Genomic DNA, 71,509 nt, shown 5'->3' with positions numbered 1-71,509 from the left:
AAATGCTAGAACGGAGTTGTTGGAAAACCAACAACGAAAACAATAAGATTGATATGGTCTTATGGGATACCTCTCAAATTATGAGGTGACAACCTGGCACTCACGGAAAAAAAATTGGATTGATAAGAACAAGGGGACGAGAAACTTATTTCACCGGGAGGATAAATGAAGAACTTGGATCATTTGTAAGCACCATACGTAGCAACAAACCTTAGGGAAGGCTTTAGGTGAAATATAACCCAAGATAAATCCAATGAAGAGATTGATGGATTTAAAATATCTCATTCTTGACAAGATGTGAATCATGAAACACGAACTCAAATTATCAAGAAAGACATAATACCACCTCTATTGATACGGAAGAAAGAATTGCACTCCGGATTGCAAGATGAAGAAAGCTTGAGCTCCTTTGAAAAAAATCTCAATGAACACTTGGAGAAGGAATTATTTCTTTGATGAACCATCATGTAGCACCTTGATGAAGAACTCCGGTAAACAAAATGATGACGAAAAGAAAGGGAAGTTGAAAACACAAGGTGAAACCTTGTAATGATTGGATGAAGCTTTGTGACGAGATAAAGTGGAACTTGGGGCTCCGGAAGGAAAGATAACACATCTCTAATCAAGAATGTGATATGATGAACCACTCCAGAAGGCAGAAATTGATTTTACTTGATGAAACAAGAATAAGAATTACATTATGCTTATCCTTCACCAATTTAAATTGATGACAAGCAACGGATTTGGCATATTACTTATTCTTGTAGAGAGGATTAAGATAGATATTGCATAAATTTGAGAAGGTCTTCGACGAACCACCGTAAGAATTGAAACAACGAATGAATTGATAAGGAAGAGAAATCTTGAGCAAACCACCGTAAGAATTAAGCATGGACGAAGAGAAGATAAAGAACACACCGGGAAGAATTAACAAATGAACGAAGATGCTTGAGAGAATTTAGATACATGAGAACGAAGGGATCATGAACTGATTAGAGATCACTTGATGCACTGGTAAGATTGCAGAATGACAACTGAAAGCTGAGAATGAATACACCTGAATTGATGGACTCCGGATAACAAATTGAGAAGACTCTTGAATTTGCTCCGGATAGTTGAAAAGAATTCTCACAATCCAAAAACAACTATGAGAGGATGGAAACAAGCTAGAATCACGAATCTTGAAGAGAATGGAGCAAGATATGGAGGAAAAAATTCTTCTTCGGTCTTCAAGTGTTATGAAAGACGATGAGAGACACCACCATGAATTATTGAGGCACTCCAGAAGAAACAAAAGCGAAGAGGTTGAGCCAACTATGAAAAGAATTTGAAAGATCTTGGAGAAATACATATGACTGATGATGAATCATTCTTACGTCAAACTTGGAAAAGAATTACAGAATAACTCCGGAAAGATAAGAAGAGTTAGGTAAGATCCTGGGAAAAGACCTGTGGGTTAGGGCCCACTCAAAAGAAACACCGTAGAACAATTTAAAAGAGAGGTAGCACCGGTTGAATTAAAAGGCTTGAATGAGATAAACATCCTCAAAATAGGATTAACGGATCTTGAATGACAAGACGATCCTTCTGAGATATCTTCAGCACTCCGGAACAATTGAATAGCGAGAGGTGAATGATTAAGAAATGCACCGGCATGAGAAAACATTGAAACGAGGGAAGGATATGATCAACAAACCTTGACTTGAAACCACCATAGATGAAAATAATGAAGAATGACGAACTTGAAGCTCCATTAGAATCTTCCTGAGAATCATCGGATAAGAACATTGACGGAAAAGGAATGGAGAGACTTCACGAGAATATAAAGGATACTTGATTAAAACATCGGATTCCTTGAAGAAAAAGGGTGGGTGGGCAGGAAAAACAAAGGCAACTTGGAGACGGATGAAACAAACACCGTTGAGAAGAACTGATACTTGATCTAGCGGATGTTGAAATGATCGGATCCACTTGAAGAGAAAACACGCCGGTTGAAAATGATTGACATGACAATCTCGATTATCGTGAAGGATTTGTATTCACATCGGAGTATGAGAATACCGCTTAGGAAAAGGTATGGAATCAACATTTGGCATTGAAGCAACTCGAATACCACAACTCAAAAACAAAAAAAAACAAAGGATTGGCTTGCAGAATAAGCCAGAACAAACATATGATAGAGATTTCGTCCGAAGTTTTCGTGGTGGGGCCTACACGGGCTCGATGGTACAGCACCATCATGTACAAGGTAGTGCACATGACATACGAAGCGTCCCCGAGTCGGCATAGCCAAGGACTCTTTAAGACACAATGAGACCACTGTAAAACCAACCGTGAATAGGCGGACCACTAGACGTCGAACCCCAATTTCATATCATACATCTGTCGGAAAGATATCCTAGGAGCTACTTGAATTCCCACTTATAAACTCCCAAAATTTTCCGGTTATGCAATCAGGTGTTGGGGATACAGGGGAAGCATAATGTCTCACCCAAAACTAGCAAATCCTACATCCAGCTGTATCCATCCTTCAACACATAACCAAGAAACCTTCGGAAATCATCTACCTCAACCTTCGAAAAGCATCCGTTATACAAGTTATGGCAATATTCCCGAACTCCCGCCCCAGTACTGGGTGGCGTCGAGGTTATCTCACCAACAACTGCATAAAAGAGATTTTCGATGTCGGCGAAACTAGACTCAGGTATTCCAGAACTCCAACGATAAAATTGTGACGACAACACCTCAGAGCTCAACTCCCCGGGACACTGCCACAACCCCTAAATGTCAGGAGGCACCAAGAAAAATGTTCTCATCACAAAACCATCGGAACGATTCCAAGATACCCGCGTGATCCTAAAAAAAATTAGTGAAATTTGAGAAGAGAAGAGACAAAACTCTACATCAGGATGCCTTACCAGAGCGATGGAGGGACTGGGGAGTAAAAAGAATTCCTAAACTCTCCGATATATAATTCCTAATGACTCAAAACATTTTTCTAGACTCAACTCGTCCGCTAATTTGATCAAGCAGGGGGGCTCCTAAGGTCGGGGAAAGCTCTGATTACCAACTTGTAACGCCCTCGATGCGGCTATATCTCCTACGTGTCGAAGCACGACTTAGAGGCATAACCACATTGAAAGCAATGTCACATGTGAGGTAATCTTCACACAACCCATGTAATACATAAGGGAAAGAGATACATAGTTGGCTTACAATCGCCACTTCACACAATTACATGAATAAAGCATTACATCATCCAGATACAATCAAGGCCCGACTACGGAGCCAAAATAAAAGAAGACTACCCCAAATGCGACAATGGTCCCCGATCGACCCCAACTGGGCTCCACTACTGATCAACTAGAACGAAACAACACAAAGGACAAGATCTTCATCGAGCTCCTCCTTGAGCTTGGTTGCGTCATATGCACGGTTCAACGGCACCTGCAAGCTGGTTTTGGAAGTATCTGTCAGCGACGGGGACTCAGCAATATCGCACCCTCGCGATCAAGACTATTTAAGCTTATGGGTAAGGTAAAGGTATGAGATGGAGCTGCAGCAAGCGACTAGCATATATGGTGGCTAACATACGTAAAAGAGAGCGAGAAGAGAAGGCAAAGAACGGTCGAGAAACTATGATCAAGAAGTGATCCTAGAACAACCTACGTCAAGCATAACTCCAACACCGTGTTCACTTCCCGGACTCCGCCGGAAAGAGACCATCACGGTTACACACGCGGTTGATGTATTTTAATTAAGGTCAACTTCAGGTTTTCTACAACCGGACATTAACAAATTCCCATCTGCCCATAACCGCGGGCATGGCTTTCGAAAGTTCAAATCCCTGCAGGGGTGTCCCAACTTAGCCCATCACAAGCTCTCACGGTCAATGAAGGATATTCCTTCTAGCGAGAAGACCCGATCAGACTCGGAATCCCGGTTACAAGACATTTCGACAATGGTAAAACAAGACCAGCAAAGCCACCCAGATGTGCCGACAAATCCCGATAGGAGCTGCACATATCTCGTTTTCAGGGCACACCGGATGAGCCAGACGTCGGGTAAGCCAGCCCAGAGTTGCCCCTGGTAGCCTCGGACATCTCTCAGTTGGACCAACACTTAGAGAAGCACTGGCCCGGGGGGGTTAAAATAAAGATGACCCTTGAGCCGGCCGACTCAAGGGAAAGAAAAAGGCTAGGTGGCAAATGGTAAAACCAATGTTGGGCCTTGCTGGAGGAGTTTTATTCAAGGCGAACTGTCAAGGGGTTCCCATTATAACCCAACCGCGTAAGGAACGCAAAATCCGGGAACATAACACCGATATGACGGAAACTAGGGCGGCAAGAGTGGAACAAAACACCAGGCATAAGGCCGAGCCTTCCACCCTTTACCAAGTATATAGATGCATTAATTAAATAAGAGATATTGTGATATCCCAACAAAATATCCATGTTCCAACATGGAACAAGCTTCAATTGTCACCTGCAACTAACAACGCTATAAGAGGGGCTGAGCAAAGCGGTAACATAGCCAAACAACGGTTTGCTAGGACAAGGTGGGTTAGAGGCTTGGCTCAATAATATGGGAGGCATGATAAGCAAGTGGTAGGTATCTCAGCAAGGGCATAGCAAAAGAGCGAGCAACTAGCAAGCAAAGATAGAAGTGATTTCGAGGGTATGGTCATCTTGCCTGAAATCCCGCAAGGAAGAAGAACGAGTCCATGAAGAAGACAAATGGACGTAGTCGAACGGGTCCTCACAACTGCGACGTTATCGGAAACAACCCGAAGAAGCAACGCCGGAAAGAAACAAACAATCATGGTAAACAACCATCACATAATCATGGCATGATGCACAATCAAGTACGATGCATGTCCGGTTTAAGTATGCATGGCATGGCAAAGTGCACAAGCAATCCTACAAATTAAGTGGAGCTCAATATGCATCGGGATGCATATTGACAAAACACCACATCAATTATTTAGTTCTCTCCCGTTTAAGTACACAACAATATTAAATGTTGGTTAACATGGCAAGAGGTGAAGCATAACAAAACTATACCCATTAAACAGTTTAAATGGGGCCGGATATAACAAACAACAAATCCGGTAAATCCCCATATGCATTAGTAATTTATTGCAACAACAATTTAGACATTTTAATTGTCGTTATCATAATGCGGATGACATGAACAAGTTTATGCAATTTTTTATTAAAAGTTGACAAGAGCATTATAAGGCATTTGTCACCGTGGTGGAAGGAAAAAGGGTGCCACGGCAACGATAACGAAAACGGTGCCACGGCAGCGTTCCAGTTCCGGTAACTCGATTGAGATACCGATGCAAAGGAGAAGTGTGCGGATGCGTGCAAAAAATGGTGGGGCGCTCCCGGATTCCGGGTGTCCCACGGGTTAGTGGCATGGAAACGAGTGACAATACGGACACAGTGCAGACAAAGGGTGCATCTCATCCAACATGCATTCATGCGTTCACGGGCGTCGTCTCGGTGGTTATACCTTCCAAGGAAGCATTCTCGAGCGGTTCGAGTTCGTAGAGGAAGTAGTTGTTCTCGTGACGGTAGTGGAAGTAGGGGTACATGCCGACGGTAGAGGTACTCGCGACGGTAGTGGTACACGTTTCTCGTCAAAATTACAGCGGCGGTAGTTGTACACGGTTCATAGATGTTCGAGTCGCCGGTAGAGGTACTTGGCATAGCGTTACAAGGTCGGTTTCGCCGGTCTCGATCTCGGCAGCGTAGTTGTACAAGTGCGACATCAGACTTGTCGAACCCGAACTCTTCGGGGGGGCGTCGTGGTACTTGGTGAATCCGCGTAGTCGTGCATGTTCCAACATCAAACTTGGAGGGGCACCGACGGCATTGTACTTGGCGAATCCTGGACGGTCTTGGTGGCCTTCGGTGGAGGTGTGTTCGTTTGAACTAGGAAAACAGCGGCAGCAGCAAGCATCGCAGGAGCCAACGGGCTCGGTCATTTGTGAACGACGGGGACGGCCGGAGATGCAGCAACAGAAGCAAAACAGCAGCAGCAGCGAGGAATCCGACAGCGGCTGGAGCAGATCAGACGCCGTGGTGCTATGCTCCAAGGAGAGCACAGACAAGACAGAGGGAAACCAGGGGACATCGGCATCGACCGGTGCTCCGGGAAGGTCGAGGATGCAGGGCGCATAGACGGGGCTTGCTGGAGGACGACCGGCAACGAAGGTTCGCCGGGATGGTCGCCGGCGGCGTCGGCGCAGCGGCGAACTGGCGCAGCGGCGGAGGAGAAGGCAGCGAGGCACGCAGGAGAGGGAGGAGCAGGGCGCGTAGCTCGTCATGGTAGGTGGGTCGCGCGGCCGGCTGTTGCACGAGGCACCAAGGGGATCGAGCGCGAGGAGCTCTCGCTCCTCTCTGTGTGTGTGCGTGGCGGCGGAAGGAGGATGGAGGGGAGAGAGCAATCGCAAGGGGAGGCAAGCATGGCGCGAGGGAGAGAAATGGCATCGAGCAGAGGGGCCTGCGAGCGTTGGGGATGGGGATCGGGCTCCTCCCTGTCGCTATCGATCTCTCTCTCTCTGACGACGCTGGAAGGAGGGACCGAACGAGAGGGAGAGGCCAGGGTATCGAGCAGAGGAGGAAAGGGATCGGGCACGCTCTCCCTGTGGCGGCGCGAGGGGAGAAGCTCCCTGGCGCTAGGGTTAGCTGTAGGTGGGGGCTGGGCCTTAGAGGCCAGCGCTGGGTGGGCCTAGGGAGGCCCAAGTGGGCTGCGGCTGGCCTGAGGTGCAGCTGGGCCTAAATGGCCTGTTGGGCACCCTCTCTCCCACTCAAAAGAGAAAAAAACAGAGATAAGGAAGAAAAGAAAGAGAGGATAGGGGACGAAGTTGGACGCGCGGATAGTTTTCCCGGACTCACAAAAATATGTTAGGACCGAGAAAATTAGGAAAGACCAAGATTGAAAGAATAAATTCAAATGTATTTGAATTTAATTCAACTCGTTTGAAAGGAGTAGGGATCCGAAGTTTCCAAAAATGTTGAATATCTAGGAAGAGCCTCGATAAAACGATAAAAGAAAATGAGGACAAGTCGGAGACCAAGAATTGAGATAACCAAGGCATTGGGATTTATTTGCAAGTGTGTCAACGGTTAATTCCAAAAGAATGGAATATTTAATAATAGCTCCATAATTATTAGGAGGATATGTTATATAGAGAAATCACCAGGTGAACTCCCTCGGTTTAAATGGACTAAAAATCCATACGATTTATTTATTTGAATTGAGATGCAAAGATTAAAGACATGATGACATGATGCAAATGCACATGATGCAAAGATGAAAACGATGAACCAAACAAATCACACGACGAAACCCGGAAACATGGAAGGCATCTGAAGCTCCGGTCTTGGGGCGTTACAAACAACATGTTAGACATGAAGTTTGGGCTTAGGTCGGCCTGAGGTCAGAGTTCACGCGGTGACCACGCATGTGCACGATGCCAACCTACATGTCGTCGTGCTTTGTGTGTCGCTGAGCGCTCTATTTCGCGCGTGCTCACTGCCCCGACTGCCTAAGCTTGCCAAACTTCGCCACAATCTTTGTCCAAACCCTCTTAACTCCCTCCTGCCGCTCGCCGACGCCGGAGCTCGCCGCAGCGAGCACGGGCGCGGTCCGGCCAACGTAACAGAGCGTTGCACACTGTTCTCGTCGTCCCCCCCATGCCCCTGTGCTCGTCCCCGCTCGCCCATAGTTCCCGCGTGAGCTGCGTCGCCTTCTCCCCCTCTCACTGACGCCGTTCATCGCCGGGCGCCGTGTCCAGGTGTCCACCGGCGGAGCCCGATCCTCCCTCGACGCTCGGCTATATATAGATCCCTCCCCAGCCTCCTCCGGCACCATCCACTCCACCCACGCACTCCACGATCTTGTAGAAAGCCGTAGCCCGGCCGGGCAGGCCGTGGGCCGCCGTCCCCGAGATCGACCTCGTCGGCGATCCCCTCGAGTCGTCTCCGTAGCTCCAGCCCCTCCCAGGCTCGGGCCTCCCTTCCAGGGCCTCCGCCGTGCCTCGGTGGTGCTGTTCCGCCCGGTTGGAGCCCCCGAAGTCGCCTCTGGTCGTCGTCGTCTTCATCTCCGGCGACCTCTGCTCTCTGCCTCCGCTAGAGAGGTTGTTTCCGACGCCGTTCGACCACCCCTAGCTACTCTACGGGTATGGGCAGGTGCGCCTCCGTCTCCTCTTTCAATCCCTCCCTCTTGTTCTGGCCAAGAAGCTCTCCTCGCCGGTGTGTGCTCCGGCGGAGCCGCGCCGTCCTCTATTTCTCTCTCCCCTCCCTCTCACCTGACTAGCGGGGCCCGCTAGTCAGCCACTCAGTACGCGCGCGAAGCGGTACGAGTGGTGGCGCCCGCGAGGCTTTACGCCTTCGACGTCACCCCCCTAGTCTGTTTTTATTTAAATTCAAATTTCCTTTTTTTCCAGAGAGCTTCAAACAGCCAAAACTCTTTAACCATAAGTCCAAATAAATTGATTCTTTTTTGCATTGTGTTCTTTATGAAGAAATCTAGCAGCTCACCAAAAATGAGATTTTTCTCTGCTGTCTAGATTTTCTGGTGAATTTCAGAAGGGTTATTGATGTTTTCTTTTGGTGTTTGTAAATATTTTCAGAGAGTATAGCTTGTCTTGAGGGTCACCAGGAGGCTTGTGAACCTCATCTGCACCAAGGCAAGCCACAGCAATATTTTCATGGTGCCATTACAATATTTGTGATTTTACAACTTGAATGAATGATTTAATCCATGCATTTAAATCACTATTATATTATTTATATTCTGTTGGTTGTTTGTTTAGGTTGTCATGCTTAGTTTACAGAAAGGTTGAAGCTAACTAAGTTGGTAAATTAATGAGAAGTAAATTTTGTTATGAAGAAGTAATATAGTTATGAATATAAGTAATTATTTGGAGTTATTCTTCTTGCATGAGAAAAATCATAAAATTTGCTAGAAAAGATTCTGTTTAACGTGAGGTTTAATTCTAACCAGAGAAATGTCATGAGTTGTTGATGTTTATGCTTAGTGTGGATATAGTTGACCCAGTTATTTCCGATGATATATGATGCATATGTTTGTGTTGCACTTGCATGGCATGTTATGACACCGGTTACTTTCACGTTAAGTTGAACCTGTTAATAACCCAACTTGAATATATCATTGACCGGGTCATGGTGCCACTGAATTGAGTTTTTCCTAGTGCAACCACATTTGCCTTTATGGGAAGGCCTTTATTCGGTCCGTTGTCATGCCTCTGGTCAGTGCCTCCAACGAGGGAAGGTTATAGGCATGCAGTACCCTGGCTCGGTAAGCAGACATAACCTTGTGTGCCCGTTGTTGAGATTATGGTACCGTGTTCCCGTGTGGGACGTTTATGTTTTGGCCACGACGGTGGTCGTTGGTGTCTTTCGTAGACACGGGGCCACCCAGGAGTAGCCCAGTGGGGAGTGAGTCGGAGTGGCCGGGAGAGTGTCATGGCAATGGAGGGGTTTCGTCTGAATGCCGTTGGTCCACCCAAATGGGAGTGCGAGGCCATGGGTTCCGTGGTGTGGGTACAGTGTGCTACCTCTGCAGAGTGTATTAATCTATCGATAGCCGAGTCCACTATTACGAACATGCTCGAAAGTAGGTCACATCACGGGTCAACGTTTAATAAATTTTGCACACTAAGTCATGAACTTTGCACTATGTATGATGGCGGGAAGGCCATCTTGATGTTTGAGACCAAGTGTTGTCGTGGCTGTGATCACCGGTAAGATCACGAGGTAACCTGAGTTAAGACCACAAAGCTGGTATGTTCGTGATCCAAGAGATCACCGTTGGTAAGACAGTACGAGGGATTTTTCTCACAAGAGCTTAATCACATCATGTTGGATATATTGTTGCATGATTAATAATTGGTTAATTATCATGATATTGTTTGTCATTATGTTTATGCTTGTTGTGAGCTTGCAAGTACATTCAATGTACTGACCTAGCGTGTCATGCCAGATTTCAGGAAAGTCTCGTTGGAAAGGAGTGATGTTCGCGTCTAGATCGTGTCCACATCGGTGTCCATGTGCTATGGAGTTCTGCTACGACGTTTTCCCGCTGCTGCGTAGTTGTTATGATCGAGGCCCCTTTATGTTCACTAAATAATGTACATATTGTTCAGCCGCACTGTGTGTGCCGCTTGGCCTCGCCACCTGTTGTAATATAAACTTTGGTCCGCTAGCATCAATAAAGCAATTGTTTTCTGTACCAATATGTTGTGTGTTGCCAGAAGACATGATCTCTGGGTTGGCAATGCATGGTAAACCGGTCGCTCTGAGCCGTGGTGCCATAGTGCATATTCCCATTTTTCACGTCATTGTTTGGATAGTACTCGTCGTCATCTATCCAACAAGCTTGAGTTTGCTCAATTCGAAGCTCATATGCAGAAGTTATGGCAATTCTCGTTTTCTTGCTGCATTTGTTTTGCTGGGGCTTGCTTGATGCACCCCTGCAGTAGTACCGCTCTGGGCAGCTGTACTACCGTTTGCATGCGGCAGTACCGTCCCAGTCGGGCGGTAGTACCGCTTTTAAGTCGTACTTCTACTATTCCAGTACCGCTGCACTTCGACTTATTTGGGGGGTTCTGTTTTTGTGTCAGGTTCAGCTATAGTAGGGCGGCAATGAGGTGTGGTAATACCGCCTATAAGCGGTAGTACCATCCCGGTCGGGCGGTAGTACCGCTGCTAGGGTACTGCCTTCGTTCTCTGCTCTGCGCTACCTCCTCTACTCCTGTGTTCTGCATCTCTCACCATAGTACCACTAGGATAAGCGGTAGTACCGCTGCGAGGCTCTACCTCCCCTATGTTCCTCGCCTTTGCTCTATTTTCTTGAATCTGCCGCCCGAGCGGTAGTACCTCTCCATGGAGCGCTAGTACCGCTTGTTAGACTTCGTCATTACATGATATATGTTACTTTGTGTTCACTACTAAATCACAAATCATTGTTAATTAAAATTGGCTTTGATATACCTTGCGATCCGGGTGGATCCATTACTTGAGCACTATATGCCTAGCTTAATGGCTTTAAAGAAAGCGCTGCCAGGGAGGCAACCCGAAAGTTTTAGAGAGTCATTTATTTCTGTTGTGTGCTTTTATAAAGTTTAAAAACAATAATAATGTGCCAAGATTTGCCTTCAGGATGTTTACATTGCTTGTTGGTTTGTGTGGTGTAAGACAGAAACTTTGGCTGTAGTGCGCGATTTTACATTTTTTTTACTGGAACATCAAACGGTTCTGAAACTTTTTGCACTGTCTTTCTATAGAATTTTTTTATTTTTCCTAATTTTTTCAGAATTTTTGGAGTACCAGAAGTATGGTGAATGTTCAGATTACTGCGGACTGTCCTGTTTAAGACAGATTCTGTTTTTGATGCATAGTTTGCTTGTTTTGATGAAACTATCGATTTCTATCAGTGGATTAAGCCATGGAAAAGTTGTATTACAGTAGATACAATGCAAAAACAAAATATGAATTGGTTTGCAACAGTACTTAGAGTAGTGATTTGCTTTATTGTACTAACGGATCTTACCGAGCTTTCTGTTGAGTTTTGTGTGGATGAAGTGTTCGAAGATCGAGGAAGTCTCGATGTGAGGAGAAGGAGGAGAGGAAATAGCTCAAGCTTGGGGATGCCCAAGGCACCCCAAGTAAATATTTAAGGAGACTCAAGCGTCTAAGCTTGGGGATTCCCCGGAAGGCATCCCATCTTTCTTCAACAAGTATCGGTATGTTTTCGGATTCGTTTCGCTCATGTGATATGTGCAAATCTTGGAGCGTCTTTTGCATTTAGTTTTCACTTTTCTTTTATGAACCATGCAGGTATGAGATAGTCCATAGTTTATTTAGAGAATTCTCTTTGCACTTCACTTATATCTATTGAGTATGGCTTTATAGAATGCTTCATGTGCTTCACTTATATCATTTGAAGTTTAGATTGCCTGTTTCTCTTCACATAGAAAACCGCCATTTGTAGAATGCTCTTTTGCTTCACTTATATTTGTTAGAGCGTGGGCATATCTTTTGTAGAAAGAATTAAACTCTCTCTTGCTTCACTTATATCTATTTAGAGAGATGACAGGAATTGGTCATTCACATGGTTAGTCATAAAATCCTACATAAAACTTGTAGATCACTGAATATGATATGTTTGATTCCTTGCAATAGTTTTGCGATATAAAGATGGTGATATTAGAGTCATGCTAGTGGGTAGTTGTGGATTGTAGAAATACTTGTGTTGAAGTTTGTAATTCCCGTAGCATGCATGTATGGTGAACCGTTATGTGATGAAGTCGGAGCATGATTTATTTATTGATTGTCTTCCTTATGAGTGGCGGTCGGGGACGAGAAATGGTCTTTTCCGACCAATCTATCCCCCTAGGAGCATGCGTGTAGTGCTTGGTTTTGATGACTTGTAGATTTTTGCAATAAGTATGTGAGTTCTTTATGACTAATGTTGAGTCCATGGATTATACGCACTCTCACCCTTCCATCATTGCTAGCCTCTTCGGTACCGTGCATTGCCCTTTCTCACCTCGAGAGTTGGTGCAAACTTCGCCGGTGCATCCAAACCCCGTGATATGATACGCACTATCACACATAAGCCTCCTTATATCTTCCTCAAAACAACCACCATACCTACCTATTATGGCATTTCCATAGCCATTCTGAGATATACTGCCATGCAACTTCCATCATCATCATATACATGACTTGACCATTCATTGTCATATTGCTTTGCATGATCGTAAGATAGCTAGCATGATGTTTTCATGGCTTGTCCGTTTTTTGATGCCATTGCTACGCTAGATCATTGCACATCCCGGTACACCGCCGAGGGCATTCATATAGAGTCATACTTTTTTCTAGACATCGAGTTGTAATATTGAGTTGTAAGTAAATAAAAGTGTGATGATCATTATTATTATAGCATTGCCCCACTGAGGAAAGGATGATGGAGACTATGATTCTCCCACAAGTCGGGATGAGACTCCGGACTTTAAAAAAAGAGGCCAAAGAAGCTCAAATAAAAAAAGGCCAAAGAAGCCCACCAAAACAAAAAAACAAAAAATGAGAGAAAAAGAGAGAAGGGGCAATGTTACTATCCTTTCACCACACTTGTGCTTCAAAGTAGCACCATGTTCTTCATATAGAGAGTCTCTTGAGTTATCACTTTCATATAGTAGTGGGAATTTTCATTATAGAATTTGGCTTGTATATTTCGATGGTGGGCTTCCTCAAATGCCCGAGGTCTTCATGAGCAAGCAAGTTGGATGCACACCCACTTAGTTTCCAGTTTGAGCTTTCATACACTTATAGCTCTTAGTGCATCCGTTGCATGGCAATCCCTACTCCTCACATTGACATCAATTGATGGGCATCTCCATAGCCCGTCGATTAGCCGCGTCGATGTGAGACTTTCTCCTTTTTGTCTTCTCTACACAACCTCCACCATCATATTCTATTCCACCCATAGTGCTATGTCCATGGCTCACGCTCATGTATTGTGTGAAAGTTGAAAAGGTTTAAGAACGTCAAAAGTATGAAACAATTGCTTAGCTTGTCATCAGGGTTGTGCATGATTTGAATATTTTGTGTGGTGAAGATGGAGCATAGCCAGACTATATGATTTTGTAGGGATAACTTTTTTCGGCCATGTTATTTCGAAAAGACATGATTGCTTTATTAGTATGCTTGAAGTATTATTGTCTTAATGTCAAATGATAGACTATTGCTTTGAATCACTCGTGTCTTAATATTCATGCCATGATTAGATTACATGATCAAGATTATGCTAGGTAGCATTCCACATCAAAAATTATCTTTTTTATCATTTACCTACTCGAGGACGAGCAGGAATTAAGCTTGGGGATGCTGATATGTCTCCGTCGTATCTATAATTTTTGATTGTTCCATGCCAATATTATACAACTTTCATATACTTTTGGCAACTTTTTATACTATTTTTGGGGACTAACATATTGATCCAGTGCCCAGTGCCAGTTCCTGTTTGTTGCATTTTTTTGTTTCGCAGAAAATCCATATCAAACGAAGTCCAAATGAGATAAAAATTGATGAGATTTTTTTTGGAATATATGTGAATTGTAGGAAGTGGAACCAACGCGAGACGATGCTCGAGGGGCCCACGAGGCAGGAGGCGCGCCCCTGACCCTCGTGGCCACCCCGTAAGGCGATTGGTGCCCTTCTTTCGCCGCAAGAAAGCCAATATCCGGATAGAAATCGTGTTCAAATTTCATCCCAATCGGAGTTACGTATCTCCGGAAATATAAGAAACGGTGAAAGGGCAGAATTTGGGAACGCAGAAACAGAGAGAGACAGAGAGACAGATCCAATCTCGGAGGGGCTCTCGCCCCTCCACCACCATGGAGTCCATGGACCATAGGGGAAACCCTTCTCCCATCTAGGGAGAAGGTCAAGGAAGAAGAAGAAGAAGAAGGGTGGCTCTCTCCCCCTCTCTCCCGGTGGCGCCGGAACACCGCCGGGGCCATCATCATGTGAAGGCGATCTACACCAACACCTCCGTCATCTTTACCAACATCTTCATCACCTTCCCCCATCTATCTACAGTGGTCCACTCTCCCGCAACTCGGTGTATCCTCTACTTGAACATGGTGCTTTATGCTTTATATTATTATCCAATGATGTGTTGCCATCCTATGATGTCTGAGTAGATTTTCGTTGTCCTGTCGGTAATTGGTGAATTGCTATGATTGGTTTAATTTGCTTGTGGTTATGTTGCTGTCCTTTGGTGCCCATCATATGAGCGCGCGTGTGGATCACACCATATGGTTAGTTGTATGTTGATAGGACTATGTATTGGAGGGCAAGAGTGACAGAAGTTTCAACCTAGCATAGAAATTGATGCGTCCGGGATTGAAGGGGGACAAATATATTTTAATGCTATGGTTGGGTTTTACCTTAATGAACGTTAGTAGTTGCGGATGCTTGCTAATAGTTCCAATCATAAGTGCATAGAATTCCAAGTCAGGGATGACATGCTAGCAGTGGCCTCTCCCACATAAAACTTGCTATCGGTCTAGTAAAGTAGTGAATTGCTTAGGGACAATTCCGCAACTCCTACCACCACTTTTCCACACTCGCTATACTAACTTTATTGCTTCTTTACCTAAAACACCCCCTAGTTTTTATTTACGTGCTCTTTATATTCTTGCAAACCTATCCCGTTACACCTACAAGGTACTTCTAGTTTCATACTTGTTCTAGGTAAAGCGAACGTTAAGCGTGCGTAGAGTTGTATCGGTGATCGATAAAACTTGAGGGAATATTTGTTCTACCTTTAGCTCCTCGTTGGGTTCGACACTCTTACTTATCGAAAGAGGTTACAATTGATCCCCTATACTTGTGGGTTATCAGGGCCCACAAGCCCTGGGGGCGCCCCCCTGGGACGCACCCCTATGGCTTGTGGCCGCCTTGTAGGTCTTCTAGCCACCTCTCCAAGTCTCGTGGGTTTCTTCTGGTCTAAGAAAAACCACCGTAAAGTTTTGTTCCGTTTGGACTCCATTTGATATTCCTTTTCTGTAAAAGTCAAAAACAAGGAAAAACAGAAAGTGGCACTGGGCACTAGGTTAATAGGTTAGTCCCAAAAATAATATAAAGTAGCACATTAATGCATATAAAATATCCAAAGCAGATAATATAATAGCATGGAACAATCAAAAATTATAGATACATTGGAGACGTATCACCACTCAGCTATATTCCTCCCATTATGTCTAACATCTTGCTATTTCTCCCTGGTCGTTTCTATCTCCTGAACTCCTCATGTTGCATCTTGTGCCTCACGACGTGATGTTGCTACTCTCTCGCAAATACAACAATGTCACAAAACATCATACATCTGACTATTTGTGTTCCATTTTTTGTTCTGAGCAACCACGCTAGCTATGGGATTGTGTGTTGCCATTTTGATGGAATTCATGTCCCATTACTACATGTGAGCGATTCTTCTTGTTTTGGTGCCAAGAACCACTCTTGTCCCCATTGTTGCCAATACCCATTCTTTGTTGTTTTGGTGTCGAGAACAATTACTGTCTTTGCCAAGTTTAGGTTGTTATCATCCATGTTGCAACAATATCCCGTCTGTTATGATGTCCGATGCTGGCAAGGGCGAAATAGACAAGAATTAGAATAGGGTCGTGGACTCATTCTTGGCTTCGTCTGGCGATAGATCAAGTTCCAAGGGTTAAGATAAGACAGGATGATTATCCTCTGAAGGTGATACAGGAGCTATGACTAGCTGTTTTATATGCACTGCAGGAATTAGGCGATAACATAACCTTGAAATGTGCTTCAGAACCCCTTGATGTATGGTGGATCCGATAAACCATCAATTTTTGGAAGCTGTTTGTAAAATGGGAAATTCCATGTATTAGTAGCTTTTTGGTGATATACCAAGTTGTTCCTTTCTGCAGGGATACTTGAGGGGGCAAAGTTATCGATGAGGTATTTGCAGCCTTGCAAAGGTCTAGCTTTACCCCAAATGTTGTGCAACATCGTACCTGGGGAAATCCCAAAATCTTGTACAATGATTCAGGGGAAAACACCACGGTGACTTTGATCCGAGGAAAAATAGTTGTTCATAAATATACCACGGTAATTTGTATGTAAATATCATGATAATATATGCATTATAACCTTGATAATTCAGGTACTAACACCCGATAACATTGACACAGTGGAAAAAGGTTAATGAAAAATATACCCCTGGTAATTCTGTGTAAATAATATGATGATATATGCATCGCAGACCTGATAACATACATACAAACACAATGGTAACTTTGACAATGGGGAAAAGGTTAATGGAAAATATACTCTGATAAATTTTATGTAAATAACATGGTAATATATGCACCGCGGACTTGCTAACTTACATACAAACACAACAGTAACTTTGACGCTGGGAATTTTTTAATGAAAAATATACCCCTGATAAATTTTGTGTGAATAACATGGTAATACATGCAGTGCAGACCTAACTACTTACATATAAACACAAGGTAACTTTGACCCGTATAAAAACATAATGAAACAATACATCCGATAATTTATATGTAAATAGTGTGGTAATATATGCATCATAGACCTGATAAATTACACGCAAGTACGACGGTAACTTTCACCGAGAAAAATGTTGCTGAAAACTTCCTTTGATAAATTATGTGTAATAGCATGATAAATTATGCACCATAGAGCTGATAACACATGTGCAAACACCATGGTAATGTTTGATCCGGGGAAAAAGTTGTTTTTGAAAACATACCTGTTAAGTCATGTGTAATAACATGGTAATATATACACCGCAGACATGATAACTTACTCACAAACACCATGATTACTTTTTAACCGAGGAAAAATAGTTGTTAATAAACGGTAACTTCTGAGTAAATAAGTTGACAATATATGCATCGTAGAGTTCATAACTTACGCTCAAACACATTGGTAAATTTGCCCCGGGTGAAAAAATTGTTGAAAACATATCCCGATAACATTTGTAAAAATAACATTGTAATTTGCAGAAGTGGTAACTTACTTAACGCAGGAGTGGTAACTTTTAACACTAAAAAAAGTCGTTGGAACATACCAACATGGGATCTACTTTCGAAGGTCTTGTCGCGACGATTTTTTTTTGTAAAAACATATTTTACATCAGACCCGCGTTTTACGTACCAACGCATTTGAATTTTTGAAATGTGGAGAATCTAGGATGTCATGATATCCTGCGTACAAACATCAAACATATTCCAGTAATTTCTGTGTAAATAACATGGTATAGGCACCACACGCGTGATAATTAGGTACAAAACACCGCGATAACTTTTAACGAGGAAAAAATTGTTGAAAAACATACCTCCAATAACTTATGTGAAAATAGCACAGTTATTTATAAATCGCATACTCGATAACTTACATACAACATCACGATAACGTTTGGGAAAAGAGTTGTTGAAAAATATCTTCCCGTAACTTTATGTGAAAATAGCACGATAATATATGAACCACATACAAAATAACTTATGTAGAAACAGCGCGATAACTTTTTTGACCGGGAGAAAAAATTGCTGAAAACATACCCTAAGTAACTTATGTGAAATAACACATTAATATACAAATTGCAACCCAATAACTTACGTAAACACTATGGTAATTTTGATCAAGGGGGAAAAGTTGTTAAAATCATACTCCCACGACAACTTATGTAAAAATAGGACGGTAATATACGAACTGCATACCCGATAACTTACGTACAAACACCACAGTGACTTTTGACTAAGGGGAGAAAAAGTTGTTAAAAAACATAACCACAATAACTCATATGAAAATACTAGATAACTTGCATACCACTGGCGTGGTAACTTTTGACCTAAAAGGAAAATCATCGGAACATAACAATATGAGATCTAGTTTCGAAGAATTCATCAACACAGATTTTTTATGTGAAAACGGTTTTCGCATCAGGCCGATGGTTTGAGCTACAAAACATTTTAAATTTTTAGAATAGGGAGAACCTAGCATGACATTAACTTTTCTGTCATCTAGTGCATGCATGTAATTAAAGAAAAAAATGCACATGTTACTTATATGGCACATGTGTGCCAAATATCAGTCCTAAACTTTTAAAATTTGGCTAAAAAGAAAACTATGTAGCCAGCAACGAGACATGCACTGACCTTGATTTATTTTACTCTTGGTTTCAAACGGAGGGAGCTTATCTCTCAAGATGTCTGCATTTCTTTTCTGCTCAAGTCGTCGGTTGCTTGTGTAACCGATCACAATTGACTCGTGCGACGAGATGGGCAAAAATCTTTTCTATACTTCAACGACCATAACCGTTGGCAACGGTGCGTGCACGCCCTTCTAGGACATCGCACCACTTATCTACTACGCTTCCTCTTGGAATACTTAGAAACTTCGGGAAGCCCTCGAGATGATGCTTGGGTTCGCAAGATCAAGGTCACTCCCAAGTTCACCCTCGAACATATTCGACAATTTATTGAGTTTTGGTCCACCATCCGCGACTTTTCTCTTGAGGTGCACGCCGAAGACGACATTGTGTGAAAACACACAAAGCGAGATATACACTGCCAAGTTCACCCACTTGGCCCAATTCTTTGACATCGTCCACTCCCCCATGGAGCTTGCGGTGTGGAAAGCCTGAGCCCGCCCAAGGTCAAATTTTTCACGTGGTTGGCCATGCAAAATAGGGTATGTACTGTTGGCTATTTGGCCAACCGGGGGTGGCCCAATTGTGGGCTTTGTCCTCTTTGCAAGCGCGTGCAAGAATCCATCAACCACCTCTTCAGATGCCGGTACACTACTAGACTTTGAGAAATGATAAAAAATTAGCTCCAGCTCGAAAGCATCAACACTTCCACTTGACACGGCCAACCGAAGAGTGGTGGATCAGGCTCTCCGACTCTACCATACCGAATAGGAAGGCCATGGCTATCCTCTCCTGCTCACCTCTTGAACAATCTGGAATGGAAGGATCTTCCAACTCAAAAGTGTCCCGCCAACGGTTCGACTAGTTAACCTCAAGATTGAGGCTCAAACTTGGGTCACCGCGGGTACAATGAAATTGGGATCCATCCTGCCGGGAGAGTAGGCCTTTTGTAGCGGTGTAGTAACACAAGCATTAAACTCGTTTTCCCTCTTAATTAATGAATGAGGCAGGTCTTTTGCCTCATCTCAAAAAAAAAATCACACACAGCCAGTCAGCCACACATAAAAAAAATGTGAGCTGATGTATACATGCTTTGGCTTTCACGCTAAGCAGGCTTGTGAATTGGAATTGATATCACATCCCTTAGTAGGTGAGCGCCCTTATGAAAAAAGGCCAACAATATCTTAGCAACAACTGAAAGAAAGCACACGCTCATGTTATTCCGGAAGGAGTGATCCTTTGGTCAGGTCTGAAAACATCAAGAAGGCGTACAACTCCAGAGGAACTGGCAAATTATCTAATGGGGAAGTAAAGTGGGGCAAAGATCTAATTTTCCCGATTATCATAGTTTACCCCATTTTGTCACCCAGGCTCTCTAAAACTCCAGAGGAACTGGTTAATCTCCATTTACGGAAGATAAACACCAAGATTAATTATTGCAACTTGCTCAAATTACATTTGTGTATAAACTATTAGGATATCAAAATCGCTCTTATTCACTGAAGAAGGCCACAGCAACCCTACAATGTGAAGAAACAATGGCGGCCTCCTTGTGCAAAATCAAATCTTAGCACCATGTCAGGATAAATCAAGTCTCAACCGTCCACGAGGTCAAAATGGCTTTTTTTCTCTCTCATTAAGCTCCTATGTGCCGCATGGTTTACCTGCGCTTCCGAGATTTGCCTCTAGATTTCCCCTTCTTTTCAAGATTTTTTACCCGATACCCAAGAGCGGCAGCATCAGGTTTCTCCAAAGAAGACTGCTGGGCTGCCGTGAGTGCTAAAGGTGACTTTTCTGAAGGTACTGCCTTGGATCCACCAAACATATTCAAGGCTGAATTCAGCGCAGGTGCAGACGGAGCTTCCCAAGCAGGAAGATTAAACAACTTCCTCACAGCGGGTCGACGAATAACTGATAAAAGAAAAAATCAAAGTATCACATGTTATGAGCTATTAGACCATCAAACAGAACCTAATGCCTTGCAGCAATCATCGTTGTCTCAGTTTTTAAAGACTCGAAACATACTCACCAATACCATATACGAGGGAGAACAAGTTCGACGTGACCCAGTAACAGAAAATTCCCTGGAGAAGGAGAAACCATTAGGAGATTAGGACGAAATTGTTGAATACTGTGAAAATGGATATATTTAGCACACTTGACTAGCTCCTCTAGAAAATACCCATAGGTGAAAGATCTCAATATTATTATACCTTGGCAAAATTCATTGTGAACGGGACTGTCATGAGTGCCATTCCTCTAGAAAATGTCTTCATTTTATCAGCCATAGAATTGCCCTCCATTCCTTCCTGCAGGTTAAGCTGACATAACACAATATATTCACTATATTAGAGTGCAGTACTGGAAAATAAAGTAGCCAGCACAGCAAAATTTTCAAATTCACAATCAGCGGTAAGAAATTCTGGATGTTCAGTAAATAAAGGGTGCCATTAAAGCAGAGTTGCCAACTGGATGCAGACATGAAGAGTTTGTTTACCTTTGTAAGTGTTACAAACAAATGCACCATTTGACAGGGATACATGCTTATGCACTTATGCAAGCAAGATGGTATAGAACAGAAACGGAAGGAAATTCAGGTCTGGATCGTATGTAAAAAATGATCACCCCTAAATCCTGCAACACTAAGCATGCAAGCAAGAAGCAGCAGCACACCAAGTTTGAATGCACAATTATGGACAGATACACAGACATCACAATCACACCAGACAAACTGCATACCTCCACTGTGACCAAGAAGGTCAGTGCTGCTAACACAGGACAGATGTAAAGAGGATCCGGGGTTGTCAGATCAGTAAACCAAAATACTCCTCCTGCTTTCATTGAAGGGACTTTCTCAACCATGTTATTTATCTACAATCAGAAAAACAGCAAGGTAAATAGTACATTTATTTTCTTCAACAGATAGTATAACATGGAACAATCAGATGGGCAGAAAGAAGCAGGACTCACAGCAAAGAAAAAGCTCATGAACATTGGCCCTTGGATTAGCATTCCTTTTAGTGGACTAAATGGACTAACACCATGCCTAAAGGAAAAATACCAAAAGTTAGAGTAACTGCACCAAAGAGCAGTATTTCTAATACATCATGCACCACATAAAAAAAAAGCTATCTTCACGATGTGTTCAATAGTGAGTAAGGTGCTCCCAAAATTTTGAACATGATCATTTAACACAAAAATAGACATCTGTTGTCATTTTTATTGAAATAAAGACAAGAATAATCTAATGAAGGTTACATACTTTTGAAAGAGTGCGGTCATTTTATACTTCCCCTCTAACGCTGCTTTTGGATCCAGACTCTGTATGAAATAAACTTGAAAGGTTAAAGCATGAGCTGCATGAAGTATCTAACTAGCAGAAGTTAAATAACTGTTCTCCATGACCCACTCTCTCATGAGTTGGCAGTACATAGTATATTCTATACAACAAAAGCACAATATCTCACATCCATTGCATCCTTAATGGCTTCCATCTCTGGTTTTATTGCCTGAAAATTGGACAGGTTTGAAAGAAAAAAAATAATCAGCTGAGAATTTACATGAAGGAAAATTATTCCTTACCTACTAAAGTACTACCGACAAAATAAATTCTCGGAAGACTGAAAGAGTAAAAAACTAAACTAAATACAGTGATAGCATAGCATGTGACTTGCTAAAGATATCTTATGAATATAAGACATGTTAAAACCATGGGCCAAGCTTGAAACAGCCTACCAAAAAAGCCAATCCCAACCATGGAGCAGCCCAGCCCACCGGTAGACATATATTTTTTTCAATTAAAAATATCAAATTGATTACTTTAAAGTAAAAAAAATGGTGTCTTGTAATCACTTCCCTATGAAGCGTTTCAAAATTAGTTCAAGCTTCCGGGCTGAAAAGAAAGCATGGGGCAGGGCCAAGCCGCTGATGAACAGGTATAAGAAATAGCATCTCCATGATTCATAGAAGAGTTTGCTGATTGGAATGCAGTATTTTAAAGGTAAATGTTTAGAATCGGCCAGTCGCCTCGCACGCACACCTTTGATTGGTCGAGCCCAGGCGCGAGAGCCATGCCTCCTATATTGGCCCCGCCCACCGACAGTGACCTTATCCTATCCCCTCGCGTGCGTCCTCTTCTTCCCCCAATTCCCCTCCTCTCGCACCATCTCTCTCTCTCTCTCTCTCTCAGGCAGAATAGCACCCACCTGCTCCCTGCTACCGAGGGCATGGCCACCCTCCTCCTCCTTTTGCGACCGGCGCCTGGGCCACCATGACCGGAGACCCTGGAAGCTGTGACCAGCCTAGCCAGAAGCTGCGACCAGCGCCCCGGAAGCCGCAACCGGCACGCTGGGCCGCCGTGACCGTCACCCCCCTAGAAACTGCAACCAGCTGAGCCAGAAGCTGCAACCGTTGCTGGGGAAGCTGCAACCGGCGAGTGGGGAGATGTGACCGGCGTCCGGTGTAGATGTGAATGGGGCGGTAGTGGAGGATGTTGCGACCGGCGACGTCCGGTGCTGGGACCGACGACCGCCCGTGGCGAGAAGCTGCATCCGTGGTGCCTGCAAGCTATGACGGCGACGACCATGCACCACGACATTTGCTGCAACCGGCATCTCTGGTTGCTGGAACCGGCGATTCAGGATGTTGGAACTGGCGATTTGGGGTGCTGGGACGGTTCTGAGTGCTCGAATGGCAGTGTAGTTTTTGCTGGAACCAGCGACTAGCGGTGCTACAACCGCTCACAGTGGGAGCTGTGACGGTGATGGCAGCCGACGGTGACAGGAGCTGCGACCGCTGAACGGTGGTGGTACAACCGCCTACGGTGGAGCTGCAACCGTAGCGACGGCGGAGCAAGGTGTTGTGCCCGTCGACAGCAGAGCTGCAAGCAGGGGGGGGGGGGGGGGGGGGGGGGGGCACAAGAGGGCATGTCGACGGCATCGATACAGGGACATGCTACTACAAGCTGCCGGCGGTGCTGCAAGGAGTGTCTGGCGTCTACAGCAAGCATGGAGGTGGATGGCAGAATCGGACAGCGCACGCGTTTCCATCTAGCGGCCACGGGCAACCGGCCCAAATTTCATCCGGCCTACCGGTGCCTAGCATGCCCTATTTTAAATACTACAAAGAGTCAAAATTACAAACAAACAAAAAAAGTAAAAGACATATTAGCGCAGTGCAAGGGGCATGTGTTTTGGACAGGAGGGACCAGCATTGCATCACTACATGATTTCATGTGGTAAAGATAAGGTTTCAAGACTGAGTGCCATGATTATGTAGTTGGTAACACCCAAAAATCACATAGTAAAGCAGGATTCGGAACTGAACAGGGGAACTATATGTACATGAATAAGAAGTAATTCACACAATAGGAGAAACACAAATATTTACATAAGAGGTAGTTAACCACCTCACCACTCTGCCACAACAACTCGACTGCTCATGTGTCTATCTGGCAGTCTGGTCATGTAGGGAAGACAGTGATTACATGTTCCCCCAATGACACTAGTTAGGGCATCGCAGTGGATTATGGTATAATTCAGCTTATCCAACCAGCTTTTGTCCATTTTGGTGTTTGTTTAACCAACTTATCTCTAGTTCGCTATTTTCCCGCAGCAGATTACAAAATAAGCACAGTGCAGCAACTATAAGCAACCTTACACTTAGATCTGCATAGGTTTTGACCCACACGTACACTAGCACATGAAGCAAACAAACGGGCTAGAAAATGCACGCTGAATCAGACCGAGGGCACTTTACATTTAGCTTCTGGGAGGACTTCAGCTGGCTAACCAGCACTGGTATCGTAGCGGTCCGGATCAGCACCGTCGTTAACACGATACAAGCCCACCTGAGCACCAGACCAAATCCCACATGAGAGGCGTATATGAGCAAACCGAGCACACGGCCCAAAGAAACAGATCGCGAAGCTTACCAGTTGAGACCGGTGAAGGTATGTACGTAGTCAATGAGGTACTGCAGCGCGGCGACGGGGAAGAAGGAGTCGGCGGCGGCGGCTGCCACCTCCCCCGGGAACGGCGCCGGCACCGACGAAGCCACCGCCTCCGCGGCGTCGACAAGGACGCTCGCGGCAGCATCAACCTCTCCGGGTGGGTCCGGGGCGGGGGCGGAGGAGGAGAAGCCGCGGCGAGGTAGCCCCGAGTGGTGGAGAGAGAAGGGGAGGAGGTGGTGTAGGGTTTGGGCTGCTCTGGAAGCGGGCGGGAGCGGGGAGCGGAATGACGGGAGTGGCTGTGGCTGAGATGAGGGGCTCGGGGGGTCGTCGTCGTTGGAGCGGGTGAGCAGATGCGGGACGGATGGGTGGAAGCGGCGGGTGAGGTGGTGGGAGAAGCGGGAGGCGAGGCTCCTCCGCGCGGCGAACGCCATGGCCCTCGGCTTGGTGGGGTGGGGTGGAAGGCGACGCTCGGAGAGGAGGGCGGCGGAGCCGAGACGGCGGCGGGAGGAATGGGGTGTCTGAGCCACCGAGGACTCTAGAGTGGGCTTCCCGCCTCCAGGTGTTCGTTGTGGGCTTTTCTTGTTGAGGGTTTTTCAGTACAACGTCGTGGGTCAGATGTGCGGGCCTGGCCCATCAACAGTTATAAGATTGATCTAAAAAACCTAAAAGGGAGATTACACATAATTCGTCACTGTTTCCCTCCACACACAAAAAACATAATTCATCACTCTTCAAAATTCAAGTCATGACACGAGTCATCAGTGTTTTCTTCGTAAAAATGACAGATCTAGGCTTGATATCCAGTTATTTTCTTCGCAAAAACAGTCAAGTCATCATTGTTCTGAAAAATCTATTGTTGTCCCTCCCAATTCCTTCACAATGAAACTGAGAAGGCGTACAATGTCATCAGTGTCGATGAAATCTTTCTTACAAAACATGGTGTCAATGAAGGCCAGGAGATCTCACCATACCTAAGCTAGCACATGATGAACACGTCAGTATGCTACCTATTCGTCTCCAGTAGTAGCCAGCTACTCTACTCCTGGAACCAGATAAAGCATAAGACTAGGAGATTGCTACCCGGTAAGTGGTGTAGTTCATCTCGAAAAAAAAGTGGCGAGTATTAGTGTCTACATTTAACCGTCTTTGGTCGATTTCATATCGGACTCTTCTCTGTGAGTGCTACCATCAGAAGATTTCTTTGTCTCTGGGGAAACGGGCTCTTCCTGCTCTTTGACAGAAGGGGCATCATCTTCAGCAGTTGGGCCCTTCTGTCCATCACAAGAACATTTTCTTTGTTTCAAGGGGGTGCCATATAGTACTTTCTGCACAGCTGGCTGTTCGAGAGCTGCAAGCAATCAAAGCGTGTTTCTATATGTCAAGTATAATGGAGAAAGGACCAAACAAATTTATTTATTTATTTTGTAAAGAAAAAGGACCAATCAAAATACAAGGCTCACCTATCCTTTCTGCAAGACTTAGAGAACTCCAGGTGACCAAGGAACAAGAAATCGCCTGGACAGGGCATAGATTTGGAGATGCTTTAACATAAGAAAGAAGGGGAACCCCAGAATGTTTACGTGCTTTACTTCAGAATGTCTGGAATATCAATTAATAGTATAGTAGTAGATGCTCTGTAATGCACTATTTATTGGAGAAAGAGCTCACCGGCTAGCTGCTGACATGGTAATAAACCTAGAAGCTACATGGAATTGGAGATTTTACTGCAGAGCTAATGAATTCCATCATACATGTACCAGCCAATTCATCCGAGAGCTTGAAAAATTGAATGTTTTTTTATAAGCTACCGCCCCCATAAAATAGTTGTATGGTCACAGAAACAGTAAATCATAGTGATCCCCCCTTACGCTAATATGCTCAATGATGCATACTGTATTTATATTATTAACATGTCAATCGTTTATGAACATATATCCAATACAAAAGTACAATCAGAAGAACAAGTATACGTTCATTCTGTTTTCTGTTACTGAAGTCAAGGTATTAAGAAAAAAAATACTACATGGGGAAGCATTTTTTAACTCTTTACTTTTTAATTGGTTAAAACATAAAACCCAGATATATGATCCTATTACATCACAGAATGAGAAGCACGGGCCAACCAAAACATATGGGAAAAAGAGATATAAATCTTAGGATCAAACGCACCTATTATCAACACAGTGCACATGTGCACTTCAAAAAATTCCCAAACATATTACTCCCTCCGTTCCGAATTACTTGTCGCAGGTATGGATGTATCTAGATGTATTTTAGTTCTAGATACATCCATTTCTGCGACGAGTAATTTGGAACGGAGGGAGTACATTACTAGAACATGCTATCATACGTGCAAGCCCAAACACGGTGGAAAAAATAATATCATGAGTGCATTTTACATAAAGACATGTTCTCTTTTTGTAATGTGCACATATAGCAATATTTTTCCATGCATATATATTCTAACATGCTCAGGCACTATGGTTTCTTTATGGATTTTACCTTGCATATGATCCTAAGAGCACAGAACCCGTATCCAAGCTCAGCATAGAGGGTTCAGCTTACAGAATCATATATTCAATGTTTTGATAACAAAAGATTCAAAGGATGAGCAAATACTCCACAATACCTGAGGAAGGGTTGCTGTCAACAACATAGATAGAAGAGATATTACTCTCAGAGCTTCCCTTGCTTCTTTGTGCATCGTGCGAGAGCATTTTTTGCATTTCGTTGAAGCACCGTACTTGAGCTACAAGCCAAAAACTCTTATTAGCTATCCCTCTGTTTGGAATTGTAAGGCATCCACCGTTTCAATACTTATCTTTGACCAACAATTAGTTAAACAATATGTATGTTATGTGATACAAAATTGATTTCGTTGGGTAGTTATTTTATATATGAATCCAACAGTGTCGATCTGTATCATGTAATTTTATACATTGTTTAACTAAATGTTGGCCTAAGATAAATCCTAAAAAGCTGGAGGCCTTACATTTCCAAATGGAGGGAGTAACAGTTAACACTGAATCTGACAAAGTAATTTTATCAAACACGGATGCCTTAGGAGGCTTCCGTACAACAACCCAAAATTATGAATCAACTATTATAAGAAAAGGGCCTTAAAGAAGTAAAAGGAACAAGATGAAGAGACAGCTATAAACAAAAAAAAGAGTCAAATTAGCAGCGTTCGGCAGTGCAAACTGACATCTGAGTGTTATTGACACATCGTAAATTACACAGAGAAATTAAACAATACAGCATACACAAACTTAAAAGTAAGAGAAGTAATGGATGGATTGATGGCACAGTAGATGAGGACTATAGGTAAAAACCTTCAAGGTTCACGTCAAACAAGTTTTAAAGAAAAAGAGATTTCAGCCCAAACAATTAGATACATGCATTAAATCGCCAAAATATCTCTAGATTGTAGATTAAATCAATTGCACATACCAAAATGCAGGAGTTGTGCATAAAACATAAAACTTTGTAAAGGTTTCAAGGATTCTTAAGAACTAGACTGTTCACTGCTAATTGGTCATAATCATGTGCCCATGACAAACAATCATGTGTCTTGATTCAATTACAGTCGCTCCAAATGATCAACAACCAATGCACAGACAACTAAAGACAACAGATTACTAACTAATATGAATTGAGTGCTATTTGTAAGAAACACCACGTTCCACTAGTGGATCTTCACTCATAAATGTGCCCCTGGGGAGCTTTCAATTCTTGAAATGGTAAAGAAAGATCGCCAGTGTGCATTAAAATAAAATTATCTCCAAGATCTAATGTTAATACATGCAGAAACAGCATAGTATTGCCAAAAAAACTAAAGTAAAAAACTAGTAACTCCATTCCATAATTCTTGTCATGGTTTTAGTTCGAATTTGAACTAAAACCATGACAAGAATTATGGAACAGAGGGTGTACATTTATTCATAAACAGAACTTAAGTAAGCAGACACACAGAACTTAAGTAAGCAGACACACAGAACAAAGAGGAAGAAACTATTAATGATGTTCTCCATCTACACTTCAGCTTTGTTCACTCAGCAAACACCACTAGCATTACTCATAAGTACTACTTCCGTTCCAAAATAATTGAAATTCTACATTTTCCATAAGTCAAACTTGCTTAAGTTTGACCAATTCTACAGAAAAGGGCAGCCCGGTGCATGTAGCTCCCACTTGTGCAGGGTCCGGGGAAGGGTCCGACCACTTTGGGTCTATAGTACGCAGCCTTTCCCAAGGCAACAGTTTTACCGCTGCGCCAAGGCTCCCCTTCACCAACTCTATAGAAAAAAGTGCTAAAATCTACATCACCAAATACACATAGAACAATATTTCATAAAGAATATAATGAGACTAATTTGGTGTTCAAAAAATGTTAATATATTTTTCTATAGCCTTGGTCAAACTTCAACAAAATATCTTATGCGAACAGTTTTCTATAGCCTTGGACAAACCCAGACCTTCAATTATTTTGAAACGGAGGTAGTACATTTTTTATGGTTTAAACTTAAAACAACAAAATATCTTATGCGAACAGTTTACTGTGGAAGCATTGACAACCTAAATAAAATCAAATGAGCAAATATTCAAAGCAAGTAATCAATGGGATCTCAAAATTTATAGCACAAGAACAAAAATATATTTAGATCTGAAGAAACTGTGAGCATACCTCTGAGGTAAGCATGATGAACAGTGATGTTATCATGGGAAAGATGCAAAGAGCATCAGGGGTTGTCAGATCAGTAAACCACAATGCTCCACCCCCTTTTAAAGATGGGACATTGTCAACCATGTTTGATATCTAGAAGCATGATAGAAGAATGAAATAGTCTGTGAAAATGGAAACGGTGAAGATGGTTGTAGTGGTAACGGGAGGTACCAAAAGTTAGCCAAACAGAAGGAAGCACGTGGTGTCAACTTACAGCAATGTGAAGAGTTATCAAGGTATACGGTGTCACAATTACTGGAAGATATAATGCAAGACCTAGCCTGTGTGAACAAAGGCAAGCATTTAGATCTTGGAGAAATCCATGCAAAGCTTCCTATGACAATAAGTAGGAGCAAAAGAAATTTTGTTTTTTATAGCATATAAGGTTAAATTTGTTAGCCAAAGGGAATTTAGCTCAATACAATAAGAAAGCAAAGAGATCGGCAATAATTTGGAAAGGGAAATGCCAGAAAAGCTACACAACAGCATAAATTATAATTATTTTAGTTATGGCTAGGGAACACACCACAGCACCATAGGATTATTAATGCAAAGTTAGAAGTGAGGAGTTGGCATTATAGTTTGCACTTCAGAATTCAGATATGCATGTACATGCCTATATTTTCATAGCAAATAGGAGATATAATCAACTATATTTACTAAACTGTCCAGCAAAAGTGACCCAACTGGCTGAAGGTAGTATGGAGTATGGACACTATAGAACTACAAAAGAAAGAAAGAAACAATAGTTTAATATGACATAAAAGGTATGTAAGTACATCATATATATGCATTCGTTTCCATAAAAAAAGTATGTGCCTCCATGCAAATGATGCAATAATTTGATTGAAGTTGTACATGTGTAATTTTATTCTCAACTTTTTCTTAACAAGAATCCTTGTCTTCTATAAATACAAGATAAAAAGTACAGGATAAAAGGTCGGTCTGTATAAGCCAGCATGTCTGGAAACAAAAATACAAAAGGATGTGCCAAATCGGTATCAAACTGAGTGTATGGACCGATATTTAGAAACTCGTATTATTAAAACCAAAGCTTATAGTGGTAGCCTCAAACGCTAGCTCCAACGTGAAGAATAATAACATGGAGATATAAACCTTCAGCTGAGCTACTGCGATAGGGAAGGGAGAGAAGGTCATGCATGCTGTGTTAGCTCCACTGGCGACACACACTGAAAATGAGCAGTTTTCACTACACTATTCCTGCATTTTGTATGCCTATGCATATTGTAACCGCCCTCCGTTGGATGCTGTTTCCTGAACGGTGGTAGCAGTGTGCAGTCAAAACAATGTGCAAACAATGTTTAAACAAAACCTGTGCTAATGTAGTATCAACTATCTTATCTCGATTGAGTGGCTCACCTCTCGAGGATCCATCGGATGGTAGGGAACCTCGTTGATAATGCTCACAGCATGGTGGATTTGGAAGCAGTGAAACGCTGCCGTCTTAAACATCAATAGACTTATAGACCTGATATCGCTACGCTGCTCGTCAGTATACGTGCAGAGTCAGGATTCTGGGCTAAGGCAGGGGCAACTGGCCTACAGGCGTTACTACCAGCAGAGCTTAGTTTTCTTAGGGGTGCGCATACGATGTTGCCGTGTTGGCCTATTTGTAGGCCTGGTGTACATAGGTTGTTTCTATATATCATAAAATCAAGACGCAAAATTTTTCTAGTTTATCCGAAAAATATATATGCAAGTGTGTGGACTGTCCCTGCCCATGACTGAAACATGCACTCATGGTATAATGTGTATTAACTTGGACAAGATTAGCTCCATTATCGCTGCTTCTTGCACATGATGTGCAGAAAGTTAGCTGGTTAGAGTAGCAAGCCCTGTGATCGGCCACCGTTTGCTATGGTGATGACTGATAACCACCTACATAACTACATTAAGTGCCAATTTAAGAATCTGGTGCACAACATATGCCACAGAATGTACATGCATGTTTTTCCTTTGTGTCATGCATAAATGCTTAGTGCAAAAATAACAAGTTCATAAGATCGTGCTTTTGACATGGATCATTCATTCCTGATTAAAAAAAGGCTATTAAAACCGCATAAAGAACTTAAACTATCTACCCTGGAAACAAGTTGTCGGAGTAAATAACCATGGGTAGCCTAGCCGGCTCCCCCTGGCCCTTCTGAAAAAATTACGAGCCGATTCGGCCCTCAAGAATCCAAGACACAGGGCCGCCTCCCCCTTGCCGGCTGTCTCCAGGCCGGCTATCGGAAGGCGGCCCGACTTCAGCCCTTATGAAGAGAAGCCGCGGGAGGGCCGGCTCCGAGAAGGCCGACTCCAAGAAGCCAGCTCCCATAAAACGGTCAAGATCGTACCCTCGAAGTCTGCATCCACATAACGGCGATGTGACGGGGCGTGGCTACAGTGAAGCCTGCCACCCCCGAATCCCGAAGCACGCCTGGCACAGTGCGCCGTACGGGTGGCCATGACCCGTCCGGCGCAGCACTGTTGCCACGTTGACCCTGATGTCATCCACGACGGGCTACCAGTACGGCCTACGGGCGGTGGGCCCCTTCGGGCAGAGAGACACCCGAAGGCGGCCAGACCTCCTCCAGTCGGCTCAAAATAGAGCCGGCTCCTCACAGCCGGCTTGCCACCTCCCTCGAAGAAGACGCCCCATTAAGGAGACAAGACGCGGTGGGGCTACCGTGATTGCCCACTGGGCGGCGGCACTGTAGCCACGCCTACTTCGGCGAAGCCCTCGCCACCAAGATTGAGCAACAGTAACCAGCCGCCGACAAGGCCCTGACAGTGGGGCCTGCCTGTCGACCAAGGAGCCGGCAGCCGGCGGGACCCACTAGCCGGCGGGCCCTAGCAGCCGGCGCAGAAGCCGGAGAGCGTAGACACAGACGGCTGGGCCCCGCGCCCAGCCGGATTACCATTGTACCCACGGGGGGCAGGCCTATGTAAACCCCCCGGAGCATCCATGCAAAGGGAGATCAATCCTTGCTAGTCTCAAACACCACATAGGGAGGAGAAGAGAGCAAGCCGTGCCTTTCTTCCTCCTCTCGCCAAACAGCTCAAGGAGCACCGTGTAGCTACTTGTTTATCTAGTGACCATGCGGAGACCCCGCAGAGCAGCAGTAGGGGTGTTATCTCCACGGAGAGCCCCGAAGCTGGGTAAGATTCGCCGGCGTGCATGTCTTCGCCTCATCCCGTTTTCAGGCACCGGCGACGTCTTACTGGCTCCCACAATGATAAGCCACCCGTTGGCATATGTCGCACCTACCACCCGACATTTGACGCCCACCGTGGAGCCAGGTGCACCGCCGTCCGGAGACCTGTTCTGGACGGGAACCCTCTTCCTCACCCGCGAGCGTAGCCAGCCCGGCACGCCCGATGGCGCTTGCCACGACGTGCTACAAGGCGTCACCAACATCTGTGCGGCGAGCAGCCTCGCTGATCTCCTTAACAAGACTCTCATCTCTGACGAGCTCGCCTCCGACGCAGGCACCGACCACCTCGTCAACCTCCTCGGCCAGCTCCACGTCTCCGGCGAGCCTGCCGTGGACTTGGAGTCGATTGGCTCCACCGATCCGATGCCTGTCGACTCCGACACGGCCTCACTCGACACGTTCCCCACCAACGTCGCGATCTACAACGACCCGCCTCCCCGGGCCGAAGGCTGCGGCGCTGTCACCACCGAGGTGATGGTCATCGGCCACGGCGGCGCTTCTGACGAGAGCGCCCACGACGTCCCGCACGCGGCGGTCCACGACTTGTCCATCCCCCTCCCGGCCGATGCCGACGCTGAAGCACTGGAAGCTCGCCGCCTTGCCCTCCTCGCGGAGGGCCGGAAGTTGGTTTCCATGAGACGCCTCGCTGAGGCCCACCGACGCGAGGCCGACCGCGCCGCCTTTGGCACGCCGCCCCCAGGCGGGCCTAACCGGGCCGGCGTTGTCAGACAGCGCTGCGTTGTCGTCGCCGATACGCTAGGAGTCGACCGTCCAGTCTACGCTACTCCACTCGAGAACCTGCGCGCCGCCCAGGCGGCCGTAGACGAGCTAGATGGACTGGGGGCCTGATGCCGCCCTCCACGAGTCGGCAGGTGGCCACGGTCGAAGACGAGCAGCCCGAAGCGCGGCCCGCACCCAAGAAGCAGAGGGGCGGCAAGCCGGCTTGGCAGCCGGCCTTCTCCTACGAGCAGACTCTCGACGCCCCGTGCAAGTTCCACAGCGGCGCGAAGCCGTCCAACCACACGACCCGGAAGTGCCACTGGCTCACCCGAATCTCTAAAGGCGAAGGGCTCGCACCGCCTCCGCCTGCCGGTCCGCCGCCTCCGGCTCCGCAGCCGCCGGCCGCTCGGCCCGTAGTCGGAGCCGTGCACGATGAGTTCCCCGACGAGCATGCCGCCTATATCATCTTTACAAGTCAGCCCGAAGACCGGCGCAGCAAACGCCGAGAGCACCAAGAAGTCAGCATGGTTGCTGCCAACCCCGCCGAGCACATGCACTGGTCAGAAAAACCTATCAGCTGGAGCCGGACAGACCACCCAGAGGTGATGCCGTCTCCCGGCTCTTATGCGTTGGTTTTGGATGCCACCCTTGCAACGGATAGACGCGCTGCCCGATTCTCCCGCGTGCTGATAGACGGCGGGAGCAGCATCAACATTCTGTACCGTGACACCATGGAGAAGCTGAATGTCAAGACGAAGCAACTCATGCCTACTCGGACTGTGTTCCATGGCATCGTACCCGGCCTGTCCTGCGCCCCCATTGGCAAGATCAAGATTGATGTACTTTTTGGGATAAGGAGCATTTCCGCCGGGAAGCGATCTGGTTTGAAGTGGTGGACCTGGAGAGCCCTTACCATGTATTGCTTGGCCAACCTGCCTTGGCCAAGTTCATGGCAATTCCTCACTATACATACCTCAAGATGAAGATACCGAGCACCAAAGGCGTCATCACCATAGCCGGCGATTACAAGAAGTCCTCTGAGTGCGCAGCAGCCAGCAGTCGACTGGCCGAGTCCCTTGTGATTGCCGAAGAAAAGAAGATGTTGGACCGAGTCGTGGCCATGGCCGGCAAGCAGTCGGCCTTGTCCCCCGATCCCAAGGAGCATGATGCTCAAGGATCTTTCCAGACGGCCAAGGAGACGAAGAAGATACCTCTTGACCCCGAGCACCCAGAGAGGTTTGCCGTCATCGGGGCAAACCTAAACAGCAAATAGGAAGGCGAGCTCGCCGATTTCCTCCGTGAGAATCGGGACATCTTTGCATGGTCCCCCAAGGACATGCCGGGCGTTCCGAAGGAATTCGCCGAGCACAAACTACACGTCTGAGAAGACGCAAAGCCAGTCAAACAACCCCTCCGCCGACTGTCAGAGGAGAAACGCAGGATTGTGGGAGAGGAGATAGCCCGGCTTCTGGCAGCCGGCTTCATTATGGAAGTTTTCTTTCCAGAGTGGCTCGCCAACCCGGTCCTCGTGCTAAAGAAGAACGACAAGTGGCGCATGTGTATAGACTACACGAGCCTCAACAAGGCCTGCCTCAAAGATTCCTTTGCCCTGCCAAGGATTGACCAAGTGATAGACTCCACGGCCGGATGCGAGCTGTTGAGTTTCTTGGATGCTTACTCGGGGTATCACCAGATAAAATTAGATCCGGCAGACCGCCTGAAGACCGCCTTCATCACGCCATTCGGAGCCTTCTGCTACCTGACTATGACATTCGGCTTGAGAAATGCCGATGCCACTTTTCAGCGTTGCATGCAGAAGTGTCTCCTCAAGCAACTCGGCAGAAATGCCCATGTCTACGTAGACGACATTGTGGTGAAGACGGAGAAGCGCGGCACCTTGTTGGAAGACCTCAAGGAAACATTTGAGAACCTACGCCGGTTCCAAATCAAGCTTAACCCCAAGAAATGCGTGTTCGGAGTACCAGCCGGCCAGCTCCTAGGCTTCCTGGTCTCCGAACGCGGCATCGAATGCAACCCAGTAAAGATCAAGGCCATTGAGAGAATGGCGATTCCCACCAAACTTCGAGACGTCCAGAAGTTTACCGGATGCTTGGCCTCCCTGAACCGCTTCATCAGCCGGCTCGGAGAGAAAGCTCTTCCCCTCTACCGCCTCATGAAGAAGACCAACCACTTCGAGTGGAATGACCAAGCCGATCAAGCTTTTCACGAGCTGAAGAAGATGCTGGCCACGCCGCCTGTCCTGACGGCGCCGACTGAGAAAGAGCCCATGCTCCTCTACATTGCCGCAACCAGCCGGGTGGTCAGCACCGTCATCGTAGTCCAACGCCCAGAAGAAGGCCGAACCCAGCCGGTCCAGAGGCCGGTGTACTATTTGAGCGAGGTGCTGTCTACCTCGAAGCAGAACTACCCGCACTACCAGAAGATGTGCTACGGCGTGTACTTCGTCGCCAAGAAGCTGAAGCCCTACTTCCAAGAGTATCCCATCACGGTTGTATGCACCGCCCCGCTGGCCGAGATCATAGGCAGCCGGGATGCATCCGGCCGGGTGGCGAAATGGGCCATCGAGCTGGCCCCCTATACGATCTTCTACCAGCCTCGCACCGCCATCAAGTCCCAAGCATTGGCCGACTTCCTCGTCGACTAGGCCGAGACCCAGTACCTACCGCCGGCTCCCGACTCCACTCATTGGCGCATGCACTTCGATGGGTCCAAGATGCGCACCGGCTTGGGAGTCGGCGTCATCCTCACCTCTCCCAAAGGCGACAAGCTCAGATACACGCTGCAAATTCACTTTGCCGCCTCCAACAACGTGGCCGAGTACGAGGCGCTCATACACGGGCTCCGGCTTGCCAAAGAACTCGGCATTCGCCGGATCCTATGTTATGGCGACTCGGACTTGGTGGTCCAGCAATCATCCGACGACTGGGATGCCAAGGACGCAAATATGGCAAGCTACCGCTTCCTCGTTCAGCAGATCAATGGGTATTTTGAAGGATGCGAGTTCCTCCACGTACCACGAGCCGACAACGAGCCAGCTGATGCCCTGGCTCAAATAGGCTCCACTCGGCAAGCAATACCAGCCGGTGTCTCTCTACAACGCCTCCTCAAGCCGTCTATCAAGCCGTCTCCAGAGTCCGATTCCATCTTCGTGCCGCCTGACCCCGACGCAGCCGGCTCGAAGAACCAAGCAGGTGACCTGGGGACTTCGATAGTCGGCCAGGGGGTATCAGCAGGCGGCTCGGGGACTTTCGTAGTTACGCCCGACCCGGGGACTGCCTCACCTGGCTCGGGGACTACGGTAGTCGGCCCGGAGACTACACCAACACAACAGGCGGCGAGCCGACTCCAGCATTTCACCGCCCAGCCCGCCCGCCCTGGTCGCAGCGGCCGTTTTGGCAATAGAAGAAGTCGCAGCTCCGTCATGGGCTCAATCCATCCTCAACTTCCTAATAAACCAAGATCTGCCGGCTGACGAAGTAGAGGCAAGACAAGTCCAACGCCGAGCTGGAGCATACACAATCGTCAACAGAGAACTCGTCAAGCGCAGTGTCACTGGAGTCCTCCAGCGATGCGTTGAGCAAGAGAAGGGCATTGCAATCCTCAGAGACATCCACCAAGGAGAATGCGGCCACCATGCGGCCTCAAGATCACTCGTCGCCAAAGCCTTCCGCCATGGTTTCTTTTGGCCGACTGCTTTGGATGACGCCAAGGAGTTAGTTAAACATTGCAAAGGGTGCCAACTCTTCAGCTCCAAGCAACACATGCCGGCTTCAGCACTCAAGACCATTCCCCTCACTTGGCCCTTCGCCGTTTGGGGACTGGACATGGTGGGCCCATTCAAGACGGCGCGAGGCGGCATGACACATCTGCTTGTCGCCGTGGACAAATTCACCAAATGAATTGAGGCAAAGCCGATCAAGAAGCTGAATGGGCCGACTGTCTTGACATTTATCGCAGATATAACAACTCGGTACGGCGTGCCACACAGCATTATCACCGACAATGGCACGAATTTCGCCAAGGGAGCCTTGGCACGTTTCTGCGCGACGCAAGGCATCCGGTTAGACCTAGCGTCCGTCGCCCACCCGCAGTCAAACGGCCAGGTCGAGCGAGCCAACGGCCTCATCCTTTCCGGCATCAAGCCCCGACTGATCGTACCACTGGAGCGTTCAGCCGGCTGTTGGCTCGATGAGCTGCCGGCTGTCCTCTGGAGTCTGCGCACTACACCAAACAAGTCAACCGGCTTCACTCCTTTCTTCCTCGTATATGATGCCGAGGCGGTCATCCTAACTGACATCGAGTTCGACTCGCCTCGGGTAACCATGTACACGGAAGCCGAGGCCAAGGAAGCACGAGAAGACGGCATCGACCTGCTGGAGGAAGGCCGGCTGTTAGCCCTCAGCCGGTCCGCCATCTATCAGCAGGGCCTGCGCCACTACCACAGCCGGAAGGTCAAGCTAAGATCCTTCCAAGAGGGCGATCTTGTGCTCCGGCTGATCCAGCGAACAGCCAGCCAGCACAAGCTCTCGGCCCTTTGGGAGGGCCCTTCGTCATCAGCAGAGCCTTAGGCAACGACTCCTACTACCTGATCGACGCGCAGAAGCCGAAGGCACGAAAGAGAGACGACTCCGGCAAGGAGTCGGAACAACCATGGAACGCCAACCTCCTCCGAAGGTTTTACAGTTGAAATGCAGTATGTATCACGCTAACTTTTGTACTAAGTACGAGACAATAGGCCCCCGAGGAGAGCTCGGAGACTGCCATCTTTTGTCTATAAATGAAAAGTATCATGCTTATGGCCTTGTCATTGCATTCACTTTTTTCCGTCCGGCACCGGGTTCGACTAGTCGGCCCAGGGACTGGCCGCCTGGAGTTATATTAGAAGTCCTACCCGCAGTCAGACAAGCAGTGTGCCGGCCCCCAAGCCTCCTCTTGCCAAAAGTCGCAGTTCGAAGAACCGGCTGTCCGGCTAGCAAGAGTTAAGGGCAGGAACGGGTGCCCACACGAAAAACGGCTAGGGACTAACGGACTAATATAACAAAAGCCGATTTTTCTCCCACCGCCGACCGGCTACCAGAGTAGCCGGCCGGCCGGCTTCCATTCACCTCGCTCCAATCTAAGAAAGCTCGAGTACTTGCCTTCCCAGAAGGGGAAGGCAGTAAAGGAAACAGCCTAAGGATAAAAAGCATACGTAAATGAAAGCCAAACATGCACACAATCATATTTACATAAAAGACCTTCAAAAGGCCAGCATTCGACATAGTTTGAATACACCCCCAGTGGGTGGAACTGCGCAAGTTTGATAAAGTTGTTCAAAAGGCAACAAGCAGAAAAAAACAAGGACGGCAAACTAAGCCAAGGGAGCGATTGGCGAGTCGGGCAGGTCGGTGGAGACGGCAGTGCCGGCTGGAGGAGTGGCCGGCTGGCGAACCTCGGCATGATCACCGCCTCCCGCAGAGGGCGCGCTAGCACGCGCCTCGTTGCTGGAGGCACGATCAGGCTGAGGCTGGCTGGCCGCTTCGCCGGCCGGCTCAACGTCTTCGCCCTCCTCTCCTTCGTCGTCTTCGCCTTCATCGCTGGAGGCAATCTCCTCTGCCGAGTCTTCACCCGCTGCCGGGTCCAGCCCGAACCACTCCTCCGGCTGGGCAACGCCGTCGTCATTGATCTCAGGAGCGAAGACGCTGATGTCAGTACACTCGGCAATCGTCGAAGCGCGCTGAGCGATAGCCGGCCGCACCTCCTCCAACTCTTCGTCGGCCTCCAGCCGCCAGGTGCGCAGCTGGTCCAGGTTCAGCCCCGGATACCAGGCTCGGACGAACTCCAGCGCCCGCCCAGCTCCAAGCCGGGCTGCCGACGCCTTCCAGGCCTCGAAGCGGCCAACCGCCACCTCCAGCCAGTCGGCAGCCGACTCGGGGTGCGGGAAATCGTCTCGCTTGGCCAGAGGGCGGCCAACACCTGCGCCCGGCGCGCTGGAGGCGGCGGAGCATACGGTGAGCCGGCTGCAGCCGCGCTTGGACCGCCAAGAGTTGCTCCTCAAGCGTCCGACTCGCGTCCAGCGCGATGTCAACCCCCGCCTGACGGCGCGCTTCGCGATGGGCCTCGATGGTTTGGGTAGCGAAGACGGAGTAGCCGGGAAAGTAGTCTGCACAGAGGATAAAAAGTAGCACAGGTCAGAACACGAATCAGGCGGCAAGGGGCATGCAAGGAGCGAGGAAGGCGGCTTACCGTCGATCAAATCCTCAATACGGCCGAAGCCTTCATTCAGCGCTTGCCTGGTCTCAGCCCAGCCCGCCGCTTCGGTCTCGAACTCAGCCTTCAGGGCGGCTTCATTATCCTGCGCCTTCTTCAGGGCCGCCTTGTGGCTCTCCTCCTGGTCAGACAGCTTCTTGGCCAGGCGGTCACGCTCCAGGACCAAGGCGTCGTACTCAGTTTCCTTGGCGCGAAGGGCGGCCTGCACCTCGCTGAGCTGCCCCCTCAAGTCGGCATTGGCTCTTGCAAGCATGAAGACAAAGGAAATTAATAAGGTGAAGTCGTCAAGGAAGATCCGACCCGGCTGCTCAGCAGTCGGCCCGAATTTCGGAGACTACACCCAGTGGGTGTGCTGACGCGCCCCCACAGGAGATGAACGAAACAAATACGCACTCCGGCTGCTGGTCAGGTCCTCGGTTCTCCTGCCCAGCTCCTGAGCCTGGGAGTTGAAGGCGGCTGCACGGAGGTTGTGATATTCCTAAAAGATTATACAGAAAGGATAAGTTTAGTTGTCAGAACCTAGTAAGTTCCAAGCCGCCTGCGCAGCAGCCGGCTCAGAACTCGGGGACTACACCCAATGGGTGCGCTGACGCGCTCCCACGGAAGAAATCGAAAGAGCAAAATAACCAAGGATAGAAGACTCACCCGGATGACGGCCCGCGTCAAGAGAAACTCTTGAGTGTATCGCTGCAACGAGGCGGCCTGAGCTTGAAGCCGGTTCCGGACCTCCTGGGCCGCCGCGTTCAGCTCGCCCGTCCCCCCGCTGGGAGTCCACTCGGACGTGCTGACGCTCGCCGTCTCCAGGGCCTCCGCCGTCTGGCTGGCGCCCGCTGCTCGGTGCGGTTCCGGCGCGGAGGCGCCACCCCCTGCGCGCCGGCGCAATGCCGGCTGCACCTCGAGGCCGGCCCCTGCCGCCGGCTCGCCCCTGGACGGCTGCTCTGGCGCCGCAGCTGATTGGCCGCGTTGGCCCGCTTTAGTCGGCGCCGTCTGCGACGCCCCCTCCACGAAGATCACGGGGTCCTTCCGCCTCTCCATCACCGGCGGGCCTTGGTCGACCTCCTCTGACGGGGGCACGAAAACGTCGGGGGCCACGGCACGGAGGGGAACAACGAGCAGCGGAGGCCGGTTGTGCGAGGCCTCCGCCTCCGTCTCCGCGGCTGCCGCCTTCGCCCGGGCCTTGGCCGCCGCGTCGGCCTGCTCCTTCGTCGCCTGGGCGGTCCTTCGCTCCGCCGTCTCCTGCGCGTTCCGCTCCGTGGCCTCCTTAAGGTCGGCGCGGGGATCCACGCAGCGGGAGCTTGAAGACCCTCCAGTCGGCCCGACTACGGAGCCGCCAGGACCTCGCTCGAGGGAAAGCGGCGCCCTGTCCGGCAAGAAAAGAAAGGTTTAGAAGAGTTTCGGACGAAGAGACAAAAATATATACGCAAGACATTCGACGACTTACGCAGAGATCGCCTGCGGCTGCTTCACCACCTTGCGGAAGCGGGCCCGCCTTCGCGGCCGCCTCATCCCGCTTGGTCGCCGCCATGGAGGCCTTGGATTTTTTCAGCCGACTGCCGAAGAAGGTCGACGCGGCCCGGCGCTTCTGCGCGCCGCCACGGGCAGCCGGCACGGCAGAAGAGCCCGTGCCCTGATGATCGGGCGCCGGCTGGCGGTGCGGGGCGACTTCGACCTCGTCGTCATCCGGCCAGTCCTCGAAGCTGGCCCCGAGTCCCGCGCCTCCGGCCTCATCACTTTCCCCCACGATGGCGTCTTCCATGGCGGCCGCTCCCAGGTCCGGATCGTCGGCGTCGTCCACCGTGCGGTCGGGGAGGAGCTGGCGCTCTACCCCAGCGGCCCCGGCTGTCGGCGGGAGAAGAGGGTTCTGCAAAAGGCAAACCAATTGATTAAAGAGTCGGCTATCATGAGGCCGGCTACAAAAAAGAAAGAAAAGAAGAAAGAACTTACGGCAGGCGGAGGGTTGGCGCGGGAATACGGCTCCTTGCCGTATCGCCAATCCTCGGCGAGCTTGCAGTTGGAGATATAATTCACCATGTAAGACACCTCTACGTGAGGCATCTCCCTGATGCTCAGCCGGCACGGGTCGAAGCGGCCGCCCATTTGGCAGATCATGTGAGGCCGGCCTTGGAGCGGAAGAACCCGGCGCTCCACGAAGGCGGCCACCAAGTCGGCTCCGGTCAGGCCCTCCGACTGGATCATCACCCGAAGCTGGGAGACGGCTGCATTCCCGGCCTGAGATAGCGACCTGGCCCGGTAGCTCCACGAAGGCTGCCTCCCAGCCGGCGGGCCGGCTACGTAAGCCGGCAGGTTGACGTAGTCGCCTTGCTGGGCGACGTTCTTCATGTAGAAATAAGACTTCTGCCAAAGCTTCACCGACTGGATCAGCGGAATGGACGGGAACGGATTGTTCTCGCTCGCCTGCCTCATGGCAATGAAGGCTCCGCAGGGGGCGGGCACGCCCGCGACGACGGTGCCGAGCTTGCTTTGGAAAAACTCCCCCCAGAGCTCGAGCGTGGGGAGAACTCCAAGAAAACCCTCGCACAGGGTGACGAAGGCCGACAGCAGCATCACCGCGTTGAGCGTGAGGTGATGCGGCTGGAGGTGGTAGAACTCGAGGAAGGCTTGAAGGAATCCGCTCGCCAGGAGGCCGAAGCCGCGCAGGCAGTGCGAGCGGAAGATCACCCGCTCGCCCTCCTCCGGTGCCGGCGAAATCTCCCTCGCCGGCGCTTGACGAACCCGCACAAGGTCCTTGCCGGGCAGACGCCGCGTCCGGCGGAGGAACTCGACGTGGTCCTCATGGACGTTGGAGCCATCCCACGAGCTCGACAGCGCCATGGGAGCGATGCGGCGGGGAGCAAGACTAAGCGACGGCGAAACGGCGTGGCAAAGGACTGCTGCGGCGGGGAGCAAGACGAAGCGACGGCGGAACGACGCGGCAAGAAGTTGCTGCGGCGAAGAGAAGGAGGGCGAGAAGGGGCGGAGTGAGGGAGAGCGCGCGAGCCTCTGCCGCTCCCCCTCCTCCTACTACTTATAGACCGCGCGGCGGAGCCGAGGAGGCGCGGCGTGGGGGAACGTGAGGATCAACTGCGCCCACTCCCCCACGTCCCGCGATTATTGTGCCTTGATGGCAGAATAAAAACCGCCGCGGGAAGGCGAGCGGTCCATGTGGGCCGCAGAAGATCCGCGCTCGGACCGAGGCCTGCGAGTGGCGGGCCCGGGCCTGCGACGGCGCCCCATCGCGCGCGTGCGTTGGCAGGATTTCCTCGTCACGTGGCCCGCGTTCCCGCCTGCGAGAAACAGAACTTTTCCGAAGACGGCGCGCACGGGATAGGAAGCTGACCTAGCTTCTCGTCCCTTTGTCAGCCTCGAAGCTCGATCAGCTTCGGGGACTACTGTCGGAGTAAATAACCATGGGTAGCCTAGCCGGCTTCCCCTGGCCCTTCTGAAAAAATTACGAGCCGATTCGGCCCTCAAAAATCCAAGACACAGGGCCGCCTTCCCCTTGCCGGCTGTCTCCAGGCCGGCTATCGGAAGGCGGCCCGACTTCAGCCCTTATGAAGAGAAGCCACGGGAGGGCCGGCTCCGAGAAGCCGGCCGCGAGAAGGCCGACTCCAAGAAGCCGGCTCCCATAAAGCGGTCAAGATCGTACCCTCGAAGTCTGCATCCACATAACGGCGATGTGACGGGGCGTGGCTACAGTGAAGCCTGCCACCCCCGAATCCCGGAGCACGCCTGGCACAGTGCGCAGTACGGGTGGCCATGACCCGTCCGGCGCAGCACTGTTGCCACGTTGACCCTGATGTCATCCACGACAGGCTACCAGTACGGCCTACGGGTGGTGGGCCCCTTCGGGCAGAGAGACACCCGAAGGCGGCCAGACCTCCCCCAGTCGGCTCAAAATAGAGCCGGCTCCCCACAGCCGGCTTGCCACCTCCCTCGAAGAAGACGCCCCATTAAGGAGACAAGACGCGGTGGGGCTACCGTGATTGCCCACCGGGCGGCGGCACTGTAGCCACGCCTACTTCGGCGAAGCCCTCGCCACCAAGATTGAGCAACAGTAACCAGCCGCCGACAAGGCCCTGACAGTGGGGCCTGCCTGTCGACCAAGGAGCCGGCAGCCGGCAGGACCCACTAGCCGGCGGGCCCCAGCAGCCGGCGCAGAAGCCGGAGAGCGTAGACACAGACGGCTGGGCCCCGCGCCCAGCCGGATTACCATTGTACCCCCGGGGGGCAGGCCTATATAAACCCCCCGGGGCATCCATGCAAAGGGAGATCAATCCTTGCTAGTCTCAAACACCACGTAGGGAGGAGAAGAGAGCAAGCCGTGCACTTCTTCCTCCTCTCGCCAAACAGCTCAAGGAGCACCGTGTAGCTACTTGTTCATCTAGTGACCATGCGGAGACCACGCAGAGTAGCAGTAGGGGTGTTATCTCCACGGAGATCCCCGAAGCTGGGTAAAATTCGCCGGCGTGCATGTCTTCGCCTCATCCCGTTTCCAGGCACCGGCGACGTCTTACTAGCTCCCACAATGATAAGCCACCCGTTGGCATATGTCGCACCTACCACCTGACACAAGTCATGCCCTTTAACTAACATTGTTTTGATTCTCAGATGAAACAATCTAACATCACTTTCCAAACGACTTCACTTCTAAACAGATCTTGTCATGGTTAAACGCTTGAAAGGAAAAATCATAGGGGAAACACACGATTTTATCTTCTCCCTTCCATGTTAAGATTAAACATCCCCCATATCTCTTATTTCATCCAGCAAGAACTACTTAAAAGTTAAAACATAAAGGACATTTTTTTCAGAAAGAAAACATTAGCGCTAACACCGTCGGAACACGCTTTATAGTGTCAAGATATAAACATAAGTAAGCATATTGCATACTTTTTGAGTGAAGAACATGCTGCACGCTCAGCTTCTTCTCTTGATGCATCGTCCTTAGCCTGCAGCAAATGATTGCATACAATTAACTTTCTTTTCTTGACAACATAATATGCAGGTTGTACAGTACATTAGGAGTACCAAAAAATCTAAGAGTTTCACTTTGCTTGTTGCAGGAATCATGAATAATGTTAGAATACCTACATTATTTACCAACTTGCTGGTTTGCTGCATCTCCTGACACATCTCCTATGTAAGTTTGAAGCATGAAAAGGGGTAGGGTTTAAGCCTGTGGTCAAAACATAATTCTTCACAATATACAACAGTTATACTTTTCTGAGTTGGCTCTGTAACAAGTTAGGGCATTTTTGCAATAAAAATGAGTTCTGCAAGAGCTTCATACAGAACAACTGTTATCCTACAGGATACTGGAAAAATTCTCACACTCAAAAAACAGGGCATTGAAAAGTTAACATCCAATCAATTCATTTACTTGGATCTGCCTAACAGACATTTACTCATGGATATTCCATTCACACTAACTCAGGGATATTGCATTCAGAGCACACATTTACTCGTGGATAATGCATATTTGCTGATATGTAGTACAAGAGTGTTGTGTGGCCATGTGGGTCCACAAAAAGGTGTTGTTCACAGACTAAACCTACCAATTTGTAGTTGTTGGATGGAATTAACTCCATGCAAAGAACTCAACTTTGCCTGCAGAAAGTTAGTTTAATATCTAACTCATGACTAACTGGGTACATGCAACTACTGACTATTAAAGGTATGAACCTACTTGCTTACAGCGCCCCAAATAATTGCAACAAACATGGATATTTTGAATTGTTTCCTTGTGGTTGTGGGTCTGCAGAAGGGTGCAGTTTACAGCCTAAACCTGTCACTTTGTAGTTTCTGGATGAAAGATTACTTAACTCCATCCAATGAATAGCAAGTTTTCATGCATAAAGTTTGTTTCATTATCATGAACAAATGATGATATAATATCTACTTCCTCTGTTCACTATTATAAAATGTTTTGGATATTTCAATATGGACTACATACGGACTGAAATGAGTGAATAAACACACTAAAACATGTCTACATACATTCGATTTAGAAAAAAGTTGGACTATCTTAGTAATATTGAACGGGGGAGTAGCTTATGACTAATTGGGTGATGCAGCTGCTACACTACAAGATAAGATGTTAATGATGCATGGGAACAATAACCGACGCAAAAATCCATAGCAAGATCTTACATATACTCGTTTCCTGGCAAGCATCCACAATGGGCACGACACAGACCGTAAGAGCACAGTGGAGAGAGCAATGGAAATCCACCTGCAGTGAAATACACGAGGAAAATGATGTAAGCCAGAGACAATTCCAACGACGCGGTGAAGGGCAAAAAATCCTCAAACCCCTAAACCCTAACCAGTTCAGACCAGTGAAGGAATGGACCGCGTCGATGAGATGCTGCACCGCCGCGACGGCAATCGACGAGTCCCCTGCGGCCAACGCCACCTCGCTGGGGAAGCTCGCCGGGGCAGCCACGGGCGGCCAGGCATCGGCGGCGCCGGTGAGGACGTCGGCGAAGTCAATGTCGCCGGAGGAGGAGGAGAAGCCGCGGCGGGGTGGCCCGGCGAGGAGGTGGATGCCGAATGGAAGGAGGTTTAGGGTTTGAGCTGTCCCGCAAGGGGAGAACGCGAAGCGCAACGGACGCGTTGCGGGTGAGAGAGGAAGGGGCGAGGGCTTCCGGGGATCGCCGATGGAGTTGGATGGGAGCAGTTGGGGGAGCGCGGGATGGAAGCGGCGGGAGAGGCAATCGGAGATGCTAGGCAAGGCGAGGCTTCTCCGCGCAGCCGCGGCGAACGCCATTGCTGCTCGGAGCGCGGTGCGCCGGCCACGAGGGAATGCGACCGTGGAGGAATGGCCGGTCGGTCGAACACGATCAGTTTCAGGTGAAACTCCTGGCCACACTTTTCGCCACGTTTTTTTTTTCTTTTTTAGAGAGAACACCAATTTTATTGATTACTCGACAATATTATACAGAGTTCCCTCGATACAGTCCCCAACATAAAAAAACACATGGATTAACTGAATACATACAAGCTCTGACTAACAAATAAGCAACAATATTCAAATGCCGATATGTATGGTTGAAGATCATCAAATTGAAGGCAACGGCTACAATTTGAATATCAGAAACCACGACACCAATAGCAAAACAACCCATTCTTGAAGAATGAATTATGTGCACCAAAGATAGGCAATTTGTAGCAAAGATAACATCATGTACTTGCTTTTCCAATGTCAAATGAACAGCTCGCCTGAGAGCTATAGCTTCGGCCATCTCCGATTCAAGAACACCAAGAACTGGGTCACTGCATGCCACAACGAAACGTGCCTTGTGATCCTGAGCGACAATCCATGTGCCTGATCTGTCAAGCTCAGGAAAAATGACAGCGTCAGAACTGAACATAATGGTACTAGACAGCGACGGAGACCAAGTTATACTGAAGATGTTGGTATCACGCCTGTTGTTTATTAACCGATTTGTAAAGATGCTGCAAATTAGTTCGACAAATGCCTTGATTTTCTCGGCTGTACGCAGGCCCGGTCTTGAGGGGGGCTAACAGGGCGGCCGCCCCGAGCCCCCGACGCCAGAGGGGCCCCCCGTCAGATGTGTGTTATGTATTGGGGGGTTGACCAGCAGGCGGATTGACATAGGGCGGCCCGATAAAAAAGATTGCGCAGGCAACGCGTATCTCGTTCCGTGTTTGCCATGCCGAGATCCCCTCCTATGGCAGAATTGATCTCGAGGATCTCCTGTGATTTCGCCACCATCTCCTCTCAAAATTTTCTCGTACCCAACCCACGCCCTCCCCTCCTAGGAACTCCTCAAGCACTCCAAGTTCTCTTGCAACTCTAACCAATCGCCAATCAAAAGAGGTTCTGCGCAGCACGTACGTGCTTAAGGATTAGACTATAGCCTAACCCCGGCATACTCAGTTTAGAAAGAGATGGTATTGAGATTTGGAACTTGTGAGTCCGCTTTGATAAACTGGTGCCAGGTAAGAGTTGATTGAATTGATTTAATACCTTTGCAACTATGCGTTAGTTTCCATATGCTAATTTTCTGATTCTGTAAATTTTAGCACGGCATGCCGTCTAATACTCCCTCCATTTTTGTATACAAGGTTGTAGGATCGAAAATATGTCCAGAGGAGGGGTGATTAGACTACTTGACCACATAAAAATCTAGTCTTTTCCCAATTTTAGTTCTTGGCAGATTTTAGCTATCTTAGCACAAGTCAAGCAATCTCCACACAATTCAAGCAAGCATGCAAAAGAGTATATGAGCAGCGGAAAGTAAAGCATGCAACTTGCAAGAATATAAAGGAAAGGGTTTGGAGGATTCAAACGCAACAGGAGGCGGCTGGCGACGAGGAGGACGATCCGGAGACCCAAGAGGCAGAGCGAGCTGTGTGCGGGCGAAGGGGTTTCGGTGAAATTTCCAAAATTTTACCCGTGAGTATATATAGCCCGGGCCTGTCGGTGTGACCGAGTGGAACAACTTGGTGGCACCGAGATTCATAACTGCAAGCAGTTACTGAAACTCGGTGTGACCGAAAGGTTCAAATCGGTTGCACCGAGATTGAAAAACTAGATCAACTTAGTGATCTCGGTATGACCGAAATGGATGAATCGGTCAGACCGAAACGCACAAAGAAGTTTTGGAAGTTTAAGTCTATGACGAATCGGGGACTCCGAGTGCTCCTCACACAGAGTGGTTCAAATTTGACTTGATCAAATTTTGTGATGTAGCATGAATAGAGTTTGAGACGAGAAAAGCATAGATAGCTAGAGAGGGTTCTTAGGCATTCTTGTCCATCCACTTGGCAAAAGAAAAGAAAACCAATCAATCAAAACAACAAGTGGATGTCCTCGAATGAGTAAAATATGCAATCAACATGCTCACACAATAAAATGGCAATTGAAATATGTGGCAAAGCATGCACAACCAATTCTAGCATCTATCAAACAATTTGCGATGACTAGGTCATCTATATATGAGTATATTGACTTAGGAGTCAAATGAGAACATTTGATCATAGGTCATGCTCATCGTTTAAGCACAAGTGGGGTTACCACTTTTACATAAAGCATTTGTTGTGTTCACACTATTATAGTTGCTTTAGCTCAATTCTTAGAGTAAAGCTCCCCCTAGATGTGAAATCCCCCCTAAGAGGGATGAACTAACCTTGGGTTTTGTCGATGATGACTTCATGTAGATGTTGAAGATGTGGATGCTCAATGTTGATGTAGATCATTTGAAGCTATCCATTGGAGTGAGTTGCACTTTCAATACCTACACGGGTTAGTCCCACAAGGAACAAACAAGGATATCCATATACATAAAGTGATGCACACACAAGATGATGTCTATGAAAGCTTTTAGGTTACCTTGTCTCTTGTCTTACCAACAAGAGGGTTTGTGACTCCTTGAACTAGTGCAAGATGTGGAAGTTGATTGCACTTGTTCTTGCCAAGATGATAAGAGTGAAGTATGTTGGCGGAGTCACCCTCAAGAACTCTCTAGTTCTTCTTCTTTGGGATCCACACCATCTTGATGGGAATCCTCGGTGTTGTAGTTGTACTTGATGAAGTGGAACTTGAAGTAGTCTTGGGAACCCACTTGACCAAGGCCTTAGGAGCTTCTTCAAATGCATCAATTTCCTCTTGAAGCTTGTCCTTGCCTTTTTTGCTTGTGGTCTTGTGGTGGAAGATCATCTTGAGCTTGTGTCCCTTTGAGAGAAGTAGGATCATACTTCTCTTGTTGAGGAACAAACTTCGTCTTGGGGTATTGATCTTCTTCCCACTCAACTCCATTGGCATTGAACTTTCGTTCAAAGCCAACACCTTGATTCTTCCGGTGCCTTCCTTGCTTGCGTACAATTTCCTCGAATTGCTTACTTCCGGCAAGGCTCTTGTAAACACCTTTCTCTATAATTCCCTTCAATAAGCTATTTTCTTGCTCAAGTGTAACTTGGCTAAGAGAATCATTAGTGGAATCAAGAGAACTACTAGAAGCAACAATATTGGATTTAACATGATTATTGTTACTACTAGAGGAAGAATCTTTCTTGTTCTTGTTACTAGACTTGACTTGAGGCATGTAAGTGGATAAGAGTAAACACTTGGCAATGTAAGAAGAACTTTTCTTGCGAAGATCATCATTGATTGCTTTTAAGAACTCATGCTCTTGCTCAAGGTTGAGCTTTTCAAAGCGTAATTTCTCATGAGTCCTTAAAAGTTCTCGATGATCTCCTAAGATAGTTTCATGAGCTAACTTAAGAGTGTTTGGTTCTTTAGTTAGAGACTCAATATTCTCCTTATCATTGTCATTCGTTTTATCTTGATTAGCATGATTAATTGACGTTTCATCATAGTATTCATCACTAGAGTTGTCAACAAGTAAATCATCATCACCTAACAAGTCATCTTCATCACTATTGAATCAACATACTCGGGGTGTGATACCTTTGAACCTTTAGCCATGAAGTATGTTCCAACTCCTTCATTTGGTGAGTAAAATATGTCGTAGGAGTTGGTTGTCACAAGTGCTAGACCGGCAACACCTTCATCTTGAGTATATTCGGAGTCGGAGTGATAGCTTCTCTCGGAGTGGTTGTCGGAGTCGGAGCCGGATACCCATTCACCAACACGAGCTTGATGTCTTCGTTTTGTGTAGCTCCTTGATGACTTGTCCTTTCTTTCTGAATCCTTACTTCTCCGTGAGGGTCTTCGTTAATAACGATCATCTCTACTCCTTCTTTATCTAGATGGTGATTCTTCTCTTCTACTTCTTCTCTTGGGAGAATCTTCTCTTCTCTTGTAGGGGGGCGTACACTCATTGGAATAGTGTCCGGGCCTTCCACAATTGTAGCAGTTTCGCTCTCAACTAGAAGATCTTTTGTCATTGTAGGACCTTGACTTGGAGCTTCTCTCTTTGCTTCTACTCTTGTAGAACTTGTTAAAGTTCTTCACCATTAAGCTCAATTCTTCATTGAAGGTTTGTTTCTCACTCGATGATGTGGGGGCTTCACATGAGGCTTTGTAAGCACCACTTGATTTGTTGTGAAGTTTCTCTTTATCCTTGAGTGACATCTCATGAGCAACAATTCTTCCGATGACTTTCGTTGGCTTGAGATCTTTGTAATTGGGCATCATTTGGATCAATGTGCACACGGTATCATATTTTCCATCCAAGGCTCTTAGGATCTTCTTGATGATGAATCTATCGGTCATCTCTTCACTCCCTAAGCCGGCAATCTCATTTGTGATAAGAGCAAGCCTAGAGTACATTTCAGCGACACCTTCACCATCCTTCATTTTGAACTTGTCAAGTTGACTTTAAAGCACATCCAATTTGAATTCCTTGACGGAGTCGGTACCTTCGTGCATATCAATCAAAGTATCCCAAATTTCCTTTGCATTCTCAAGACGGCTGATTTTGTTGAATTCTTCAAGGCACAATCCGTTGAAGAGGATATCACAAGCTTGAGTGTTGTATTGCAGCATCTTCAACTCTTTCGCGGTAGCTTCACGGTTCGGTTCTTTCCCATCAAAGAATTCACCTTGCAAGCCAATACACACAATAGCCCAAACGACGGGGTTATGTCCATTAATATGCATTTTCATCTTATGCTTCCAACTAGCAAAATTAGTGCCATCAAAGTAAGGACCTCTACGGTGATAATTTCCCTCGCTAGATGCCATACTCTCCTAGGTTGTGAAACCAAGGCTATGACCACCAAAAGCTATGGAAATCAAAGCAAATGGAGACCAAAGCTCTGATACCACTTGTAGGATCGAAAGTATGTCTAGAGAGGGGGTGATTAGACTACTTGACCAAATAAAAATCCAGCCTTTTCCCAATTTTAGTTCTTGGCAGATTTTAGCTATCTTAGCACAAGTCAAGCAATCTCCACACAATTCAAGCAAGCATGCGAAATTGTATATGAGCAGCGGAAAGTAAAGCATGCAACTTGCAAGAATGTAAAGGGAAGGGTTTGGAGGATTCAAATGCAACTGGAGACACGGATGTTTTTGTCATGGTTCCGATAGGTGGTGCTATTGTACATCCACGTTGATGGAGACTTCAACCCACGGAGGGTAACGGTTGCGCGAGTCCATGGAGGGCTCCACCCACGAAGGGTCCACGAAGAAGCAACCTTGTCTATTCCATCACGGCCGTCGCCCACGAAGGACTTGCCTCACTAGCGATAGATCTTCACGAAGTAGGCGATCTCCTTACCCTTACAAACTCATTGGTTCAACTCCACAATCTTGTCGGAGGCTCCCAAGTGACACCTAGCCAATCTAGGAGGCACCACTCTCCAAGAAGTAATAAATGGTGTGTTGATGATGAACTCCTTGCTCTTGTGCTTCAAATGATAGTCTTCCCAACACTCAACTCTCTCTCACAGGATTTGGATTTGGTGGAAAAAAGATTTGAGTGGAAAGCAACTTGGGGAAGGCTAGAGATCAAGATTCATATGGTTGGAATGGAATATCTTGACCTCAACACAAGTGTAGGTGGTTCTCTTTTAGAAAATGTGTATTAGAAGTGTAGGTATGTTCTGATGGCTCTCTCCACGAATGAAGAGTGGGTGGAGGGGTATATATAGCCTCCACACAAAATCTAACCGTTACACACAATTTGCCAAACTCGGTGGGACCGAATGGTTAAACTCGGTCGGACCGATTCAGCAAACCTAGTGACCGTTAAGATTTTCGGTGGGATTGAGATGCAACTCGGTAGGACCGATATGGTTAGGGTTAGGGCATAACGTAATCTCGGTGTGACCGATTACACAAACTCGGTGGGACCGATTTTGGTAATAAGCTAATCAGAGAGTTGGTCAGGTAAACTCGATGGGACCGATTCGCTCATCTCGGTGAGACCGATTACACAAACTCGGTGGGACCGATTTTGGTAATAAGCTAACCAGAGAGTTGGTCAGGTAAACTCGGTGGGGCCGATTCGCTCATCTCGGTGAGACCGAAATGTTACAAAAGGGAAACAGAGAGTTTACATTGCAATCTCGGTGGGACCGATCGCTCATCTCGGTAAGACCGAAACATTACGAAGGGAAACAGAGAGATTACAATCCCATCTCGGTGAGACCAAGATCCCTATCGGTGAGACCGATTTGCCTAGGGTTTGTGGCAGTGGCTATGACATTTGAAACTCGGTGGCGCCGGATAGAAAGAATTGGTGGGGCCGAGTTTGACTTTTGGTTTAGGTCATATGTGGATGTGGGAAGGTAGTTGAGGATTTTGGAGCATATCACTAAGCATTTTGAGCAAGCAAGCCATTAAGCAACACCTCATCCCTCCTTGATAGTATTGGCTTTTCCTATAGACTCAACGTGATCTTGGATCACTAAAATATAAAATGTAGAGTCTTGATCTTGAAGCTTGAGCCAAACTTTTTGTCCTTAGAATTTTGAGGGATCCACTTTCCTCATCCATGCCATGCCATTCATTGAGCTTTTCCTGAAATATTGATCTTGGAACAATGTTAGCTCAATGAGCTATATGTTGTTAGGAATTACCAAAACCACCCAGGGATAGTTGCACTTTCAAAGGTCACTATCAAAATTATAATTTGCAACTATACAAGGCCACTAACATTAATCGAGGTAAAATTGATGGTGTTTGCCTCGTACTAGCACCCAAGGACATCAATATCATTTGTATGCATGCGGGAGTGAGACTACCCACAATGGGAGTAACATAGGTGGTAACATCACACTTATCTAGGCAAAATAGATGATGTAGCATGTAATTAATGAAGAAAGAGAGGTATGTGGTAACATAGCTAGCTATTGTAACATCACACATAACAAGAAAAGATGAGTCTACAACCTAATAAATGAAGTGATGCATGACACAACACATATGTTACTACCCACTATGGTGGTAGTAACATAGACTAGTAACTTATGTATGTTACTACTCTAAGTTACTCCTCACTATGACTAGTCTGAGAAGGTTGGCTTGCATTCACAACATTAATCAACCAATGAAGAGTAAGAGGGTTGGCTTGTTGTGCGTGAGAGAGAAAAACCACATTAATTAACATGACGATGCTAGGTACCCACTTACGAATCACTCGAATTACTCCATTACAGGAAGATCAAGCTGAGCTACAAGAGGTTGAGGAGGAGTACATGAGGTAGGAGCTGATAGGGGAAAGAGGAAGCCGTCGTTGCCATTCGTGATCCAAGCCCGGATGACTCTTCGCTGCACCTCCCGTGGATATTTGTAGTTTGCCTTGCCCTGGAGTGGCGCCCAATGAGGCCCGGCCCATGTGCTGATCACTTGGTGGGCTTGTTGCTTCGGCTGTCGTGGCAGCAGTTTAGGCTGCCACTGATCGACGCAACTGTGGTTGTATTTGGGTCGCTGAGATCCCCTCCTCCTTAACAACCGGCTTGCCCCCAAGCCGGTGCTCGTTCTCTTCTAGCTCCGCAAAATGCAATCCTCCCTGGTCCCACTGCTCGCAAGAAGTTGCATGTTGAATTGACTGTATGAACTGCCACATGAGAAAAGCTATGGGATAATCTTCAGTTATGGATCTCATTGCATGCAAGCCAGCACAGGTACTAGAGCTCCCAGAAATACATGGCATCTCTTGTAGTTTCCTGGTGCTGTTATGGGCTAACCAAAACAGAGCAGTAGTGAGACCTGCATCTGGCCCCCAAGAGAAGCACCACCAATAGCTTGACAAGGTACTGCAATGATTAGTAAAGGTCCAAGATTGAGTCAATTCCCAAAGAGCTCCAGTGAGCTGTAGAAAGTCTGAATTAGTTCGCATATTGTTGTTGCATTATGTAGAAAATTGTGGTGAGACAAGAGGTGACCATGGAGGTTTGGGTTGCAACAAGGCCAAATGCTCTCCTGGTTGTGGAATAAGTAGTTCCAATTCAATCAGAATGAGCCCACTCCTTACCACTAGGATGCCAACGCATATGCCATAGTTGTAAGTGATTTTGTTGCGCTCCCCTGTATGATATTGGCTTCTCCACCTTTGAACCATGTCACTTATCTGCCCAACAGGATGCAACAACAGCTCAACAACCATCATGAATTGGTTCCCAGTGAGAAATGCATCCGAATAGGGGACAAAATTAGCTTGAACGAAATTAGGCTTCAGGAGTTTCCACTCATTGCCACCAGCCTGTAGATTGCTCCTATGTTGCTAGCCATGTGTCTTGTGTAATAACAGACCAACATGCAGTGACTCATCTGAAAAGGCAATAAGCTGCAGCTTCAGGTTTGTAACAGTTGTGCTTGAGCGGGAGAATCTAGTGTGACTAATATCAGTAGAAGCGAGTAGCAGCAAAGCCAGATACATAACAAAGACAGTGAATTCCAAGCTGACCATTCCAGGAGTATTGGGCAATTCATCACACATGAGCCTCAAGTGTTCAATCCGTAAATAGAGCTGACTACAAAAGCATTGCTCGAACACCACACAAGTTTTGCGGCAATGACCTGAAAGTGAAACCAAGTCTAGCCTAGGTTGAATGGTCTCTGGAGTAAACTCGAACCATGGCCATGGTCTTGGTCGGAGCTTGGTAAGCCATACCTCATATGGAGTAGTCAGCAGAACTTTTCTCTTGTCAGTACCATTTTCTGCAGCTTGGTCACTAGATGAATGCACGTTATCGCACAGGGGGGCCAAGCACTCAACTCTCACAGAGAACATGAACTGAATGGAAGTGTTTAATGTCAAAGCAGAGGTAGCCGTGGTGCTCTCCTAACTGTTAAGGTGATCACCCTTTCTCAAAAAATTAAAAGAATCGCATGAGGTGAACATGATACCTCCTGCTGAGCACAAGTTACTCATGAGATTAAATAGAAATGGCATAATCAGGGCCCCCATAACACACACTCTCCAGAAATATTCCGTAGATGTTTGCCAAACAACCTTGCTGTTTTTGCTGCTCCCAGACTCGACAAACCATTTAACAAATAAGCCTGGGTTAGTGCACTGCTCCAGCTCAATCATAATCAACAAAGTTCTCACCAGATGGATAAAATATTCAACCACGGTAGCATGATGAGTGTCGTGAGTGGTTTTGGCATGAGCAAACCAGTTTAAGGCTGAATTGGGATCCCTCTCATTATACTGAAAGTGAAAAGCCTCATAGGAAACATGCCATGCACTGTCCTGTATTAAAATGCGTGTACTGCAGTTATCTTCAGAAGTGGACTCGAGCATGTCGTCGACTGTAACAACAAGATCATTCCGATAACCAAACGAACCCACTGAGCCTTTATCCAAACTCTTGAGGTTCGCAGAAACATCTGACTCACGTGCGATTGCTATACCATCTCCTGGATCTGGTTGATGAAGAAAATAAGATGCATCCCGGTACTCCTCAAGGCAAGCTTCTAGTTCAGTTGAGCGTGCAACTGCAAGCGGTCCAATTGTACTAATACTTTCAGGCACTTTATGTTGAATTCCATTGGTGCAAGTCCTGTCTGAATCGGTTCCATTAATAGGGTCGTCCTGAGGAACATCTCAGATTGTCAATCGAACTAGACAAGGACTGAAGCAAGACCCTCCACGTGATTGACTATGGATACGTGAACATGGTTCTTCCAAGTAGCTTGCGACTGACAGAGGTCGGAACGACGGCCACAGACTAGGCCTGAAGAGGGGTCCCATGTGATAGAACTGCACTTGTACAGTGGGTAGCCATGGTTGATGTCCGAAGGAAGGCAGGTGCAGACGCTCGGTGATGGCAGTGTCATGTGTCTCGTCGGCACTGTTGATGGTGGCAGTAAGAGGCTTCACCCAGTCGCTTGCAGGGACAGGGCAGTCTGCCCAGCGCATGGTCAGCGCTGGTGCAGCGAGGTTGCTGGAGACGACGAGAAGGACGCCGTGCTCCCCATCGCTCACGACCAGGGTGGAGGTGTCAATGGAGGGTAGTGGTGAGGTATCCAACTCCTGTACGACGGCCTTGGGGTCGATGTTGATGGTGGTCGCCACTAGAGGAACGAACTCCTCGTTGAGAGAGGTGTTGGTGCTGATGGTGGGTGGTGCCCACGCGGGTGTGAGCTTCTCGACCTCCTTGTCGTTGATGTCGACTGCGCGCTCGGGGCGCAGGGTTGTGGTGGCGTCGTGGACCTCGTCGACATGGGTGACGGTGATGACCTGGGTTGAACATTCCGTCGAACAGGTGACTGGCACCATCTTGATGGAAGCAGGGGACGCGCCGGGGGTGAGCTCCAAGGTCTCCTGGGCCTTGGTGGTGGAGGAGAAGACGTCGTGGACGACCGCCGGGGCTCTGGCGTCGTCGGTGAGGCCGCCATCGGCTGCCGTGCCCATGGGGCAAGCCAGCTGCGGGGTCGAGACGCCCGTGAGGATCTTCAACATCCGCCGTGCTGCTTGTCCACGGCGTTGTAGCGTGCCATGGTCCGCGCATGGTAATCGACCAAGTAGGCCTTCAGCTCCGGATGCATGGTGGTGGAAGAAATTGATGAACTCAAAAAAAAATTGGGCAAAAATTGGACGAACTCGGGAAAATTTGTGGCGAATCAGAAGAGTGGAAGGAGGCTCTGATACCACGATGCTAGGTAGCCACTTACGAATCACTCGAATTACTCCATTACAGAAAGATCAAGCTGAGCTACAAGAGGTTGAGGAGGAGTACAGGAGGTAGGAGATGATAGGGGAAAGAGGAAGTCGCCGTTGCCGTTCGTGATCCAAGCCCGGATGACTCTTCGCTGCACCTCCCGTGGATATTTGTAGTCTGCCTTGCCCTGGAGTGGCGCCCAACCAGACCCGACCCATGTGTTGATCACTTGGTGGGCTTGTTGCTTCGGCTGTCTTGGCAGCACTTTGGGCTGCCACCGATCGACGCAACTGTGGTCGTATTTGGGTCGCTGACAGACAAACAAGGTGACAAGCTAGCTTGCAACATTGACTTAAACATGCATTGATTTTTACCTTGGTACCTGTAATATGGGTTTGTGGCCTTGTATACAAAAATAGAGGGAGTACATATGCATCCGGCGAGGAAAAGAAAAAAAAGGAACAAGCAGATGAGTTTATATAGTTACAGAGAGGATCGATTGATAACTTTTTGTAAGAGTAAATATGAGGAGTTGAAGAAATCAAGGCATGGCATTTGTTCTGACCGAACTACTAGCCTTAATCCAGAAGACACGGGCACAAGGGCAACTAGTAGATGAAAACACTGTAAGTGATTATGAGCACATATTTAATTCGTCTTGTATAGAATCAGCTAGTTTACACAAAAAAACCAATTTTTATTATGGATATCTATCATCCAAAAAATTGGGATACCATAATAATTAACAAAGAAAGGGAAATAATAGTGGAGAAGGCGGCCTATAATAAAAATAGATAGAGTTAGATTTTTTATTGAAGATAGTATGTAGAAATTATTCGATATAAAAATTGTGTTCGGTGGACTTTATATATGTATTGAGAACATTTGATATAAACATATATTAATTACTATTTTGATATTTATATTGAGAGGGCCTCAGTTATAGTTTCGCTCAGGATCCCCAAAATCTCCGGACCGGCCCTGGCTGTACGTTGAGGATAGAGTGCCTCTGGGTTATTTCTAGCATAGTTTCTAGCTTCCCAAATATGCCATATAGTCAATGCCAATATAGTATAATATTGATCCAAGGATCAACCAAGGGAATCAAAAAGCCGTTTTTTTAGGATATAAAATTATGGCGTTGTAGACAGATCCCATAAGTATCCTTGATCACGTCCCAAACATCTCTAGTATGAGGACAAAAGAGAAGGGCATGCTCCACAAATTCTAATCTATTACAAAAAAAAGAAGCAAAGTACTTAAAAAGAAGAGGTAAATACATTAAGAGTCTTAGAACTTGCACGCGACGGTCAGTTTAATGCACAAACTTGTAAAATACGTGATTTTGATTATCGAACTTGCGTGAGCGTGCAAATACGGTCACATATCCCGTACGCGGACGTATCCGATGCTTGCTTGGCAGGCCAGAGTGTGCAAGGCCCACTGTCAATGACAAAAAGGCACTCGGTGCGACTTGTTCTTGCTTAAAACAGCCTCACCTTTGTTTATTTGCAGAAAAACAATCATCATTGGTACCAAAAATATGCTCCAGCGAGGAGCGAAATACAGAAGCGCGGGTGGTGGGTCTTCGGTCTAGCTAGCTCAGGTACGCACAAGAAAGACCCAACCATTGCAACAGGAACATTTACGTGTCTAACATGAGATACAATTTCACTTATACTGAAAACGTCCGGGATTATCAACTAAATATGTGTCGTGCACATGACGTGACTTAATACGATGTTCGACACATGTTCTTGCGTAAAATGTAGAGTCAACAGTTTATGAAATATAAACTTGTGTATTACATAAAATATATTTATTTAACACAGACATTTAAAATGTTATTAAATAAAAAAATAATGAATACAAAAAGAATTATACACTCGTGGCTTATATTTAAATTATACAGAATGATGAATACAATATTTATTAAATATTTATGAATATTCACTTGTGTATAATTCTTAATCATGATTTATATTCAAAAAGAATATATAATTTACATATTAGACACGATTAAATATTCATAACAAGACTTTATATTTTATATTATGAATATTTTACTTATACAAACATAAGATTTTGAAAACGTGTGTATAATTATTGAAATTCTTGTATAATTAAAATAATATTTATGAATAGTAATTATAAAAATACTTATATTATTATGACACAATTTTTTTAATTAACAATATTATCTTAAAATAATACATGAACAAAGTTTTCTGCTTCAAAAATTTCAAAAAAACGAACAGGTGCAACTATACATACATTTTTTAATTATTACTATTTTTAAAATTATTATTTTTATTTTTAAAGTTATTCTACAAATTTTGAAAACAATGTTTTTACAATTATGAATATTTAAAAAATATTTGTATTATAATTATGCAAATATCTTTTACAATTCATAAATATTATTTTAAAATAATAAATGAACAATATTTGAAAGTCATTTTATTATTGAGATTATAATTTACATACTACATATCTATTAATCTGTAAAAAAAGGAGAGCAGATGCAAAATAGGCCGCACAAAATGGAACCCATTTCTGCTACACGAGCTCCTTCGTTATAGTACAGTAAAGCAAAATTATACTACGTAAACATCCATAGGATTGGGTTGGAGTGGCTTGGCCGGATTGTATCCTCGCCTTAGGCATGTGTTCTAGACTGGGCGACACACTTCTTCGTATTTAAATTTCGCTATATACTGATAAGTGGGACCCACCAGTTGTTAATTTTTCACAAATAACAAAGGCTATGGGGTTTTGTGCAAAAACACGCCGCGCTGAGCGCCATCTGTTGCTGACAGCAGGCAGCCAAGCATCGGATACACCCATGTACGGGATATGTGACCGTATTTGCACGTCCGCACAAGTTCGATGACCAGAAACATGTATTTTACAAGTTTGTGCACAAAATTGACCGTCGCGTGCAAGTTTGAAGACTCCCGGTGTATTTATACCTCTAAAAAGAACGTAAGGTTCTCATTTTACCTTTCTTTCCACTACCTCTTCGTCTAACTTTCCATGTATATAATAATCAATCACATTAATTTACTTACCTCCCGAACCAATTTCATTTTAATTTACTTACCAAATTTCTAATCAAAATATAAGGTAATTCAAGGTCAAAAATTGATAAACATTTATTTACACAAATGCATTTTTAACACAGTACAGACGCAAGCGCTCAAACATACGCGCATACACTCACCCATATGAATGCACACACGCATACCCTACCCCTATGAGCGCCCTCAAGAGACTGAGCCGGCATATTATCTTGAGATTTACGAAGTCATCGTAGACGTTTCGTTGTCGACGGGGTCCATTGACAGATAAATCACAAGTTAACGTACTACCCCCTCCGTTCTATAATATAAGACGTTTTTTTACACTAGTATATAGTGTAAAAAAACGTCTTATATTATAGGACGGAGGGAGTAGAATTTTTATATCCCGTTACAACGCACGGACATTGTTCTAATTTAAGTTATAAGCAAATCTGATCTAAAATACTAAGTCACAGCAGGCAAATTTGATCAAGTTAAGAAATGTATGGTTCAAGCCACGCCAAGTTAAAAATGCATTCGTGAGAAAAAAGGCTCTGTCATGCACATAAAAAAATGGCAAATATTCATAAGGCAATCCACAACATTCCTAAGACATTAAGCACCTGAGATTATGCAAATATGGCAAAGATAACCTATGTTAAAAAGTTGTCAAACTATATCAATGCGGGATCTATTTTCGAAGATGAGCTCATGTGAGGGTGCGACAGTGAAAACGATTTGTAGTTTGATCACTCGGTCAAAAGATATTTTTATTTAGAATCTGAATCTTGTTAAAATAATACATAACCTACCACACCTTCGATCCCGTAACTCTGGTGATTTTGATAATGAAATCATACCATTCCATCGACAAGAAAACACACATAATATCATTAAAGAAACACATAATATGATCAAAATTTAGTGTTATAATATATGGATTTGTTAGCTTTTATCTAGAAGAGTGTTAACTATATCTTGCTCAGCTCCTCCGATTCAAGTCTTCTCTCCCACCAAGTCATGCATTTTAGTCTACCACAAACAAGCCATGTATTTAACTTATAAATTATAATTATTTTTGCATTACTCTATGCATGTAGCACTGTCATATCATACATGCATGTTAGTCATTTTTCACATTTTTGTTCGAAATGGCATTTTTAACTGTAATACTTTTTTTTAATTTCTAGATATATTTTTTTTACTGATTTTCAAGATTATATTTTGTTTTCATTAGATTTAATTATTTTTAGCAACTATTTATACATTTCTTTAACAAAGTTTCTGCAGCAACGGGCAAAGCATCATCTAGTTTACATGAAGATTCATGAAGATGTTCCCTTTTTGTTTGATTACTTTATGTTGTTTTTTCGACGTCACACACAATTACAGCATGCTCATCGGCGTGTAATTATAGCACGCCCGCCGGCTATGCGCAACTACAACATCCCACTTCAGCCGAGCGCAACTCTAATTGCAAGCACGCCAGCCGGCTATTGCGCAAACGTATGCTCACTAGGAGTTACTACACACAACTGCATGGCAACTATATTTACGTATTTTCTAGAGAGAGAAAAATACAGTAAAGAGGGTGGAGAAACAAAAGGAGGAAAAATAAGTGAAAGGAATAAATGAATCCTGTTATGTGTCATGTATGGTGAGATCTACTTAAACCTCATCTAAATGAAAGGACCCTACAGAATAAGGACATATGGCAGATCTTCATTTGATATCAGGCAAGTTTCTTCACAAAAACGCGATAAATTTGCTCTTCGAAGACCAAGCCATCAATGCTTAAGAAAAATGAAGCTTCTGCTCCCAATTTCTTTTCAACCATCATATTAGAGCTAACAAACTAAAGATACGATAAGCTAAATCACGTCAGTATGCTACCTACTCATCTGCAGTAGCAGCCGGCCACTCTAATCCTGGAATGGCAACGTAACTATCTAGGCTCAGATACAGAGCACAAGACGGCAGTTCGTTAGGAGATTGTCGTCCCAGCAAGTGGACATGCTGCGATATAAGTCGGTTCTCACTTTACCTTTCTTCCCACTACCTTTTTGTCCAATCTTTCATGTATATAATAATCAATCACATTAATTTACTTACCTCCCGAATCAATTTTATTTTAATTTACTTACCAAACTTCTAATCAAAATATAAGGTAATTCAAGGTCAAATTTTGATAAACATTTATTTACACAAATGCATTTTTTAACACAGTACAGACGCAAGCGGTCAAACATATGCGCATACACTCACCCATATGAACGCACACACGCACACCCTACCCTTATGAGCGCCTTCGAGAGACCGAGCCGACATATCATCTTGAGATTTACGAAGTCACCGTTGGCGTCTCATTGTCGACGGGAACGTCCATTGACAGGTAAATCACAAGTTAACATACTACTCCCTCTGTCCCATAATGTAAGACGTTTTTTTACACTAGTATAGTGCTAAAAAACATTTTATATTATGGAACGGAGGGAGTAGAATTTTTATATCCCGTTGCAACGCACGGGCTTTGTTCTAATTGAAGTTATAAGCAAATCTGGTCTAAAATACTAAGTCACAACAGGCAAATTTGATCAAGTTAAGAAATGTATGGTTCAAGCCACGCCAAGTTAAACTTGCATTCGTGAGAAATAATGCTCTGTCATGCACATAAAAAAAAGGCAAATATTCATAAGGCAATCCACAACATTCCTAAGACATTAAGCACCTGAGATTATGCAAATATGGCAAAGATAACCTATGTTAAAAAGTTGTCAAACTATATCAACGCGGGATCTATTTTCAAAGATGAGCTCATGTGAGGGTGCGACAGTGAAAACGATTTGTAGTTTGATCACTCGGTCAAAAAATATTTTTATTTAGAATCTGAATCTCGCTAAAATAATACATAACCTGCCACACCTTCAATACCGTAACTCTGGTGATTTTGATAATGAAATCATACCATTTCATCGACAAGAAAACACACATAATATCATTAAAAAACACATAATATGATCAAAATTTAGTGTTATAATATACGGGTTTGTTAGCTTTTATCTAGAAGAGTGTTAACTATATCTGGCTCAGCTCCTCCGATTCAAGTCTTCTCTCCCACTAAGTCATGCATTTTAGTCTACCACATAAGCAAGCCATGTATTTAACTTATAAATTATAATTATTTTTGCATTACTCTATGCATGTAGCACTGCCACATCATACATGCATGTTAGTCATCTTTCACATTTTTGTTCGAAATGGCATTTTTAACTGTGATACTTTTTTTAATTTCTAGACATATTTTTTACTGATTTTCAAGATTATATTTTGTTTTCATTAGATTTAATTATTTTCAACAACTATTTATACATTTCTTTAACAAAGTTTCCGCAGCAACGGGCAAAGCATCATCTAGTTTACATGAAGATTCGTGAAGATGTTCCCTTTTTGTTTGATTACTTTATGTTGTTTTTTCGACGTCACACACAATTACAGCATGCTCATCGACGTGTAATTATAGCACGCCCGCCGGCTATGCGCAACTACAACATCCCACTTCAGCCGAGCGCAACTCCAATTGCAAGCACGCCAGCGAGTGCGGATTTTTGGAGGCCGAGCTCCAGTGAGCTCGGTATTTTGAAAAAAATCAAAAAGCGTATTTAAAAGTTCCAAAAAAACCTAAAAAGATACCATGAAAACTTATATGTATTCCACAAGAACGTGTTAGATTTCGTCGAAAAATGTTGTGATTTGTAGGCTGTACAAAAATAACAAATTTCTGGCCCAATAACAAAAATAAAAGGCCCGTTAAAAATGTGTATTTGTCTTTTTCCTGTACGCCACATGTAAACGTATAATACTGTGAAATTTTGCATATACATAGTATACATATGCATGTGTGTTCAAAAAATAAATTTGGAATTTTTCATGCTCCAAAAAAATAAAAATTGAAAACAAGCTCACTGGAGCTCGGCCTCCATTGGCATTTTCCGGCACGCCAGCCGGCTATTGCGCAAACGTATGCTCACTAGGAGTTACTACACACAACTGCATGGCAACTATATTTACGTATTTTCTAGAGAGAAAAATACAATAAAGAGGGTGGAGAAACAAAAGGAGGAAAAATAAGTGAAAGGAATAAAAAATCCTGTTATGTGTCATCTATGGTGAGATCTACTTAAACCTCATCTAAATGAAAGGACCCTACAGAATAAGGACATATGACAGATCTTCATTTGATATCAGGGAAGTTTCTTCACAAAAACGCAATAAATTTGCTCCTCAAAGACCAAGCCATCAGTGCTTAAGAAAAATGAAGCTTCTGCTCCCAATTTCTTTTCAACCATCATATTAGAGCTAACAAACTAAAGATACGATAAGCTAAATCACGTCAGTATGCTACCTACTCATCTGCAGTAGCAGCCGGCCACTCTAATCCTGGAATGGCAGCATAGCTATCTAGGCTCAGATACAAAGCACAAGACGGCAGTTCGTTAGGAGATTGTCGTCCCAGCAAGTGGACATGCTGCGATATAAGTCGGGATTATACCAAATTTAACGTCTTTGGTCGATTTCTTGTCAGACTCGTCTCTGTGAATGCTGGCATCAGAAGATTTCTTTGTCTCTGGAGAAACTGGCTCTTCCTCTTCTTTGACAGGAGGCGGGGAATCTTCAGCAGTCGGGCCCTTCTGTCCATCGGAAGAGGAACATTCTTGTTTTAGTAGAAAGGGGCCACCGTATAGTACTTTCTGCACATCTGGATGCTTAAGAACTGCAAGCAATGAAAGACGTGTATTGTCAAGCGTAATGGAAATAAGGCCAAACTGAATTGCAAGGTACAGGAGCCTGTGACAGGTCTCACCTATCTTTCCTGCAAGAGTCAGACCGCTCCAGGTGACCAAGGAACAAGAAATCGCCTGGACAGACAATAAATTTGGAGATGATTTGACATCAGAAAGTAGGGCAGTATCAGCATGTTTACAACCTAAATAGACTTGCTTGAATACTTAGTAGTTGGATTTAATCTTCCGGCCTTTATAAAAGACAGTAACCATAATGCAGTATTTAAGAACCCACGGAGACATGGTAATAAACCTACTGTCTCAAGGCATTGAAGAAAACAAAAAAATTAAGCCGGTTACCATTTTTAGCTTTATTTGAAATAGGAGGGGCGGGGGGTAAATACCTTCCTATTCTGAGGGTGTTCAGGCTAAATTCAACAATGTAAAATTATTCAATAACAAAAAACTCTAAGCATGAGCAAGTAATCCACTCTACCTGAGGAAGGGTAGCTGTCCACAGCATAGGTAGAAGAGACATTGCTCTCACAACCTGCCTTACATTATCTTCCATCTTGCGAGAGCGTTCTGTACGTTTTGCTGCAACACCATAGTTGACCTAAAAGCCAAAAACTCATATTAGTCATCCCTCCATCCATTTGGAAAGGTAAGGTGTCCACGCTTCCCAGTGCTTATCTTTGACCAACAATTAGTGAAATTTATGTGGTTTCTGTGATAAAAAATTGAGTTTGCTAGGTGGGATTTTAATACAAATCCAACAACATCAGTTTGTATCAAATAATGTACACATTGTTTAACTAAATATCGGAATCCTGAAAAGCGTGGCCAGCACTGGCCAGTTGCCACCTTACATTTCTCAATAGAGAGTAACACTTAAGAAAACAAATTAATCTCATGGAAACAGTGTACAGTGGGAGTACAGACAAACTAAACAAAATCTAAAGGAAAATTAGTTGAAGGATGCGATAAATGGCATCTCGAACTTTGTAGCACAAGAACAAACATACATTTAGATAAGAAGAACTGTACACATACCTCAAAGCGAAGCATGATGAACAGTGATGTTATCATGGGAAAGATGCAAAGAGCATCAGGGGTCGTCAGATCAGGAAACCATAAAGCTCCACCCCCTTTTAAAGATGGAACTTTCTCAACCATGTTTGATATCTAGAAGCATGACAGAAAATTGAAATGACAAGAAGTCTGTGAAAATGGAAACAAGAAGGTGGTTGTGGTGGTAAGAAGCGATGCATAAAAAATTGGCTAAACAGATGGTTTACATGTGAAATCAACTTACAGCACTGTAAAGAGTTATAAAGGTATATGGTGTCACAATGATGTGAAGAGTTGGCAGAAAACCAAGCCTGTGTGAACAAGAGCGAGTATTTAGAATTTAGAGAAATCCATGCAAGGTCCCTAAAACAACAAGTAGGAGCAAAAGAAGTTGGATGTTGTTTATGGCACACGGTTAAATTTGTCAGTCAAAAGGAATTTTGATCAACGCAATAAGGAGCACAGAAGTCAGAAGCAACAATTTGGAAGGGAAAGGCCAAATAAGCTACACAGCAAGATGAATTATTATTATATTGGCTAGACCCAGGCACTCACACCACGGCACCATAGTATTAAGAAGGCAAAGTAGGAAGTTTGCACATGCACTCTAATTTCACAGTAAATAAGCAAATATTAAAGGAAATTATTATCGTTAAACTGTCCAGCAAAAGTGACCCGATTGGCTGAAGGAGGTATGGGGTATGGACATTATACAACTTCCAAAGTGTTTGACTGGAACAACACTCTTTTTATGTTTGAAATTGCAAATGCAAGAACACAAATAAAAAGGGCCTAACTAAATTTCCACGTTCATACATCCAACTTCAACACTAGAAATGATTTTTCAGTCCCATGGAGCCATGGCTCCACACTTTGTTGCAGTTAAATGCATTTATGTCTTCCTGGGGATGTATATATATCAATCTACAGGGAGCCGACAGTAATTGGACAGGATTAGTGCGGTTTTCTTAATATATTGTGCTGCACAGTGCACAGCCCCCATCAAAAACAAGCTCTACTACTCCCTCAGATCCATATTAATTGACGCACACCTAGTATAACTTTGTACTAAAGTTGTACTAAGTGTGCATTAATTAATATGGATCAGAGGGAGTAGATTTTTCTTAAACTGGGTTGTCTGCTAGGCCAAAATCATTCATGTCTCGGATGAAACAATCTAACATCTTTTTCCTATTGAATAACTTTTAGGCAGATATGTGTCATGATTGAACACTGGAAAGAAAGAAGACAGGGGAAGCACAAAACTTCCTTTTCTCTCTTTCATGTTAACACTAAACATCACACACGTCTCTTCTTTCATCCAGCAAGAACTATGTAACATTTAACGGTATTTGCTCAGAAAGAAAACATTAGCGCCCGCAATAATGTCACAATACAAGCACAAGTAAAGCATTTTACATACTTTCTGACCATAGGATCTGCTGCATCTGCAAGTTCTTGTATTGATTTCTCACCCTTAGTCTGCAGGAAATGATTGTGTATAGTCAAATTTCTTGACAATAAAATATGTGGCTTGTACAGTGCAATAGGAGTAGTACAAAATATAATAGTGTTTCGCTTCCCTTATTGCAGGGATCTTACATACATTCTTTACCCACTTGATGTATTGTTCAAGGTCCTGACGCATACCCTATATAAGTTTGAAGCATTAAAGAAAGTAGGGTTAATCCTGTGATCAAAACAAAGTTCTTCAAAGTAAAATATGACAATTAAAATTTTATTTCAGTTGGCTCTGTAGTTAGTTAGGCACTTTTGCGATGCATGGGAATTCTGCAAGAACTTCATACGGAGCAATTGAAACCTACAGGATACTGGAGAGCTTCTCACATTTCCTAACACACATTTTACTCAGGGGTATTGCATTCATAGCACACATTTACTACATATTCCCCACATGTGAGTTTTGGGTCTACAAAAAGATGGCTGATTAAAATTGTTGCTTGGTGGTGGGATTAACCCCGAGCAAAGAATCTTAACTTTGCATGCAGAAATTTGGTTTACTTCTCATGACCAACAGATGGGATAAAATCTGACCTGTGACTAATTGGGCACAAGCAACTTCTGGCTACACAAGATACGAGCCTACTTACTTATAGCGCTCAGTATAAGCAAGTGTTCTAACATGCATAATAAAGTAAAACCAAAGGGAGGAACAATGGTAAATACATAAGATCTTACATATAGTCGTTTATTGACAAGCGTCGAAATTGTGAACATCCCACAGCGTAGCAGCACTGTGGAGAGAGCAATAGAAATCCACCTGCAGTGAAAACAATACACAAGGAACATGATGCACACCGGAAACGAAATTCTGAAGACAAGGTAAAGGGCACAAATTCCTCAAACCCCTAAACCCTGACCAGTTCAGACCGGTGAAGGAATGGATCACGTCGATGAGATGCTGCACCGCCGCGACGGCCATTGATGAGTCCGGCCCATGCCACCTCGCCGGGGAAGCTCGCTGGGACCGCCGCGGACGCTGCGGAATGGGCGGCATCGGTGAGGGTGTCGGTGAAGCCAGTGTCGCGGGAAGAGGAGAAGCTGCGGCGGGATGGCCCGGGGAAGAGGTGAAGACCGAACGGGGGGAAGCTTAGGGTTTGGGATGTCCCGCGAGGGGCGAGCGCGAAGTGAAACGGTCGTGGTGCGGGTGGGGGTGGAAGGGGCGAGGGTTTTCGAGGATCGCCGGAGGAGTTGGATGGAAGCAGCTGGGCCAGTGACGGATGGAGGCGGCGGGCGAGGGGGCCGGAGAGGCTACCGGATGCGAGGCTTCTGCGCGCGGCCGCGGCCAACGCCATTGCTGCTCGCAGCGCGGTACGCCCGAAAGAGAAGGGTGAAGTTCCCTTTTTTGGGGGGAACTAGTTATTTGCCAGTGGGTTTGCAACACGGCATATGTATTCGGTAGTTTGCATCGTTTTTTCCTCCTTAATATCTGTGATTTAACTGGGGTGCTGTGGAAGGTATGAAAATACCAAGACCTTACGAGACGTCGAAATTACCCACGTGCACGCCGGATCCCACTGACGTGATACATGAGCAAATACAATCAACGAGTGTCGTAAGCATGGACGCAAGATCTGCTACAAGGGGCATGATGCTGGAACAATGTAGTCGTGAGGTTGTCGACGGATATGAACCTTAACCGAGAGCTCCAACACAGCTACATCAAAACAGTTTGAAAAGTGGGAAGGTATCTTGCATCATCGAAGAGCAAAGATCGACCGAGACTGCAAGCTCGTCACAACACAACATGCGACATTGGAGGGAATTGAGCAGGAGTCGATGTCGAGGCAACATACGATAGGCAGAGGATGTGAACATATGGTAGCGCAACTTCATTTATCACTGTAGCTTAGGACGGGGGTGATAGATCCCTTTTATATTGGGTTTTTTGAGAGTACTTTGCTTGTTTAACCATACTATGTGTCGGTTTTGTTCATTCACTATCCGATACATCGAAAATAAAGAAACATTGTATCTTGCTTGATTGAGAAAGAAATTGATAACTTTCCCTTTCGAGATAATTGGATCTGGCGACAAATTAAGAGAAGACGACGCCCGATATAAGCGCGGCCGCTCGTACCAGCCGTTGGAGCCTTCCTCTCAACTACACAGACAACTTTCGTAATCGAGCGAGAGGTCTCAGATCAACAGGGTAGATAGAACCATCGACCATAGCAGAGGGAGAGAGATTCAGAGGAGAATTACTTCACTTGGATCCGTTCTGGGTCCCTCTGAATCATGTCTCCATCGGCAACACGACCATTTTAGAGAAATGTCCAACTTGTAAGGCCATGTTTGTAAACTACGTTTGTATTTTGATAAATAGATCGTGATGTGTTTAATCATTTATCTTGTTGTGACAAATTATGATAATATCGATATGGCCCCTTTCATTTGATCTCTGTGTTCAGTTATTACTCTTCTCTCATGGGCAATTAATTCTCCTCTGTATGAGAGATGTTAGGGATTAGCAAGACTCGTTTGTGCTTAATCTTTTTTTTATGTATTTGTGAGATTACTTTGATGATTGGTTGTCAAGTTGATTATTTGTGGTGTATGTAATGCTTGTTGTCCAATTTACAAGCCTAGACAATATCCAAAAACCTCCATAGGTAAGCAGTTATCATCCAACAAATATGTGACCTCTAGGTGACATGGAGAAAGTATCCAGTGCACTAACGGGACTGGTGCACCTGATGCACCAGCTACTTATGGGCCGTTGGATGGAGAATAAGAGGGGAAGATTCAACCTCAACGTGGGCCGATGGAACATTTGCAAAAGGCACTTGACAATTTTTCATACTGGTCCTCATTTTTGTAGAAATGAGTAAAGCTGGACAAAATTCATCTCCCACCTCTTCTGTATACTGCTTCTTTTTAACGGCCGGCATGAGCTACTACCAGAATACTTATTTTGCTTCATTTCACATAGCTAGATCCTGCCATGTCCACTTTACATTGTACCCGTACCATTTGTGTGTGGAAGGAAATGTTACAACAATTTTTCGGAGACACTGTAGATGTTTTGTATATGTATTTTTTAACAAAAAAACATGACACCAGTTTTAACGCTAGGCAACATCAGAATATCAGTAATCCAGTTCATGATGTGGAAATTGCGTCACAAATTTATTGGACATATGTGAAGAAAATATGCCCTAGAGGCAATAATAAAGTTGTTATTTATATTTCCTTATATCATGATAAATGTTTATTATTCATGCTAGAATTGTATTAAACGGAAACTTAGTACATGTGTGAATACATAGACAAACAGAGTGTCACTAGTTTACCTCTACTTGACTAGCTCGTTGAATCAATGATGGTTATGTTTCCTAACCATAGACATGAGTTGTCATTTGATTAACGGGGTCACATCATTAGAGAATGATGTGATTCACTTGACCCATCCGTTAGCTTAGCATGATGATCGTTTAGTTTGTTGCTATTGCTTTCTCCATAACTTATACATGCTCCTATGACTATGAGATCATGCAACTCCTGAATACCGAAGGAACACTTTGTGTGCTACCAAACGTCACAACGTAACTGGGTGATTATAAAGGTGCTCTACATGTGTCTCCGATGGTGTTTGTTGAGTTGGCATAGATCGAGATTAGGATATGTCACTCCGATTGTCGGAGAGGTATCTCTGGGCCCTCTCGGTAATGTACATCACTATAAGCCTTGCAAGCAATGTAGCTAATGAGTTAGTTACGGGATGTAGCATTGCAGAACGAGTAAAGAGACTTGCCGGTAACGAGATTGAACTAGGTATTGAGATACCGACCATCAAATCTCGGGCAAGTAACATACCGATGACAAAGGGAACAACGTATACCGTTATGCGGTTTGACCGATAAAGATCTTCGTAGAATATGTAGGAACCA

The 71,509-nt window shown here is 45.7% G+C and overlaps 3 protein-coding genes across 9 annotated transcripts; all 3 read right to left on the bottom strand.

Moving 5' to 3' along the window:
• Positions 1–19,951: 19,951 nt before the first annotated feature.
• Positions 19,952–25,286, bottom strand: LOC125510776 (mitochondrial inner membrane protein OXA1-like). Its single transcript, XM_048676043.2, has 9 exons — positions 24,689–25,286; positions 24,514–24,604; positions 22,224–22,265; positions 22,019–22,077; positions 21,727–21,802; positions 21,496–21,627; positions 20,970–21,077; positions 20,786–20,840; positions 19,952–20,667 (listed from the first exon to the last, which is right to left on the bottom strand). The coding sequence occupies exons 1-9, from the start codon at positions 25,135–25,137 to the stop codon at positions 20,417–20,419; spliced, it is 1,263 nt and encodes a 420-aa protein (XP_048532000.2). The 5' UTR covers positions 25,138–25,286; the 3' UTR covers positions 19,952–20,416.
• A 253-nt stretch (positions 25,287–25,539) lies between these two features.
• LOC125510786 (mitochondrial inner membrane protein OXA1) lies at positions 25,540–46,505 on the bottom strand. Of its 7 annotated transcripts, XM_048676053.2 has the most exons (9): positions 45,964–46,489; positions 45,788–45,869; positions 44,729–44,773; positions 44,528–44,586; positions 29,644–29,710; positions 29,391–29,522; positions 27,336–27,455; positions 26,167–26,221; positions 25,540–26,054 (listed from the first exon to the last, which is right to left on the bottom strand). In XM_048676053.2, exons 1-9 carry the CDS (start codon positions 46,404–46,406, stop codon positions 25,843–25,845), a joined length of 1,215 nt encoding a protein of 404 aa, XP_048532010.1. In that variant the 5' UTR covers positions 46,407–46,489; the 3' UTR covers positions 25,540–25,842. The 7 variants fall into 7 exon arrangements, with proteins under 7 accessions (XP_048532010.1, XP_087376730.1, XP_087376748.1 ...); XM_087520615.1 differs by lacking the exons at positions 25,540–26,054; positions 26,167–26,221; positions 27,336–27,455; positions 29,391–29,522; positions 29,644–29,710 and adding exons at positions 38,927–39,530; positions 39,614–39,879 and having other exon boundaries at positions 45,964–46,503; XM_087520612.1 differs by lacking the exons at positions 25,540–26,054; positions 26,167–26,221; positions 27,336–27,455; positions 29,391–29,522; positions 29,644–29,710 and adding exons at positions 40,641–40,997; positions 41,079–41,498; positions 41,582–44,200 and having other exon boundaries at positions 44,729–45,869; positions 45,964–46,181.
• Positions 46,506–64,457: 17,952 nt separating this feature from the next.
• Positions 64,458–68,994, bottom strand: LOC125510802 (mitochondrial inner membrane protein OXA1). Its single transcript, XM_048676068.2, has 9 exons — positions 68,480–68,994; positions 68,298–68,379; positions 67,705–67,749; positions 67,522–67,580; positions 66,343–66,409; positions 66,081–66,212; positions 65,524–65,643; positions 65,108–65,162; positions 64,458–65,017 (listed from the first exon to the last, which is right to left on the bottom strand). Exons 1-9 carry the CDS (start codon positions 68,614–68,616, stop codon positions 64,740–64,742), a joined length of 975 nt encoding a protein of 324 aa, XP_048532025.1. The 5' UTR covers positions 68,617–68,994; the 3' UTR covers positions 64,458–64,739.
• Between the last annotated feature and the right edge of the window lie 2,515 nt (positions 68,995–71,509).

Source organism: Triticum urartu, chromosome 1A (genome assembly GCF_056163025.1).
Source record: "Triticum urartu cultivar PI428250 chromosome 1A, HENAU_Tu73, whole genome shotgun sequence".
Classification (NCBI taxonomy): domain Eukaryota; kingdom Viridiplantae; phylum Streptophyta; class Magnoliopsida; order Poales; family Poaceae; genus Triticum; species Triticum urartu.
This window is presented reverse-complemented; position numbering and strand designations above follow the sequence as displayed.

What these genes read in the sequence shown, in the direction of transcription:
- LOC125510776 (XM_048676043.2), bottom strand. Translation starts at nt 25,137, where the DNA reads ATGGCGTTCGCCGCGCGGAGGAGCCTCGCCTCCCGCTTCTCCCACCAC. An exon ending in TCATGAGCTTTTTCTTTGCT is followed by an intron (nt 21,628 to 21,726) that starts GTGAGTCCTGCT and finishes TTCTGATTGTAG; the next exon opens with ATAAATAACATGGTTGAGAA. An exon ending in CTCCCTCGTATATGGTATTG is followed by an intron (nt 20,668 to 20,785) that starts GTGAGTATGTTT and finishes TTCTTTTATCAG; the next exon opens with TTATTCGTCGACCCGCTGTG.
- LOC125510786 (XM_087520604.1), bottom strand. Translation starts at nt 46,406, where the DNA reads ATGGCGTTCGCCGCGGCTGCGCGGAGAAGCCTCGCCTTGCCTAGCATC. An exon ending in CCAGCAAGTTGGTAAATAAT is followed by an intron (nt 44,587 to 44,728) that starts GTAGGTATTCTA and finishes CATTTGCTGCAG; the next exon opens with GCTAAGGACGATGCATCAAG. An exon ending in GCATGTTCTTCACTCAAAAA is followed by an intron (nt 39,880 to 44,527) that starts GTATGCAATATG and finishes CATGCTTGCAAG; the next exon opens with AGCCAATGCCGACTTGAGGG.
- LOC125510802 (XM_048676068.2), bottom strand. Translation starts at nt 68,616, where the DNA reads ATGCCGCCCATTCCGCAGCGTCCGCGGCGGTCCCAGCGAGCTTCCCCG. An exon ending in TTGTCAATAAACGACTATAT is followed by an intron (nt 67,750 to 68,297) that starts GTAAGATCTTAT and finishes AAACTTATATAG; the next exon opens with GGTATGCGTCAGGACCTTGA. An exon ending in TTATAACTCTTTACAGTGCT is followed by an intron (nt 66,213 to 66,342) that starts GTAAGTTGATTT and finishes TCATGCTTCTAG; the next exon opens with ATATCAAACATGGTTGAGAA.